Here is a 72,089-nt window from a genome sequence, read left to right on the forward strand (position 1 = left end):
GAGACAGTAATCAAGCCATGTTATTTTAAACAAATTCAAAGGACATCCTCTTTTCTATAAGTACTTAAGCAATTTGTGTTAGTATGTAATTGTGCTCCTTCTCAGTGTTGCATCTCTGATGAACCGAATGGGTGAATTAGTGCTCCAAGGGGAAAGGCACATAATAAGCCCCTTTGAAACAACGTGAGAAGAACTGAATAAATTGTAATTTTAGTTATGCTAATGACCCTTTGAGGGGACAATGCAGATAGAATCACAGAGCTCCTACAACAATGCAGGTTTGTAAACGCTGTTTGAAAAAACCCTTCATAACTCTCAAAGGCACAGCATCATTTTCTTATGATCAACAGACCATCAAGACCTATTTTTTTCCAAGTACCATTTGCTTCTTGACAACAAGGCCCATGACTTTATCTGGGACAGAAAAAACTGAAACAAAACAAAACAAAGAAAGAATCAAATAACAATTAACATAGTTGTCTTGAACATGAAAGTTTTAATCCATTTGTGTGGTAAAGCAAAATATTCTGCCATGGAAGCCTATTGTCCATTAGCCTGCCTGTGTAAGTGAAGGTCATAAGATATTATTTCTCCTATGAAAACTTCTTTGTTTGGCATTTGTTTCAGTTAACTCTTTGTTCTTATTCAATTCTGAGATTGATTAATATGTCTACTTGGATTTCTGCACAGAGGGTTGTTAACAAATGAAGTTCTGACAGTAGCAGTCACATTTAAACCTCCCACTCACATTGACATGACATATCCTGAGTTTCGTAGTTTCCTCATGTCACCTGTGGCATTGCACAATCTGTAGTTTTGTCTCCCTTTCCATCTTGCCTTGAGTTTTGGGAGAACTTCCACTGCAATACCTCCCACCATCAGTCAAATGAAGTCACCAGTTTAAGCAAAAAAAGCAAGAACACTAACATCAGCAAAAGAGGCTAAATTCATGTATAAGAATTTCAACTCCATTGAGGTTTTTTTAATAATAATTATTTTTCAACTAATGATTCTTGAATTCGACTATTTCAATTATAGTAACAGTAAATTTGTGTCTTTGCATAAATGCAAAGATTGTTTCTTTGCTCAAAACCAAGATTTTGAGCTTAGACTACACAAATTTTGGGATCCAACCTGTGAATTGTTTTGCAGTAAAATGTACAAATGCAAGATTTTGGGATGGATCTAATTTGGCAGATCTTGCCTAGTGCTCCTAAGCATGTTATAGGAATTTCTTAACTGTTCTAAATTTTAATGGCTAGGTGTCTTCTGTGCTAAGAAAAAAAGCAAAAAGAAAAAAAAATGCTCCAAGCCCAACACTAGCCTCATCCTCTCAGGGCAACTAAGCCACTCTTCCCCCAAATTCCTCCTTCCTTACAGAAAAAACTCTTGTGTCTAGAAAGCTGATGACTATCTTATCCCTCATGTCTAGAAAGCTGACTGAGTTACTTCCTTGTTAATTTATGCCAAGGGACTTCCTGAATGACATCTAAAAGCAAGCAAGAGTTCTACAAATTGGTTTTGTAGTATACAATAATTATGTCCTTTCCTCATTTTAAAGTATGTTATCTTTTCAAATGTATTAGATATTTATTTACGCTGAAATTATCAAGTCCCTTTTGATATTTATCATTACAAACTTAATTCTTTTCTAGTTTGCTTTGGTCCTTGGTCAGAAAAAGTTCTAATCATAGAGTCATTTTAGTCACAAGATTTTCACTTCCTATCAAAGTCCATATTATACTACTTTGTGTTCTCTTACAGATTGCCTTGTATGAATAAAAATTTGACTGTATAAACCTTTTACTAAGTATTTTATTGTTATTTAGCTCTAATTGAAATTCCACTTTTCTGACAAAATGTATTCTTAATCAGTAGATTGTACATAGTAAAGAAATTTATTGATATCTTAATGAAGTATCATTCATCATGTATCAGAAATGGATTTTTTTAACAAAATAGCGTAATTTGCTATTCACTGCAGAAGTAGCAACGATTTGTATTCCCACTGCTCTCATTGTTTAGTGGATTTTCAACAGGAAGGGGTAATACTGGCACAACTGGGACAGTTTTATTTATTTTATTGGTGTTTACTTTTATTTTATTCTTCGTTATTATGATGATAACCAAAATGTTGTTATTTATATGTCTCCCTAGTATTGCGTAATTCCCCAATAATTAATCAAATTTTACCTTTAAAACCTCAGCTCATTCCTCCTACAGTTTAACTGTCCCATTCTTCAAACAACATTACCTTTAAAAGACATTCTAGGTGCTAAAAATTTCAAACCAATTTCAGTAAGCATGCATTTCTCAGTATCCAAGGAATTTTTGATATGGATGTACACTCTTTGGCAAAAGGATATAAAAGTATTGAGAGAAAAGCTAATGATAATTGCTACTACTGAAAAAAAAAACCCCACATACATTTTTCAAAATGTTAGTACCCTTTAGAAATCTAAAGGAAGACCAAAACACCCTCACACAAACAGCTGCCTAAAATCCCCAGAGGGCAACACTTTCATAAACACTTTCTGTTCCATGCAAAACATGCAAACATTTATATTCTACGTATCTGACAGCACTCATGAACAGAAAAATCTTTCTGGGATCAATGCTTTCAGAAACAGAATATTTAAAACCCACTGGGCACTCTAGTAAAGAGGAAAACAGAGTTTCTCAGGGCAGAATGAATAAATGTAGCCTGGAAAGAGTACAATTGCAGGAATTTTATGGGGTAACTGGTGCCTACAGTTCTTATTTTTCTTTTCTCTTTAAGTGACTGTTGTGCCAAGTATAGCCATGAAATACAAACCAGAACATTCAAGTAAATTTGAAGGAAGATACTGAGGTTTTTAGGTTATTTCTGGTGTCTCAGCAATCTTTAAAACAGGTAGGTGAGAAATTTCAGAAGTGAAAGTTGAAAACTATGTTTAAGGCTTTACAGGTGAGTTGAATGTTAGTTTCTAGCTCAGCTTGATGAAAGATACTACTTACACCTGTGTAACAGGTCTTAAAACTTCAGAATAGCTATGGAAAAAAGTTTAATTATAACAAGTTATACAGCTTATCTTAAAATTGATTTGAAAGAAGATTAGCTCAATTTAAGATGAATTTGGTGGACAATTTCTTCAGGAAATTATTTAAGATTCAAGATCACAAACAAGAGCAAATTAATTAAATTATGAAAAGCAGCATAAATATAGCAAAAGAAAAATGTCAAGAAGTACCAAAAATGTAAAATCAAAAAGTTGATAGGCTTTGTGCAGACAATAGAAAAAAATTTGGATGACATGTACTAAGAATGCAATTATATTCTAAAAAAGAAAAAGACTAATCCTAAAAACCACTTGCCTTGAACTTGGATGAGGAAAAGTTCCCCAGAACTGATACAGAAGCTATCCAACCAGAAAGCTACCTCTCAGATTTCACATTATCTTCATGACTTCACCCTCCCATTCTTTCCTGTGACTTTTCTGTCCTATTACCTTTGCCAAATCTGGCCCCTATGTCTCACTAATTGTCTAACTAGATACAATAGTGACCCTTTTTGTCCCTCACTCCTAGTCCTAATTTCTATATTAGTGTCCTGGCTCCTGCAGAGACCTTTTCTCTTAAAGACTGATACAAAAAGAGTTCCTGTAATCCTAGAATAGACTATGTTCAATGAGACAGAGCCTCAGGGCACTTTTTGTTGCAGTTCAGTGAGTCTCTGCTGATGCATTTTTGGAAGTTTATAATCTAGCCAGATATTTCTGCTTTTATTTGCAACAGACTTTCCATGCCTTCTTGCTGAGCTTCAGGTGACTACATTGAGAAAATAGAAAAACTTCATAATGTAATGCCCCTTTTCTGTGTTGCTACTGGTTCTGGAAATCAAGATCTGGAGTCTGATAGCACCATGCATCCTGAATATCATAGGTTGAAGAGAAATTATAGTAATTTCTTGACTTCTTTTGTGAGAAGTGAAACCTTGCTTTGCTAACTGTCAACTTCTGGTGGGTTATTTTCTAGAAGGCATATTTGCTGTGTCAAAATGTTCATACATGGTTGAGTTAAAGGACTTTATAGAAATGCAACAGGCTTAGCTAAATTCTTCTGGAACTACAGAAGAGAAAATGCTGCTGTAAGAAAATATATTGACTTTCTTTTAAATCAAGGGATCCTAATTCATCCTCAAGATAACCATGGACAACAGAGCAAATAAGAAGTCTCAGACCAGGCATAAAAAAGATATTTTTAAGATTAAACAGAACAAGGAATAGAGGGAGGAGGCATGGAGTTCTGCTACAAGCAAGAAAAGAGTAGAGCCAGTTCCTTCAAATACTTTAAAGATACCAGTCCCAGTTCTTCACTCCTGTTTAGACATAGGGTCATATCCTATAAATACTACCTGTTTCACCCCTTGGACGTGTTCCCTTGGACTTTAGGACAGGAATGTGCATTCATTTTAGTGCGTCTTTTTAGTACATCATGCTCCATGCTCAAGAGCTGTCCTTGAACTAATGTGCATATAAACCTTGAAAGGATCTGGCTGTAAAAAAATACACAATCTTCTTCCTTGAGATGAAAATCAGATAGATTCAATATGGTATCAGTGTGGATGATGTCTTCTAGGATAACAGAAGATTAGCATGAGAAAAACAGATGATCACTTTACCTATTTGTGTTGGCTATTTATGACTGCATGTCAAGATGTGCCGAGGATATTTAGAAATTGCTTAGAAGAAAACCTACAGCTGCTGAGAATCTATCACAGGAGATAATCAACAGGCTTCATGGACCTGCTAGTGATGATTCCAAAAATGACTGAGCACAGTGAGAGGTTAAAGCATGAAGTGAAATAGCCTTCATTACCACCCTGAATGAGGACTGGAATCCGGAAAGAGCAGTGGAGGTACATGAGAATCAAGCACAGATAAGAAAGAAGAGTTGACTTTAGACCCAAATGAGACACATTTAGACCCAAAAGCCCCTCACATGCCCTCTATTGTGGTGGGGCAGTGTCAAGACACGGTATCTCTAAGTTCAGAAAGTTGCCCTTGAAATAATTCTGCTGGTTTTGCTTTCTTGCAGTTGGGTGGTACTAGATGGTACTGTTCTCATATTCAATGAAATGCACAGGATAGTATGTGATTTTCTTAGGAACAGTTATGTATCCTTGAATTTTCATGTACTTGTCTATTCCTCATTAGCCCTTTTATCCTCTCACTACTATTTTGGAATTTTAGTGACTTATTTTCATGGTACAGCCTTGTTATTTTTTGAGTGGGCGCTTAGAAAATAGATGTTCCATGTGACTTCTTCCATCTGTACATGTTTTTTGTAAAAAAACAACAGATTGCTTTGATGGTGATATTCAGGGGAAAAAAGTCATCTGCTAATAACATTATTTTTTGTTGCACGTTCTCCAATATGATTTTCTTCAACTGTTAAAAGACAGACAAACAACTTCTGACAAACAACTCTTTCATCCCTAGTCCATCATATTTTTGTACCCTAAAAATTATAGAGAATCTCATTTGGTTTTAAAAAAATAATCTTTATTGTAACCTTTTTTGAGTTTTTCCCTTCAAAGAATGCCATATGCCCATTTTTAGGTGAAAGCTATTTACAACTTTTTAGTGAGCAAAGCATTAGGAAAAAAAAAAAAGAGTTAAAGTATTCTAAAATAATCTGAATAATCAACTTAATTGGTTTTCAATGATCCATGAAATAGATGAATTATTCAGTCTTCACAGCAAATCTAACCTCTTCAGATTCAGATAAGATAAATGCTCTCCAAAAGTACAGAATCTAATCTTGAATAAGTACATTCTATTTCAAAAGCATGGGGATTATGGAAATATTCTTGAATTTCCATTGCATGGTAAAATGTGTCAAGAATATAAATGTTGAAAAATACTGAAAAATCCCCAGCTTTTTTCCTCTCTTATTCCAGATCCAGAAGCTGATAACTAAATTCTTTATTATTTTGAGCATTTTGAAAATCAACTGTGTAAAATTGGGAAGAGTACTTTCAATCTTATTATCTAAAACAAAGCTCAATTTCACAGAAGTTTAGGGAAGAAAGTGAAAAATATTTTCATTTTACTATTTAGCTATTTAATGTGAAGGGGCTTGTGATTAAAGGGACAATGTTGAGCCATATTTATACCACTGCATTTTGATATTACATTATGGAGTTCTAAACTCCAATTCCAGCAAGGCAACAATCTTAGAGGCTTCCTACCTAGAAAACCGACCAGTTCTCTGGAAAGACATCCAGATGGCTCAAAAATTGAACCTCTGTTTTGTGTAGAGAAAATGTCTATTTTAAGGGATTGGTTTTGAGTTTTGTGAGGTTTGTACAGTTTTTACACATTAAGTGAAACCACGTCAATAAATAACAGATATAACCTTATATAGGAGGTTAGGAGACCAATGACAGCAGAAATGTCTGAAGAAATGCCTCTCTTCCTTATGGAGTTTCTGAAAGTTCATGCTTAGCAGAGGAAGAGAACCACACCTGTGGATAAAAATCTCTTGATTGTAGAATTCACGAAATTTACCTGCATTGTCCATAATTCTCAGTGAGAATTTCAGAAAAATCTTCCTGCTCTTCAGTCGCTAACCATTACACAGCATGCAGGATGTGTCTTCTCCACTTGTACCTTTGAAAGTAAAACAGCTCATTTGGTACCTTTCAGCCTTGTGATGGCACGGAAAATTCCAGTCCAACCTGTTCTCTCACCCTTTTGTGGACCAGTCTAAATTCAGTGGCCCTTAAAGCAAAACCCCAAGAATTGTACTTGTAAAAAAGTAATGGAAGCATTTATTGATTATTATAAACTGACTTATATCTATCCTCACATATAAATCTCTCACAAAAACTTTTATATTCATTGTTGGAAGATTTCATCTCCTGCTTTACTTCAGACAATTACAGTGAAACTGTACCTCTGAAAAAAGACTTTTTAAAAAGCAGTTTCTCTTATCTTAGATGTTCACATTATAGTAGATGAATCTTTGTTTTTTTCTCCAAAAGTGACTTTACTTCATCTAAAAAGCCATCTCAAGCAAAACAGTACAGTTCACTATAATGTGAACATGTGACACTATAGTGTCTCTTCTCTTTTTCTTGAAGGGTTGCCTTTAGGTGAGCTTTGCACCTCCAACTGTGTTAGAACATGTTGGAACCTGAAATGCACAGAATTCTCAGAACTTTGGGCTTGTAACCCAAAACTTAAATGCAGGATTTAATCTGAGACCTTGTAAAAGGCTTCTAAACTTAAGTGCTAGAAGCAAATATGTGGATTTCTATTTAAAGCAGAGGCACGTTGAGCTAAGTAGAAGAAAGTTTAGAGTTTTGAAGTGTAGTACTGTACGCTTGTATGTCATAACATGATTAGCCAAGAAAGCTTACACTGTAGCATAAGTCCACAAGACAAAATATTTAAGTACTGGGTCAAAAGCACAAATATCCTTGTTGGCAGTGTTTTATTAGTTCAAAAATCCTTAAAAGGTCTTGTAACTACAGGTCTTGTGACCTTCTGAGCCGTGTGGTAAAGATGCGAGCCAAACTCACCCTTCCTGCCCATGCGGATGATAAGAAAAATAAATCTTATTATCTAAAGCAACCCAGAAGTCCCATCTCTAACTCATTCAAAATTCCTTCAAAATCCCATCCCCACAGGAACCTACTTGGGAGTTTGAATTTATTTCTATACACACATATCTATCTGTCTGTTACTAGATTGCTCTAATTATGCTTTCTCTCCCAGCACATACCATTACGCACTAATACTCTGCCGTTAGTGAATTTATCATGGGCAGTCCTGAACCTGGCTTTCTGTTGTTTCAATGAAGTGTGTAAATCATGTAAGTCCTCATTGAATACAAGCATGCCCACAGTACTGCGTTGGTTTGAACTCAACCAGACTTTATTTGCTATAATCAAAAATTAACCTCAGCCACACCCAGCCTCTCTTCTCTTAGAATATCAGCTGGAATCCAAGGGGGGTTATTTTTTGCTAAATACCTATACACTTAACACAACACTGCTGAAATGAGTGCTTTGCTTTCTTCTTTTGTTTTTAATGTATTTTTGAATGCCATATATTTATCAGTATCTTGAAAAATACTCATATCCAATCTTAAGATTAAAAAATTAAATCAGCCTGTTAGCACTTTTATCTTGTCTCTCTATCAAATGCCAAATTGTTTCCTACCTGAGACCATCCTCAGCCTGTGTACTTTTAAATATCTCAAATAATTAGTTGCCTTTTTGCTACCTTCAGAGACAAGTTCAATACCTGCTGTATTTGTTCTGTCCTTTTTGCCATCTCCTATATGGGCTTTTGCTCATCCATAGTGCCATTAAACAGTATTGCTATTGAAATATGGACATTTTCCAATATTGTATTCATGCAAGGTCATTTTGAGGGAAAATGACTTAATTTAATATGTATGACAATGTCATTCCCAGCTGCATTAAAGAAATAGCAGTCCTGTTCCAGACTTGCTGTAACGGTAAATAAGTCTGATAAAATAGCCCTGAAATCTGGATACTTCTGCTACTTTGCCACAGTTCAGTCTCTAACCAAGAATCTCACAGACACAGCAATTATTAATGAAAATTACGTGTGATTATTATTTCTGCAAACAAGATACTTCTATCTTGAAAGAAAGTTAAATGTGTAAGCACAGTCTTCACTAGCCTTCCAGGCTCTGGTACTCAACAAATTAATTATTTCTAAGGTCTTATACTGTTCTTTATGCACTACCTCTCCTTTCATCTGAGACTGACAGGCTAAAAGCACAAACCAGACTGGAAAGTCACAGCACAGATGGCGCTGAAGACTGAAGGCTGTACTGGAACCACAACCAACTACACATATAGTTTGGGGACTATATAAAAAACTGGGACAATTTGTCTTGAGAGTTGCAGCAAAAGATGTGTTCTCTCATGTTAATTTTGTAAGAATTGCCAGTATCATTTACAGATGGCCAGACATGATTAATCAGATGGTACAAGTTTGAATTTGTCTGTAGGTATTTAGGGTCCTTACAGGTCCTGTATAGACAATGGCCAGAAACTGATCAAATTCAGGAAGCATAGGCTATGAATATTTATTTTTTTTTAGCATAAAACAAAGAAAAAAGAAAAAATAATTGAAAAAGATTCCGAGACATCTGGGTTTGGCAGAGAAAAATATCATTGCTTTGAAACTTGGATATCCAATTTTGCTCATATAAAGAGAAAAATTAAAATATATAACATGCATTTAGAGTTTTGTTTCTGAGTTTCAAAAGAAAAGTAAATTTTGGAGGCTGGTTTAGTACAATTTTTTCCAGCTAGAGAACGGGCAGAGAACTTGTAAGGCAATTTTTTTTCTCAGCATTCTACATGCCAATGCAGTTTGGAATAGGTAGAGATTTAAGGTTATGGAGAGATTGTAACTTTCCCTGCAAGGTAAAGATTGTGACATGAGGGAAAGGCAGTGGATGGTGTCTGTCCAGACATCAGTAAACAGTCTGACAACTGTCTGCCATAGCATTATTATGGAGCACCTGTCTGCTCATGCTTTGATGTGTGAACCCTTTGCTGCATGAAAACGTGCCTGTCTGGCCGAGCCCAGAGAGTGGTGGTGAATGGAACTGAATCCAATAAGCAGCCAGTGGAACACAGGGCTCAGTACTGGGGCTGGTCCTGTTTAACACCTCTCTTGATGACTTACATGAGTAAGCTCAAATCATTGAAAAAAGTCTGACAACAAGATCCCAATAAGTTTGCAGGTGACACCAGCTTTGGTGGGAGTGTTGATCTGCAAGGCTCTTCAGAGGGATCTGGACAGGATCAGTGGGCTGGGATCAACACCATGAGCTTCAAGGTGAAGTGCTGGGTCCTTCACATAGGTCACACCAAACCCAGGCTGTGCTACAGGCTTGGGGAAGAGTGGCCTGAGAGCTGCTCAGCTGAAAGGGACCTGGGGATGCTCATGGACTGATGTCTGAACCACTCCCAGGTGGCCAAGAAGGCCAATGGCATCTTGGTCTGTATCAAGAATAATGTGGGCAGCAGGATTTGGGAAGTGATTATCCCCCTGAACTTAGCACCAGTGAGGTCTCACTGAAATGCACGTTCAGTTCTGGGTCCTCACTACAAGGACATTAAGGTGCTGGAGCATGTCCTGAGAAGGGCAACAGAGCTGGTGAGGGGTCCAGAAAGCATGTCTTATAGGGAGGGATTGAGGGAGCTGGGGCTGTCTAGTGTGGAAAAAAGAGGCTCAGAGGAGGCGTCATGCTCTCTACAACTATCTGAAAGGAGGTAGTAATAGAGAGTCTGTCTCTTCTGCCATGTCTTAAGTGAAAAAATGAGAGTAAATGGTCCGAAGGTGCACCAGGGAAGGTTTAGATTAGATATTAGAAAGAAAAAATCACTGAAGAAATAGTCAGGCATTGCAATAAATTGCCCTGGGAGGTGGTGGAATCACTAGAAGTGATTGGGAGATGTCTGGATGCAGCGTGTGGGGATGTCGTTTAGGGGTGATTATGGTGGTGCTGAATTGGTGGTTCAACTAGTTCATTTTGAAGGTCTCTTGCAAATTTGATAATTTTGTGTTTCTGTGTCCTAATCAAAACTTAAATTGAGAATCTGTTAAAAATACCAATTTACTTTAATAAAATACAATAAATTCTTAAATAAGTGTTGATACATTTAAACAGACTCTTTCTCACATAAACCTAAAGCATGAATCAAAATGAATTCATTTAAATTCTTTGTTTAGCATATAGCAGAATCTTTATCTTAATGGGATTCTCTATTCCTACAGCTATTTAAAAAAGCTTTTAGCAGCTTTATGCTTCAAATACAGCTTAATTGGTGTGGAATTAACTAATTTAATAAAAGAAATCATTAATTTTACTTTAGGTATAGCTTTTTGAAATATTGCAAACATGTAACTGAATAGATTCATGATAATTAGTGAAAAACAACCATTCATGCAGGTTATTTTGATACCGCAAGTGATTATTATATTCTCTATTTTGAATTTCAAAAAACAAAGTTATTTATCACCCACTTTAAAAAAAATTCTTTAGAAGCTACTACTTTACTCTCATTCTTGATTGTAGCTGAACTGAGCACACATTAATGCACTTAAGTAGGACTTGCACAAAAGAATAGAAAGTAGTTGGTCAATCTTAAAATTATTACAATTTTGGGCACCTGTTTTCTCAAGTTAATACATCAGACAAATTCCAAGTTTAATGCCCTGACATAAATCAAAAAGGTTTTGGATGATTCTTTAATGTTTATTTTTAAAATATAGATGAGACTTTTGTAAGCTAGAGAGAACATAAAATACTTTACATTTCATCAGTGGTAAAGGAGTACAGTCAAAAAAGACATGCATATTTCCTGTTACTGCCTTAATCAATGGATTGTCACACTTTCATTTGAATGTAGAGAATTTAATTGGTTACCAAATGCAAAGTAGAATTATGCATACCTTTTATACATAAATATTCATGACAGAATTAAAAAGTTCTGTGTTCTTATATGTACTTTTATTTGTTCAGCAGTTGTTTGGCTCAATTTTGTTCTTTGGCCTGGTGAGAAAACTAAATTAGGGCAGAATTACAATTTCCTCTCTAAGACTTTTTTTTATATTTTATATTAAAAAAATCTGAGAATCAACTGATATGAATAGTTTTGGGGTTTTTTTTAATTCTAAATTGAGATATTAGAACATCTAAGCATCAATGTTGTAAATTTTTTTTGGTGCATAGAGCCACCATTCAAAAAACATGGTGAAATTGAATAAAATATGCTTTACAAATAAATTAATTGCTCTGCACTGAAAGAGGTCACTTACAATAACAGGAGCCAGCAGTCTTTGCACATTAGCACTAACAAGTTAAATCATTCAGACATAATGATGGGATTGTATCCTTCAGAGAGAAAATGGAGGCACCACAATAGGCCATTGAAAAACCCTATTGAGCAAACAACATTGATTGAAAGCATGAACAGGATGTTGACTCTGTTAAAAAAGAGACAAATATCATACTGTAATATAGAAAATGTTACAGTTTCATTATTATTTCAGTAATTCATCCATACATTAAATACTGCAAGTAACATTTTAAAGTGGTATTGCAGAACAAGGCAAAATTTAGATAATAAATCAAATTTTCATTGGTGAGGAGGATGGAGTAAAGGATTTTATTCAGTCAAATGATGGAAGGGTTTAGATTATTTGATTTGGAGAAGGAAGGATGGAAATTAAATGTGATAGTATAACATTAGAGTAAGGCTAATAGGACTGCAGGATCAATAGTGTCAAATCTCTTTATCTGATGCTAACTTAATAATACTTTTTTAGTTTTCAATAGTGGTTCATAGAACATTTTTGGCACTGAATGGTGAAAAATAAAATCAGTGTTTGACATTCTGTAAGAGAAGAATGCATGAATGTACATGAAAAGGAATGAGAATTAACATTTATCTTGACTGGATTCTTCTCAGCATAGACAGTTACACAGAAAGAAGTGATGATCGACGTAATTTCTATTTCTATTATTTTGTAAGAAATGCATACTAGTAAATTGATACAACCAAGAAGCCTCATGACAAATTCCTCTTGTCATGTCAGCTAATGTAAAATCAGGTAAAGATTTGAGAAAATCCCCTCCTTCTTAAATTGAATATCAGTCACACTGCTAACTGACCTTGGTTCTTCCCTTTCTTACTTAGGAAACTTTTCCATAAGAGCACTTGAAAGTGCTGTATCACAAGAAATGAAAACAATTTATTGAATATTTTTCTTCTCCCAATATTTACTAAGGGAAGCTTCATGAAATTTGCTTCATTGATGATGAATGCAAGAGTGAACTCCAAATTATCCAGTTTGAAGTACCCCAAGGTTGTGGGCTGGTGAGCACATGTATTCCATTTTGATGTATTCCATTTTGATGTATTCCGCGTGTAATCTTTTCGTGTTTTGAAATAGCAGTATTTTTTGTTTAATATAATTCCATCTATGAAAAATGTAATTAAATTGGCTTCATTTCTTCAACCAGGAGAGTAATGTAATATGGTATAAATTTACAGTAGCTTGCCTCTTCTCGACTAGGTCTCTGGGTGAATCGATAAGCTACACTGCGTCTACTATACAGGAAAGCACATGCATTCAGGTATTTAGTTGTAATTTCAAACTGATGGATTTTGTACACTGTTACCATTGTATGCCATAAGGGTGTGTGTGAAGACACTGGCTGTTCCTTTGAGCATGTCCAGTCAAAGACTTTCTTAATGGGCAAGGGCATTTTCGGTGGAAAAGGAATGGAGAAAACAATAAGCAAGAAGCACAACCGTACAGAAGCACAAAGACAGCCAAGAGATGGACAGAGAGATAATTTGTTGAGAACAAATCTGTTTAGATGCATTAATTGGAACGGATACATAGAGTGTGGAAATGTTTATTTTTTCAGTATTATCTTACTAACAACTTTGTCAGTTTAGGAGAATGTGGTGAACAAGGGGAGCAAACACAAAGAAACATAAAACTTGACCATGATACTTGTGACCTCCACGAGTGTTTGTGCTTGTAAGCAGAGAGTGCACACAAGTGTTCATGTGTGCCCCCACTTGTGAGCTGCTGTCTCTAACAGCCAAAGAAGAGGAGATGGGAGGTGGCTGGCTGCACTTGTGTCTGATGTGAGCCCTGTCACCTGTCCATAAGGGAGGCTGAAGGTCTTGCCTGTCAGTCTGTGTGACTAACCATGTCAATGTCCTTGGTAAATCTGGGTCTGGGTCTCTGTGTGTCCTTGAGTCCCTGTTGCTGGGATATGTACTCAGATCTGATACTGGTTGAAACTGCAAAGGAAGTGGCAGTCATGTCTCCAGCCTGGGCAGAGATATTGGGTTCCTGAGCACCAGGCTGGGCTCCAGCAGCTGGGCTGGACCTGGCAAATCCTGGGCTGCTGAAGAAGGATATGTGACTTTAGAACTTACCTTTAGAAGATCATGAGCCATGCCCTTCCATCATACCTCAGCAGATGCCATAGAAGAAAAGCTTCAGAAAATTAGGATTTCTTAACTTTTATCAAAGTAAATTTGTTTTCTTTGTGCTTTTATATTTTAGACTTCTACTATACTGCTATGTGATAAATGCTTCTATAATCACGAAAACACTGTCACCTTCATTTGGTATGGTTTCAACTGTGGGGATTTTAGTACCTGCAGAATAGATGGTTGGTGACTTGTTTTTTGGTTGAATGCTTTTCCTATCCACTTCACTAGATTGTGTAGTTGTTACCTATTTTCACCAGCCGATGTACAAAGTCAAAGGACTGGCTCTGCATTGGAAGTGACCATTAAGTGTGCTTCACGTATCAATACCCATGCTGCATCTAGTTTAATAACGGTTTTTAGTAGTTTGAAATTAGTCATTTTAGTAGATTGCAATTTAGAATGAGTATGGTTTACTCTCCACTGAATAGAAAGTTATCAAAGCTGTATATTTCTATTTGTTTATTTAGTCATTTAGTTATTCCATTGCTCATGTGAAGATTTCATTCCAAAGGACCTTTTCCTTTGTGAGCAGTAAAGATGTCCGCATATCAGTGCACCAAATAACTACCTAGCTTTATTTCAGAGGCGACATTTCCTCTTTTCCCTTCAGGTGTTATTTCCATTTCTGTGTCAAGAACATCTCATCATGACATTTTGAGGACTAAATTTGTTTCTGAAACTGCTCCAGCAAAGCTCGCTTGATTGTGTCCTATTGAGGACAATATGTTCCTTATAGCAGATGTTAAAAAAAAAGGAAAAGTGAACTTTAGGTTTCCTATGAAGGAAAAAGGCTACTTAAGAAGGAAAGAGTTTCCTATGAAGGAAAATTTCCTTAGGTGGTTTGTCATGAACTACCTGCATAGCAAGAACACTTTTTTCCATCTAGATAAATACCTGATTTTTTCCAATCAGACCCAGCACCTGGATGTGACAGCCAGCTGGAAATGAAAACAATGTGCTACAGTTTATCCTTTTGCTGTAAAACTGCTTTTAGAAGCATTTTGGGAGGCATTTTTCTGCCTGGAATCCTAATTCTTAGTATGATTTCTTATTCTGGAACACCAGCCTGGGTCATCTTTTTGAGGGATCAAACAAAAACAGTCACTAATTTCTTCTAAAGTCACATCTTTTCCTTTTAAGAGAAATGGGATTGTCATTCATCTCCTAACTTTGTATCCACATTTGTTTATCCTATTGGAATCATATTACATTCTCTTGGCTGAACTGCTATGCTCCAAAAGAAGGAGATGGATGGGACCACAAAGCTGTGGAGTAATGATCATTTGGCTCTTACACTCACAGTTTTCTCATTAAAAAAAAGAAGAACCATAGAAATATAGGAGTAAATATTACTTGGCCATCTATTTAATGTCACAATCCAGTAACTATTTATTTTTTTAAAATTTTGCTCTTAAACACCTTTAGAAACTGTCAAATGTCTGTTTTCCTTTAGCATCTTCATAAAAAATTCTTATATATATTGAGCTAATTAGACCCCTTCTTTGAAAACTGTCCATGAAAATGGCTCTAGGTACTAATTACCACTATGGGTAGATCTTTAATTACTATTCCTTAAGTGCAAATATTTTTTACTGGTAATTTCCAATTTATTTGCTATAGCAAGAGATTTAAAAGATGCTCTTTTGTAGAATGTGAGAAAAGGAAAAAATTAGACCAATGTGAAAGGCCAATGTGAATGTGTCTCCAGTTGAAACCAGACTGAAATTATACCTACATTATCCAGGTTACATCCCAGGAGATCCTGCTCTGACTTGTTTCCTTTTTTGCCTTTGTTGAAATTTCTAAGAACCAGATTTTGCAAATGCTTTATGTTAAATGAATCAATATAACCTGAAAATATAGGATGTCATATTTTCAGAAGGTGATTGGGTAATTAGAACTTTTGTCATTTTATGCTAAAACATAAAATTTAACAATTTATTTCACCAAGGGGATTTACTATTCTGCTCAGACAGATATGTCTTTGAAGAAGATGAGGGCAAAGATTTCCTGAAGGAAATTTATGAGCCACTGAGCATCTTTTAAAGAGACAGCATAAGCTATATAATACAGGTCAGCAACAAAAGATGTAAATCCCAAGTTTATCTAACAAAGAATTCTCTGGCTCTCCATGTTAGGATTTATTCTCAGGCTGGTCTTCAATTAAATTTAAGAGTACAGGGGTCCCTACTAATATAGGAAACAAACCTACATACTGTTGATGTCTATTATTATTCTAAATTGAAAGATTTAATATAAATTTGTCTTCTTAAATGGTTCTGTGTATAAAAATAAACTTCCTACATGGAAATGAATAAATTATTTCTTTTCATCAGGCCTTTGGAGGAAAAAAAAGAGAAAAAAAGCCAAAGAGCTAATGAGATATTCAAACCTTTCTATAGGATGTAGTCAATTATTTTTATATGTAAATTGCATTTAACCTCACACAGTCTGAACTGCGTTCTCTCTTATTTGAATTGCTCTGCTCTGAGCTATTTATTTAGGTTTAACAACACTGAGAAAGCTTTCAGAACTGTGAGAAAGTAGAAATATCAAGAGGTGATCTAAGCCACTTTGTAAAGACAATATAAAAATGTTAGGATTTGGTAAAGATGTTCAGTGTCACAAAGTCTGGTAATATAAGTGAAGATAATTTTCCTTTGTTTGTGTTCGGTGGCCCATGTAAGATATATTGCACAGTAAAGTGAAAGGCTAAACTTCATTTTACTCAACCCCCTAACACAACAGTAATTTCTCAAGGTACTAAGTTAACATAAAATATCAGCTGAAAAACTGTGTATGACATTGGACTCTAAGTATGAGATTACGGGAGAGGATTGATATTGCTTTTATGAAAGTGAAATGACTATTAATAAATTTCTTCCTTCTTCTGAGTGGACCACGCACATTGCAGTGGTGCCAAGGGTTTTTTCCTATTCATAAACTCAGCTATATTCAGCTTCTCTGTACATTTGTAAAGATCATTATTCAGCCACAGTCTTAACCATGCATTAAAGCATACAAATAATCCATTGAAACATTCTTCTGAGACACTCTGTTTTTATTCTGAAATGTGTTTTCTCTACATACTTTTGATATGCTCTCCCTAGAGGGCACAACCTGTCAGCATGTGACACTGCTGCTAAATTTCATGCATTAACTCTACCAAATACTTCTGACCAATTTGGTAGGAAGCACTCTATTACGTTGAGAGCACTGCATTCCCGTGGATCTGATTGGAATTCCAGTCCAACTTCTGTTATTTCCTTCCACAAAACTGCTTTTCATGACTCTCAAGTAGAATCACTGCTTCCTACTAGAAGTGGTTTCAGTATTTGCTGTTGCCAAACTCTGTGCTTGCCACTGCAATGACTGTAGGAATGTAATGAGCTTCTGGCATTGTATGGTGCCACCAGGTACTCTGTTGAGGGAGTTACAGCAAGTTCCTCAAGAGGACAACAATATTATCTCAGAGATTATGTTTGCCTGTAAAAAAAAAATCTAATCAGGCTCGTGAAGGAAACAAATCTACTTTGCAATGAAACATGAGCTAAATGAATGAACAAAGAGATATCCTAAAGTATGTGTCACAATCTTATAATAATAGAGTCATTCTTGAAACAGTTGTTGTGAGTCCTTCATGGGTGCTGGTAGCTGCCAGCAGTGAGTAACATACATGAATAAAGTGGAAGATCTTCTAGAGGGTCTCCCTTATGCTGTAGGTGTGTCCCTGAAGAAGTCAGGCAAAGCACCCTCCAGTGCAGCAGAACTGCTCAGTGAGGTGCCTCCTGATGGGACACTAAAGGCTGTTGGGAACAGGGGCTCTGCTTTCCTGGGACACCAACAGACAAAACCAGCATTAGGGTTTGAGGAAATCTCCCACACTGATGGTTAAGGAAATCTCCCCTTTTCACATGACAAATAATATTATTTAGTATTATTAAATAAACCCATGACCAATCTGCTCTGAACGGAACACCGTAACTTCAAATTGTGCATATGTAGAAATTGTTACTACTTTGTACATTTCTTATACTGAAATATACCTAATGAATTAAAAATTACTCAAATTCAGCACTGGTCTCCTGTTCTTATCTCACAAAAAAAAAAGTCAATTAAATTGAAATCTTTGTTTATTGTTGCAAATGTAGTAGAAAATGATCCATTTTCCTCTAGTGCACATAAATTTTGCAAAGAAATATGCCCAAATTTAATATGTAAAATAATAATTTGAAAGTAATTCCTCACAAAAAATGGGGCCCAGATAGTTTTGATCAGAAAACTTGTCATTCTTTTATAAACTTGTCCTTTTTCTTTTCACATTTTACTACAGCTGTCTTTCAGACATCTGATATTTTTCTGACTCCTAACTATTCCACAGAAATCTTCCTCTGAGCCCTGAAATCCACTAAAGGTCAAGCCTGTTGTCTTCTAATTCATACTGCTAAAAACTCCATCTTTTGAAGATCAGGTCTGAAATAAATAGGTATGAAAAAGATATTCTCCCTCAGCAAGAGAATGAAAAAATATGTTTAAAATATTGGAAAGCTGATTCAATCTCTAACATCAGAGAATGAATCTCATAACCTGACATTACTTTGTGGGGTGTCTCATTAGGGAAAGCTTATGTCCTGTAAGAACATAGACAAAGCAGCAAAATGTTAAACAGTCAGGATCAGAATCACTAATTAGGTAAAATATATATGTATTTCTTTAGAGTAGAGAGAGATAGGAAACTGGAATTAAATTATCATCAGATAATTCCCTTTGTATTAGATAGTTCTCTCTGATGTCAGGTGTGGCAGATTGAGGCCATCTGCCTGCTATTCAGGAAAGCATCCAAATTGAAAAAAAAAAGGAGTTATCATTGGCTTCTTTTGTATTTCAGCAGCTAAGAACATTTCATCACTCTTAAGCAGGATTTACATGAGGTCTAACTCTTTTAACTGAGTTCTCAGTGACCATTCCAAAGAGCTCCTGAAAAAGCACAAAGGCATTCTCCTCTTGTCTATTATTTGATAAGGAAGGAACCACTATCAAGACAGGAGCATTTTATTTTAGGTATCATGTTCTACCTCTTTGTAGTTACTAAAAAGAATCTTAGCACAAAACTTTTAATGTATTGAAAAGAGAGGAAACAAGAATTTAGGCACATTTTAAAAATTAAGCAATACTTCAATTTTTAATGTCTATGTTAAAAACTTTGTTTGATATCTTTAGATCATTTTATTAGAACAAGAAGCAAAGACAGCAAATAAAAGAGAAAATTAACACTTACCACTCTCACCACAGTTGGAACTAAACTGAAATGTAATTTGGAAACGTTTCTAGTTTGGTAGTGCTTAATTTGGGGATCATTACTACATTATCCTTAACGTTTTGCAATAAAATTAATAATGTACACTCCGCTTTGAGGAAAGATTTGCCAGGAACTCTCAAAAAGATCCACACTGTTCTGCATCTGCTATCAGATGTATCTCTGTTTATAGTTTTATAGTTGCTTGGGAGAGAAAATATGTGTTGCCTTATCCCTTTCATTTTTATCTTGAATTCGCCATTTTCTTTTTTTTTTTTTCTATCTAATTCAGCAATCATTTAAAAATTAATTGATGGACTCATGACACTTTCTAGTGTCGCTCTTTGTGAAACCTAGCTGCTATGCAGGCTGAAATAAGATAGTCATAGAACAGCTATTTCACACCATACTGTATTAGTCAGTGTTCTTTACATAATCAGAATGTAACTAGCTTGAAGCACAAAGCATGGGCACTGCTGATGGCATGGCTTTGTTATTTGAAATTTATTTTGTTTATTTTTTATTGTGTCTTCCTTGTAATTAAATTAAAGTTGATGGACACATCTATAAATACAAACCAGTAAATTACTGTGGTGGTGCTGGACAACTGAGTCAAAGAAAAATTATAATTTTTCCACTTATTACTAAATATTTATAGGACCTAAAATAATGACATTGATTAGCAGTCCAAGACATTCAAAAAAGGTCTTGTTTGATTTCTGAAGGTGCTTTTAGGCTTGTTTTCTTTATTCCTTGCTAATACTGCATCCAGAAGCCTGTGGTTTCTCTTTCTTAAGTTCACTTGGAGCTGGCCCTGAGACCAAAGACGTAGTAAGAAATGAAATGGCAGTGCTTCTCTTTCTGTTTTTATCTGTGCAGGCCTGACCTCTTTAGTGAATTTAGGCTGAGAACAGCTTCCTTTCTTTCCAGGTGTGTCCCTCAGGTAAAGTTTTGTCTCTACCCATCATACTTGCTCTTACTCTTGGAACAATATCTTTTTTTATCTGAACTAACTTCTGCTGTTGCTTATGCCATTAAATCTCATACCTTCACTGTATAGGCACAGATGTGAAATGGGTGACTGCTTCCAAAGTATTTATTCTTCCCAATGTCCCTTCTCTGAGCATTTTGGTGAAACAAAACAAATTAGTAGGGAGATTCTAGCATTAAAATTAGCATTCAGACTGAATTTCCCAATCTGATCCTTATCAGGTCAGAATAAAGTTTAAGCTTTTCATCCCTTCCTGTGCCATTTATGTTATTCTGAAAGATCCCAATGCATACATTAATCCATATTTTATTCAGAATCAGTTTTCTTTTCAAATGCTTGGAGTACTATTTTCCCCTCCCCTCAAAATTGTTTGGATTTTCTTTTGAATATCCTTTTATCTCTTCATGTCTTACATGGAAAATCTTTTGATCTATTTTCAAGGTCATTCTAGGACAAAAGCATTGCTCAGAGAGAAGCATGAGTTTTAAGGAGCTAGTTCAGTTTTCTGTAATGGCACCTATGAACACAATGTACATATATCAAATGCATTTGCATATAAGATATATACCCATGTGTAAAGTTAAGGGCATCTGTGTATATACCAGAATACAGATATACATGTTCATGGATATAAATACCAAGTTATATGGTATTGTATTTTAGACATATTTAAAAACAAAACCAAATTACTTTTAGTAGGTTTTTGTAGACTCCTAGAGATAAAAGCAGGCATGCACATATGCATGAATAGAAGATAAACCCTGTCTTGAAAATACTGCATGTTATCCAAAATACAGTAACACCTACTTATGTGTTTTCTTCTTCTACTTCTTCCACCATCTAAAATACAGAGATTTAGATAACTGTTTCTTAGAGTACAATTATTTTTCCTCTGTTTCAAAGAAAAATACAGCTCATTAGCCTAATGCTATGTGGAAGCCGACTCCAACCCTCCATTTACACTAGCTGATAGAAGCTGAAGTAGAATTTGAACAGTTTACTACATAGTTCAGGTATGATATTTGGGTAATTTCACATTTATTGAAGAAGTTATTAAAAGAAAATATGGTGACACAGGCTATAAATTCCTGAACCAAAAGAATATATCATGGACAGTTGATATTTGAGATATGTACTGAAATTGATTTTAATAACAGAAGTCTTTATCCTTTACACATCAGTAAACAGGAAAAGGTCAAGTATGGCTTAGAGAAACACTTCAAACATATTCAGCTCCAAATTCTTCTTGTTTATCTTCTTAATCCAAATTCCTTTGTGAAATTACAAATAATAGTTCTTCTAGCTTAAAAAAATAATGATAATAACATCAGTCTATTCTGCTGTTCAATACAAGAATATTCCTGCCACTTTCCTAAAAAGGTAAACTTCTCAGTGAAAAGTGAATATTTTTCTGTGTGTATTTTGTGAAGTTTGCAAAGTACCATGAAATGCAAGATGTATAATGCCTTAGACATTGTTATTTGGAGAATACACTCATGAAAAAGCAGCCAGAGAAGTGGTCTTTGAACAACCTCTGCCCACCCTTGAGGAGCTGGAAGTTCAATATGGCTGAGTGCAACGTGCTGCACCCATGTGCTGCATCCAGGTCAGGGAAATTTCCTGTCCTGATTTCAGCTGGGACAGAACTAATTTTCTTCTTAGTAGCTGTTACAGTGCAGTGTTTTTTTGTATTTAGTATGAGAATAGTATGAGAAACTGATATTGTGTGTGTTCCTAGAGACTGCTTGTCCTAAATCAAGGACTTTTGAGTTTTCTGTGCTCTGCCAGTGAGGAGTGGCACATAAAGGTGGGAGGGACCATGGTCAGTACAGGTGACATGAAGTGGCCAAAGGGATATTCAATAGCACAGAATGTCATGCTCAGCCTATAAAGTGGGGGTAGTTGACCATGAGGGGCTGACTGCTGCTTGGGAATGAGCTGGGAATTGGTTGGTTGGTGAGCAGCAGCTATTATGCATCACTTGTTCCTCTTGGGTTCTGTTACTCTCTCTGCCTCTGTAACTGCAATTATTATTCTTAAGAACACTAATAGTAACATATGAATAACTATGTTATGGTTTTGTTTCTTTTTTCATTTCAAACAAATTCATAGGAAGGTCAAGTCCTTGTTTTTAATCATCTAAAGATGAATTTTACCCATATACTTCCTCTTCCAGGTAGAAGATGTTTCACCAGTAAGGTGTGAGCAAACTAAATACCTATTCTGTAGTCCTGGAAGATCTCTTACACTTAGGAGCCTTTGGAAATTCTTAGACCCTTAACAAGTCTTTTAAAACTAGAGTTTGTCATCAGAGGCAGTTCAGAAACCCCTTTAGCTGCCCTTCTTCCATTCAAAAATAATGTTGAGCAAGAAAAATGCAAAATATATTAAAATATTATAAATTATAGAATATTATAAAAACAAAAGGTAAGTCATAACAAGAAAAAAACTGATGTGAAGAAATTGACAATTAAAAAATGAAGAAATGTCATTCAATTTCTCTCTTAATTTTGTATCTGAATATTGTATCATGATACATTAGAAGTATCAAAAATAAAGAAATATTCCTTTCCTTGCAGCACTGCCATCTGAGTGGAATGGATTAAGTTTGTGTGTGATAAAGTTATTAAATGTAGCATGTGATCTTTGTATCTTATAGGACTAGGTAAAAAAAAACTTCAACAATGTAAAACTCTCAAGAAAGTCTTGTACAAGATATTCATTGGTCTCTTATAAAGAGTAGAGTTCCACAGCCTTTTACCACAGAGCCTTAACAAGTCTAATGCAGAGATGAATACTGTTAGATTCCCATTATCTACTAGCTGTATACCTATTAAACATAGTGAAGATAAAGCACTTGTGTAGATCAGTGCTCTTCAAATATGGTTTAAAGATTTACAGGATATAACATGCCTAGAGGCCTTTAGATGTTCACCATTATCTCCCAGAGTACACACCTGAACTCAAAGTCAGAATATGTTGTAATGTTCTTAGTGACAACAGTACTGCTACACTGTGTGATCAAAAGGGATTGGCATTAAAAACTGTGCCTAAGATGACCTTCAGAGTTAGAAGGAATTAGGAAAGAGACAATGCCCCCATTTTAGAAGGGCATGTTCACTGACTCAACAACAAATACAGAACTACACACACACTGAATTTCACTTACTACTGATTTAATTATTATGACCCAGCTTTTGTTCTGTGTGGTCAGCTGTCTGCCTCTCCTTCACCAAGACACTGTTGAATATGTAATATATACTGGCTGGAACCTTCCTGGGAAACTGCCCTCAAGGATAAAGGAGCAGAACAGAGCTGGCCGGTTATTTTAAGTACATTTTTTTAAGAGCTTGTGTACTCTGATTACCCCATGTAAGAAATCAGGTAGGAAAGGCAGGAGACCAGCATGGCTGACCCCCTGAACAAACTAAAGTATAAGAAGGAAATGCACTGGCAAGGGAACCAGAGATATGCATTCTAGAAAAAATACTGGGACTCTGTGCAATTATGTAGGGATGGGATGAGCAAAGCTAAGAATAAGTTGAAGTGGAATTTAGCAGAAAGTGTGAAGATTTATGAGATGGGTTTATGCAAATATATTTCTCAGTAAAGGAAGATGTATTTCATAATAATTAAGACAAGACAACTAGTGAAAATAAGCTTGGGGAAGACTTTTTTCCCTGGCAATCTGCCTTCTCTTAAGTGTTTTGTCCTCAAAGCAGGGACTGGGGGAACAAAGACCTTTTCATTGAGGAAGATCAGATTCGAGGCCACCTAAGGAACCTGGACATACAAAAGACCATGTGACCCAATAAGATGCAGTATTTAAAGCAGTCAGTTCCTCTAAACTGATGAACAAATTATTCAGTCACTTTACTGTTGAACCTTTCTGCATTGTTTCAGAAACAGAAGTTCACTTCTGGCACTTTCAGAAATCTCCATATAATAGCATATATTTTAATTCTCTGGCATTTAGTTTCCTAGCAATTTCAGTGAATACCTCTTTAAAAGTTCAAGGATAATAATTCGAAATAAAATTGCAAGTTACAATTCACCACTGTCTGTATTGTTTGCCCATTACTCTTCCTTGTAATAAGAGGGGTGGAACAAGGTACTCTTGCATCTCCCTCTCATGGCAAAAGTCCTTGTGAAGGAGATCTGTATGTAAATTGGCAATAATTTTGACAAAAGAACCCAAGAACTAATATATTACATATAGTGAACCTAAAAGAACACAAGTGAAGATATATTATAAAGTTTATTCGATGAGTATAAACATCCCTGTTTATAAAAATTTGGAGCACCAGTATTGTTGACACTCTCAAATCCTCCTCCAGGACATATTTCCTCAGCTCCTATGGTTTTAGCATATTTTTGATCTCTTGAGAAGCTAACCTTAACATATAGATCACATCACTGCTCTCTAAGAGTTTCTATTTGAGAATTTGCCATCACATCATCTGGTCACGCTGCCATGACTTGGGAGTCAGTTCTGGAAACCCTTTGCTGCAAACGAGATCAGTGAAATAAGTGAGGCAAAGCATGTATGTGTGGTCCTGCCTGTCATTTGTTAAAGAAACACATTCTCTCTCTCTGACTTCAAATATCAGTGCTTGCTGTAGTGATTTACCTAACTGCATATTGTATTCTAGTTATACTAGGCCACTTGCTGACACCTCTACATTAACTGAGTCTTTGATGTCTATTTAAAGTTAAGATTTGTTTGTAGAAAACCAGTCATGTTCTCGACACTTGCTTCTCCTTTACTTCCTTAATATAGGACCATCTGTATTTATGAATGTACTCTGGAGCACTTATTCACTTTAAGTACAGAAAGCCATAGCATAAATATGTTTGTAGATTAACTGGAGTGGCTTCTGCTACTATTTCTTCTCTGTTCAGAATGATGTAATACAGAACAGGCAGGGCAGGCAGAATGTAGAATTTTGACATTTTTCTGCAATAAAATAGTACTTGTTTTTATTTTGTCTTTCAGTTCTTCTAAGAAAATTCGCTTCCTGGGTATTTTAATGTTACCAGTTAATTATAATTTAATTTCAGGTAAATATTTATGCACACACATACACACACACATATATATATTTATATATTAGGAGAATAAGCCCCTTTTATTTAATCTATCACATACACATCTATATAGATATATAGTTATAATGCCAAAAAATATTTAATTTCAAGAAATAATTGTAGCAAAAAAACTTTGAATGCACACAAAATGCAAGCTTCACCATGGACAAAATTTGACAAATAGCGCACCTTTTTAAAATTCCTATTGTGGTTTATAATATCATCATACTTACATCTGTGATTTTCAAATTAACCATAGGATTTTAAAGACTTATTAATGAATAGTAGGACATAGGCTATTTTCACTGCTAGTGCTGCATGATCAGTGGGTGTTGTATGTCCTAACCAAAATGTGATTCTTTTATTTGCAAAAATGGGGGTGTGGATGCACTGGGTGTTTGTGAGAATAGGATGGGAGATTTGTTTAAAACAAATGCAGAATGTGAAGTGTAGAAACTTAATTTTAGAAGAAATTTATCCACATTTAACATTGAACCGCTCTTCCCTAAATATTTATTCACACAAACCCTAAGTAATTCAGGCTAAAAATACTTCAGAGAATTCATAACAGATAACACAAACAGAATAGAACTTTCTGGTTTATAATATTTTTTAAAGAGTGAAAAAGAGAAAATATTATGAAAAGTATTCTGGGTAAATTATATACATAAATAGCAAAAGACATGCATTTGTGTACTCCTTTTTTTTCAGTAGGTTTAAAAACCAAATTCATCTCTGGACATAAGGTCCAATTAAAATGTCACAGAGTCATGGGGTGAAGCTTCCCCTAAAGCACTTCCCTGACAAAGAAGACCTTGACTACATCTGACCAGCTCTAACTGACTAGATTAATGTAGATGATCTGGAAAACAAAGACACATCAGAAAAATTGTGCAATACATAACCTCACACTTTGGTAATAAATTGGAGAAAGAAATTGGGAGGATGGCAAAAAAGCAGTTGACAACTGCTCTTTGGCTTTAGATACAGAGAAAGTCAAAGAGATTGTCCAGAGGCTACTTGACTAGAAAAGTCTTTTCAGGCTTAGGCCATAAGTCTAATATAGAAAGCAAAAAATATTTTTAAAAACCAGTCCTTTGTGGGAGGCAGAAACACGTCCCTGTATGCTGACAGTGCAGCTAGCAGAGTCTGTAGTAGAGACATTATAAAAAGATGCTGGACCCCCATCTGGGCCAGGCACACCCAGGGGCGGCAGTGAGCTCCCTGTTGCCCAGGGCCCATGTGGTGGGAAAGGGAAAGAGGCCATCAGTGGTCTGTGTGCTGTAGAGTAGGAATTCTTATCTGTGGATATAGATCTCCAGCAAAGAGAAATAGCCTAGTGAGAAAGACAAGACCAGGGAATAATGACAGAACGGGAAAGGAAATACTATGAGAAAATGCTTTCAATTTTTATTTGAGATGCATCATTTTTGTATGCAAGTACCTACAATTCAAAATTAATGTTTCTTACCTTCCTTGAATATCTCTTCACACCACTATACCACTTTAGCTGCACCATTAACATCTTGATAATACTGTGTTCCTAGTTTTACCCCAGAGAAATTGCATTGGCTCCAGACAGTTTCCTCTGATCTATGTAAGGATGATGAAGATGAAACTCTAACTGTTTGATTTCCACGGTAACAGAATGAGGAAAACCATTTTATAGGCTTTTGACATAGTCCAATTTGTTGCAGGTTCAGGAAATTAATGTCGCAAAAATACCCTCTCTTTTCAGTTTTTTAATGACCAGTTTAACATTTACAGCTACTTTAACTTTGCTATAAGTGATTCAATTATTTATAAATTCCTTATTTCTAATATAATTTATATTAAGCATAATTTCTGCCCTCCACAACTTGAATTTTCTTATTAATTTACTTTTCCAAATTCTTGACCCTAATAGAAAAGCCTATTTTTATTAGTGGGACTGTGCTTTTGTGACTTGGTTTTGACTTGAAGAATGACATTTGATCTACTTGTTTGACAGAATTCAGTAAATGGATGACTAATTTGAAGCTCTTTATACTAGTGATAGCAGAATTGCATGATGGAATAAGTAGCTCCACCTTCTTTCCAGTTCTTATATAGTTTACAGTTACTAGACATGGGTAAGAATAAATTCACCACTTTCATAAATAGGAGTTTTAAAGATACAAAAAAATCATCCTGGGTTTTGGTTTGGGGTTATTTTGTTTTGTTTTAGTTCGGTTTTTATATTTGGAGTTTCTTTGTTGTTTTATTTGGTGGTTTGTTTTTTTGTTGTGTGTGTGTGTGTTTGGTTTATTTTATTTTGTTTATAAAACTGTTTTTTTTAATATTGTAACTATTTAAAAATCTTCTTTATATCACTGACCTACCCTTTATACCCAGAAAATTTACTGGTTAAAAGAGCAACTACAGTTATGAACACCTCTTGTGATAGTGCACTCAACATGTCAAAGTTATAGATACATTTTCCGCCTATGAATGAGTAACCTTTTAGTATAACCAAAAAACGACTGAATTTTCTGCCCTATATGTCTTGAGACTTCATTTGAATTGTACAAATTACTCTGACTCTGACCTTTTCATGCAAGATAAGTCAAATGTGGTGACATTATCAAAATCTGTATTTTATTATTTTTATATTCATAATTTCTTAACACTGTAAAGAATATTTTGTCATCTTTTTTCTTCAATTGCAATAAAATTTCATTTTATTTGACTTTTCAAACAATTATTAAGACTCTACAAGTCATGTCTGTGAAGAAAATATGTTTTAAATATTTTTTCAACAGTCTTATATTTCTACTTCACCATACAAACACAGTTCCCAAGTAACAGATGTTACTGTGGATTTTTTTATCTGGATTTCACATATTGAATGATAGAGAAACAGTGCAAATCTCATGAATTTAATATCTTCCCACATAAATATGTTATTAGATGTGCATTTAGCAAATGGAAGTTGAATTTTTGTATTATGGGAATTTTACACTTCTTGACCTTTTAGAAATTTATTGTGGAGAGAGTGTGGTCTTTACTGTAGCTTAACTTGGTGGAATATGTTGTGAAAATACATACTTCAAGGTCTTTGATCATGCATTTTTTATGGGTTGATACCACATTTCTGACAACGTGTTTGACAGCTGTTTTTTCCTGCTGCAGGGTTATAGGCATTTTCCAGTGTTGACAATCCTCCACCTCAGGCTGATCTCCTACAATCAGATTTTTCTGTCATACTGTGAGATTACACTAAGGGCTAGTCACAGCACATGGAGAGACCCAGGGAGACAAAAAGAGCAGTGATGGGCAGAGGAAGCCTTGTGATCTGGTGAGTTCTGTGGCACCCAAATCAGTGATTCCTTTGTCTGTAAAAGACCGAGCAGCTTCTTGCCTTGGTACAAAACCCACTGAGGTGAGCAAACCTGCAGCCTCCAGAAAGCCTTGCAATTTGAGGAGTGCTACTGAAATAAGGGAGATAGGGCTTATTATGTTTGCAGGGGAAAAGCACTTGGTAATTGTGCAAATGTTATTATGGAAAAGTTTAAACGTACTGTGGTCACTCGTGTAACATTGTGGAGTGCTTAGAGGAAAAGTCAAAAGGAAGGAAAAAGAGGGATCAAGATGGATCAGAGAGGAGCAAGTGTAGGCAATAGAGAGAAAAGTGGATGAAAGCAGTTGCCTATTGATGAAAGCAGTATGTAAAAGGAGGTTGGCAGTAGATTGAAATTAACCATCCCTGAACTAAAGCTGGCTTTGCATAAGCAGTTTCGGAAACTAAATCCATCTCTTGTATGTCTGTTTATGCAATATTTGATACACATCCAGTAAAATTGTTGATCAATTGCAAAATCAGCAGGTTTTCCATTGAATTTGAACTCAAGAAACCTACCTTAGGAATAGAAAATGAAATGAGAGAAAGCAAGCTCTTTCTCATAGCACTTTTTGGTTTGGGAAATTTTGTATTCAGGAACAAATCTAATGAGAAATCACTTCAACTAGTTTATGCTGTTGTATTGACAACTCAAGCAATAGTCTTATCTGTAGTAGTTAGGTTCACCAATTTGAGATTTCTTGGCTAATACACCAACTAATGTGGTGGGTTTCAGTGCTGGCGAAATGTCAGTGCACTCACTAGAATATACTTACTAATTTCTTGCTGTGAGGTAGGATTAGGAATCAGAATTAAACCTTTAGAACACCCCTCCTCCCCCTACAACCTTTTCTTTCTTACTCACAATGTACAGAAACAGTTCAATCACTTTATTACCTATAGAGTTGTCTTTCTTCAGTTTACTTAGGGAGAGGAGCCCCTCTAGTAAATTTATGCAGACTTCTCCACTAGAAAACAGTTCTCTCATGGCTTCTAATTTTCATGAATAGCACCTGCCCAGAAAAATCTGCAATCGTGGAGTCCCTCCCATTTTTCACAGCTTTTCCCACAGCTGTGTTTATTGGCCATGTCAGGTTATGGGGTGTTATTTTAAGGATGCACTGTTCAAAAGCTGAGGTTCTCTTTAATTAACTTTGAGATCATCTTCATCTCTGGGAACAGAAGTCTTCTTCTCTCCCTGGGGCCACAGATTTTCTTTACCCTTCTCTCTCTTTATTCAAACTTCTCATTAAATTTACAGCTATTTCATTTGCCTGCTTCAGCACAGGTTTAAACAATCTATTCCCATATATTATTTCAACGACTTATAGGGAAGTTGTGATGCATCAATTACATTCTTCTCCATAGCTTTACAAGAAGATTTCAGCCCCAAGATCAAGACATCTCCTCATCCCTCTCATCTAGAACTTGACTTCCTCTTTACTGACTTCAATATCTTTATGTTGCTCCTCTAAGTACCTGGCCCAGCCTGGCCCAGCTCAGACAGGGGGGCAGGGCTGGCTGTGTTACCTACTCTCAAGCTAGAAAAAAAAAAAAGGCAGAATTCCTAAGATTTTTCATTTTTAACATAAGTGTTCACAAATGCGTATCGGCTTTCTCAGTAGTTTAACAGATTGTCAATTCTCAAAGCTAATTACTTATTAGTTTTTTGTCGGACCCAGATGAAACTGCTAGCAGCTTCTCTTAGAACATCACTTCCGTGATGCAAAACTAACACATTACCCTATAGGTAATGTGTCAAAACAAAATTTAATGCTTCCGAGTACTGCTCATCTCTCTAACTGCTTCATGAATAATTCTTTTTTGCTATCAATATTTTTTTTATTTTTTGTATCTTTTCTGCACCTTAAAAATCAAAATTCCTTCACATCAATCACTAGCAGGAAACCTTACTCAAAGAGAATGTCTCTTTAAAGTCAGTAAGGCTCAAAGAGGATCATCACCAAGTGTATACATATATCTGCAAGTCTTGCTTCAAACTACTCTTCATATGCCTGGTAAGTATGATGGAAGTTAGAAACTATTTCCTCGATTTTTATCTTAACAATTAGCCCCATGAAGTGTGACGAATCACTACAAACCCTCATTTGAAGGACATATTCTTTGCTTCCCTGCTCTGAATTTACTGTTTCTATGTATTTTTTAAATCTTTTCTCCTTTTCTCTCCTTGTATTGCCTTGTAATCCTGAGCTGTATCAGCACAAAATTTACTTATATCATATTCTGTCATTCAGTTAAAAAAAAAAAAAGAGAGAGAGAGATAATAATCATTGCAATTATTATCATAATTCTATATTTTATTGCATAAGAGGTACTTTTAGTGTCTCAAACTTGTTGCAGCTTACTGCTTTGTCATAGAAAATATATTTACACTCTGTGAAATACTTGGCAAAAGAAGAGATTAATGAACTCCAACCCTTCTAACTATTTTCACAGTTCCAGATCCCTCTGGAAAACTTTGAGAAGCCAAAGGAAATCCCTGAAATGCTTCTGGATCTTTTTCCTCATTGATGATTTCCATTTTACTTACTCTGTTGTCTACTAAAAAGAAAACATGTAGTGTGCAGAGCTCTCCCATTAAATGTTTGCTACCGAGACACAGAGGGAGCACATTGCCTTGCTGCTGTTGTGTGTATGTGCACTCCTTGAACAGAGCTCTAGCTGACAGTGTAATTGTTGACCCACACTACTAAATACCTCCAGCTCATCCCCAAAGCAACTGACAGCAGAATTGTTAATTTTGAATTGCATCAGTTCTCGTAATACAAAAAAAAACATGACAAAAAAAAGGCCACATGATTTTAAAGAATGTTAATATTGTTTTAGTGAGAAATGTTGACTAGTTCTACGGAAATATGCATTAAGACTGAGAGATTATAACGATATTTTTTCATACTGGGAAGAGAGATTCTTTTTTTCTTACCATATAAATTATTTCAGTAGCTTTATTTTTCTTCCCAGGTGCATGAAACACCCTGAACCCATGCCAGAACTAACATTAACAAAATATGAGTAGTGTGCTAAATTAGTGGTAGAGTTCTCTTTCATCTGTAGTCGACCTAAAAGCTGCGTAAATGCTGAATGAACAGAATTTCTTATTTTGAGTGTGAAAGCTATAAATTAACTATGTTGTTTCCTTCTGGGAATGAAAAAGCAGTCTATAATATTTTTCCAGGGAGGATATCTTTTAGGAGATAAAAAAACTTTTTTTTTTTGAGTAATAGTAGTAATAGTGAAAATCAGATGTTTCATTATTATTTATATTTTGTAATGAAAAAAGTAGAGAAATCCTTGCTTGAAATAAATGCTTTGTGTTTATTTCCTCAAAAAATATTCAGTCTGTTAAACTTAAACTTCACTCATATTCCTGTTTATTACATCCCCAATGATTATACTCATTATGAGGAAGATTGCCATCTCAGACATTAGCCACATTTACTATCTATGGAACCAAGTAAATCTGGTGCAACTTTTCAAGGTATATCATATTTTTCCATATATACAAAACTTGAATATGTTTGGGAGGTTTGGGTAGTGAAGGGGAGAGGGTAAAATATTAATTTTATTGTCTATTACCTATCAATCTAATTTTACTCAGTAGAAAAAAAGAAGCATTACTAACATAATTTAAAAGTTATGATTGACCTATTTAACAAGAAATTGTCAGCAACATGTTCATAAGGACGTGAATAATGTCATCAACATAAATTTAAAATACATCATTTTGAATATCTTGTGTCATAAACTGTTTTCTTTGCATGAGGTCTTATCTTCAAATAAACTTATTTATTTTAAAATTTAGGACAGTTTCCATTAATTAAACAAACTATAGCTAAAAATAAGTGCTTATTTATCACACATACGAATGTCATAAAGTGATTTATACTTATCCTCAAGAAATGCTAATACCCAGGAACAAGTTCTTTGGATACTCAGTCCATTAACATTTTTAATTGTGGGTGAATGGATAGCATTTTCTGGCCCTTATCCACTGTCCTCAAACCAGGAGGCATAAGACAGGACTACAGGATGGCTGAAGCTCCAAGGAACCTATTAAGATCATTTAGTCCAAGGCTCCACTCAAGCTAGAGTCAGTGAGAGGAAGTTTCTCTGGATCATGCTCACTTGGATTTTGCATCCAAGGATGGAAGCTTCACCACCTCTCTGGGTAACCTGTGCCAGTGCTCAATCACACTCAGAGGAAGAAATAAGTGTTGCCTGATGTTCAGAGGAAATGCCCTGTGTTTCATTGTGTGCCCATTGCCTCTGGTCCTGACACTGGGCACCACTTCACCTCCCTACTGGGAATTCACATATGTCAATAAGACATATCCCAACCACTGAAGCTTTTTTTCTCCAGACAAGAGTCTCAGTTGTCTCAGCCTCCCCTCATGGGAAAGATACTCCAGTGCTTAAGTGATCTTTGTGGCCCTAATTTCACTGACTTCCTATGGACTTGTAGCAAAATACTTAAGATGAAGCTCAGAACTACATACTAAAGCAGCACAGAATCTGAAAAAAATAAAAGCTAAAGCTTAAGACATCATTTCAAAAGATTTTTTTACCAATTTCTACTGTTCTTATAGTGGGCCTTCAATTATATTTCTCAGTGCTTATTCCTTTCAGATTTTTTTCAATTGTAGACTACATATTTTGTTTTCTGATCTTACTTTGATCAGTTACTCAGCTGGGAATAGAAAGGAATAATAATCTAAAAAAGGAAAGCAAAAGATATAGTTCATCCAGTTGAATAGTGCCACTGGACTGTCAATTGCAAGGTCACTTTGAGGTGTTGCAGCCTTTTAGCTTCACTCTGATAAAAAGGCAGCAGCAGTATTCTAAAGGCAAATGTGGAAAGATTTAACAGGGATTTATAACATATAAGATTTTGTTATTTGTCATATCATGCTGAGTTTTAGTCGCTTGGTGTTGCAGTTGGGAGAACTTAGTACTTAAACCAGTTACATGACTTACGACAAGGCAGTAATTTTTGTTTTGCTTATTTTTATCCCAGTATGTGCAAGTGATTGCTATGATAAGTAATGCTGGGTTTGAAATCCTAATTGTATTTTTGCTTTCTTATAGGTATAACTGTGTAAACTCTGTTAAATTTTCCTTTGCATTTATTTTCTCAAACTCAAGCAGACAGCTTTTTAGCATTATACATAATGGCACTTTCATACAGGACTATGATAAATCAGAAAATGGTAAAGCCTGCTGAACATAAGTTTCCTTTGATTTTTTCCTCTCTTTTTCTAGTAGGAATATGGTCTCTGTTTTTATTTCTATGCCTTTGACAATATTTCCGGCAATCCCATGTTGTCCTAAAGTCCTTATGAACGTCATGCAAATATCTACGTGGGCAGTTCTTGAAAGGCAAACTACTTAACAAAGTGAGCTTTTATCAAAGCATTAAGCTGTTAATAAATGAAGAATGTTTATCCTCAGAAGAGCTTCAAAGAGTGTTTTGATGAAGATGAGCTTTCTCTCTCGCAGCTGTCCTTGCTTGCGGATGGGAGCTGGCAGGCCAGATCAGGCCTGCTGCCAGTGAAGAATAAGTAGGAGGAGGTGGGCAAGGTTTCAGTGCAGGTGTTCCTTTAGAGCTTGCTGTTTGATTACATCCTAAACTGTGTCTGTGAAAGTGAGGCTGCTTTGTTCTTTTATGTCTGGACTGAGCTATTTTTAAATATGATAAAACACCCCAAAAAACATTTGCATTTTTATAAAGTTACTAATTCAAAAAGGAAGATCCAAGTGAGCAAAGACACTGACCAGCAATAACCTAAAACAGATGCAATGAATTTTCTATCTTTTCAATCATGATGCTGAAGAAATTATTTTCTTTAAACTGAAAATATAATACTGAATTAGGAGATTCATCTGCAAACATAACTAAATAAAGATGGACAGAAAGACATTAAGTTAAAAAAAATCCTCATAAAAATGTAGCCTAATAATCTTAATAGTTCTATGTTGATAGGAGTTTTTCGACATATGGGTGTTTAAACCCTTAAAGAGAAATTGAAGGGGTATTATTTTCCAGTGTCTGCTTTTTCAGATTTTGTTATGAATATAGCTCCTGAAATGAGGTCCCCGCTCTCTTTTTTTCTTTTCAGTGTTGGTGGTGTTATTATTTTGTTTGCTGGTGATTAATGTTTTTGCCCTTTGTCCCACCTACTTAACACGTCTATTTCAATCTAGCTGAAATTCCAAGGCAAGCCTTTGAAAAATATTTTTCAAGCTTGAATAGTAATCATTCCCTTTGTTATTTATAGATTTGATGGACAGAGGAGAAAGCATGGCCTGAATATACCACACATAAGTACTTATCTGTAATAAATCTAGTTGCCAATAAAATCTTATTAACTCCATAAGCCATATAACAACATCCACATAAAAAAATGTTTTATATTAGGTATTTCAAATCTGAATCTTTGGAAGTACTGAATATCACAAAGCATTCAAAACACAATCCAAAATATAGCACCAGGAGTATTATGAACATTACAGTATGCATCTGGATGCATTATTTTCTAGCTCTGTTTTCTCATTGTGGTGCCAGACTAGTTTACAGAGAGCAGAAATGCTCCTAAAGCTGAATTTTGTTCTGCTATGATGAGATATCTGCATGGCATAAAATAGATATTGGACTCTCTTTCCATTTTTGGGTTTTTTTTAAGTGAGCAGGGGCAGAAAAATGTAATACAGAGAAGAGATTCAAGTAGTTTTTCTAGTTGATAGTAACTTGTTACTTAGTTTATTGTAAAATCATAAGCCTGAGAAGAAAATTCATGTAGGATGACTTATATCCCTTTCTTTTTGTCTGAGAAAAATCTTGTCCAAAATATTTCTTTCCATTCTTTCTGGCAATAAATATTGAACCTAAAATATTTGAAATAAAACCAAAGGACGTGAAAACCATAAATTTGAAATCAAAAGCTTTCAATTTTCAGGCTGTGGACAGACACACGGGGGAAAAATTCAGTATCTAATTCAGCATCATGAGACTCAATACTGCATTTCCCAGTGTGAGAATATATCCAAACTTTAGGCTATCTGGAAGTAACTTAAGTCTGTATAGATTAGCAAGTAGTCTTTAAGTAGAGACTGAAAGCCATATGTGAATTTCCTAACAACTAACTAGGTCTCTAATTCTCTATTCTGGAAGCTAGCAAAGGTGCATGCTACACTGCCTTGAAAAATTCTCAACATTTTATGAGTATGTACTAGAAGTCAAAAAAGAGCCTATTTGTTATACCTCAAATGACCTATTCATTACATTAAAGAACAGGTTTGGCTCTTAAAGACCACTTAAGTAGTCGACAAAAAAGTAAAGCTGCCATGACAGAAGAGACTGAAAGAGGTCTTGAAATATTGTATCTTCTCCTAGAATGTGCATAAAGTGAAACTTCATTTGTGTCTCTCTCCAATAAATCTCTATCTATAGGAAAGCATCAACAGGAATGATTTCATTAATGCACCTTATTTCAGGAAGGCCTCTGATGCTCATAAATTTTGCCTTCACTAACAGTCAATCTTTCTAATGATGGGTTTGTCTTCCCAAAACTTTTCCGCGCATATTTTTCCCAATTTCTTTTTTATAGAAGCTTTTTAAAAATTTTTTTAGTTATCACCAATTCTGTCATCAGATTATAGAAGTCAAATGATAGAATGAACCTATTGTCACTGACAACATGCATCTAAAACCAGTAAAGGCAAAAAGGACTTTCCCTTTGGAGATATTTCTACAACATTCTACTTTGCATTTGTACAGACAAGTGATCTCCATGGTGTTATGTCAAAAAGATAACTCTTAAGACATGCTAATGGCTTTTTTAGCTCTTGGTGTAAAAGATAATAATAATAATAATTTTTAAAAAATGACATTGTAATAGAAACAATGTCCTGCCTTTTTCAGCAGAACAATTAAGCCCAGAATGCTAAAATATTTTCTTTTGAGATGCGCTTTGAGATGCAGCATGAATATACTGCAAATACTGGTTGTTATACTCTATATCATTTGCATCTATTAGTTTTACTGATAGGGCTAAATGAGTTAATATTCTTTTTTAGAACTGACAAAAGGCAACAGATCAAGGTTATTTGTTGCCATGGTCATAGCTGATAACTGTTTCAGAAAAGAGAAAATTCAAATAATAGAAGAATCTTTATTGTGAGAAATTCCAATGGCTGCAATATGAAACTAGACAATTTCAAATAGAAAATGGGCACACATTACTTAACAAGGGAAAAAAAAAACCTATAAGACAAATCTAAAGTTCTCTTCCAGTACTGCGGTACAGTAAAATTTTAAATTACAACCAGGTTCAAAAGTTAGAGGCACTTTTTTTTCATAATTGGAACTATGTGAATAATGATCTTTTCACTCTGATAAAAATCTATCTGATTTGAAAATTTTCTGTTTCATTGTCTGAAGCGATTTTTCCTTTATTTCTATTTTCAGAAAAAGCACAGCAACAGGTAAAACAAAGAGTTAGATTTAACTACTTATGATAGATTCAATCTTGGTTAAAGCAAAAAATCCAGGAATTAGACCATTACTTTGAAATGGAAAGAGGTAGAAAGTAGCTTAGAAACAGGGTTTTCTCAGTCAGAGCTGTGCTATTGAGTGTTCTGAAGTGAGATTCTCATGGCCAAAATATATTAATTAATACATAGAAGAATTCAATGGAAATATAGTAAGGAAAATATTTGGCCATCTTTTGTCCTGCCTTTACAGAGTCCAAAATTCCCTATTGTGTTTTGTTCTCATAATGAAACAAAACATGAATCTGTGGGAAAACATATAAACCCCTTTTCATTATTGCTTAAATTTGTTGGAAGGATAAGCTGAACTGAAATGAAGTGAGGAAAGAAGTTGATAGTGCAAATAGCCCCACAGCTCACCAGCAAGTTGGCAGACCGAACAGGGAGAAATAGGAAACTGAGCAAAGACCTCTGTTCAGACTCCTTAAAATCCATGGGCTTGCCTATATCTTATGAGCACCAGGAAGAAAGAAATAAGTTAGAACGTCCAGCCACCCAAGCATGCACGTGATTCCCAAGTTTCCTCTAACTCATGAGACATAAAAATGCCATTTATATTTTATTGACTGTTTGTGATGTGCCGTGTATGTATTTAGCAGTTTGTTCAAGAATCACAACGGCCTTTTAAGGGAAACAAATTAATAACAGCTTGGTTGTATTTTCCACTCTTCCTACTTTGACTTTCCACCTTAAACTGGGCCAATTTCAGACCCCTGTAGGTAGGTTTTGTGAGAGGCTTCCAGCCTGAAAGGCATGTGTCTTAGGGAAAATTCAGCAGGAGGTGAGCTAGGTTCAGAAGCAACAGTGTGTCAGTAAAAATGTGACCTTTAATAATAGGTCTTATCTAAAACTTTAAATTCAGCTGTTTTGTGTTGAAGAATTAATACTTTATCCCTATATTGTTTTAAAGAATGCCTATCTATTTTCTTCAAAAGTGTGGTAAGTAAAGAAAGGAATTAGAAATATGTAATTCCACTTCCAGGCTGTATAATCACAATGGACTACTAAGATGTTTCTTCTCTCTTACTCTCATCTCTCTTAATGTGTTTGAACATGCAGATCTTTGAGATCTTGAAAAAGTTATGTAAAGATAAAAGGAGTACCCATTAGTGCCCTGAGGAAGAAAATATGAGTGCCTCTTCTTTAGCTCCTATAAGCTGGCTGACAATTAGCTACGTTCATTTTGGTTTTGAGTGCACCACAGTACAGTGGATGGTTTTTCCGTGTCTAGAGCAGTGCAGTGCAAAGATAGCAGTATGGCATCCATGTAATGAAATAAATCACCCTACCTTCCGGAAATTTGCAAGTGTTTATAGCCAAGCAATATCTTAGATTTTCTGTTTATCTGCTGAAAAACTGACATCAATGATGAAAATGCTAATATTTTACAGACTGCATCTGAATTACAATTAACACAGCATTGAAAAAAAACGGGGCTATAAACTGGGTTCATTTGTGTGTTCATGCCTTGAGGACTGACATCCTGACTCATTTATCATTCCCTTGATCATTGCATAATTTTCAACACCAATTTAAAACTTTGGAATACAACAGAAGACTGCATAGGATCTACATAAGGTATACATACTGTAGGAAACATATTGCTGCATTTTAAATTATTAGTTAAGTCTAATTTATTTGTATAAATATCAGTTAGAAGAACAAATGCATAGAAGCAAACTGCACAGCTGGACGATCCGTGTAAGTCCAGCAGTAAAAGTCTCTAAATCTCGAAATAATTAATTAGTAGGGTAAAATTCTTACAGAGTAAAATTGTCTTTGATTTCCCTCCCTCTGTGAAGAGAGACTGCATAAGAGCTGGAAATCAGTGTCATTTAAGCCCTAGTTTAACAGTTTAAGTAGTGTCTCAGTGGGGCTTAGACTTTATGTTAAGTTTTGTTGGGGAGGTAGGATGACATAGGCAAAGAAGATATAATAATATTATTTTTTGAATTATTTAGTGGTAAGAGGTAACATAAATAAGAGAGAATAATACAAAAATGTCTCAGTAATTCTGGTGTGTTTTAAAGAAGCTCTTCTTTCACCATACACAATAAAGGAAAGCAACAATTAAACTCTAATCAGAAGAAGTCATTTGGTGTAGAATACTAATAAAATTATTCTTTTCTTCTCTAAACCTTGGGAAGAATTATTCACAATCTATTCTTGCCTAAAAACATGGTCAATAAGCTTCATTTGCTTGGTTGCTAACTGTTCATGTACAGAGAATTTTTTTTTATTTGTATAAACTAAAAATAAGAAACTTTATTTTGATGTTAATGTATGTTCTTGATGGCTTCCACATGTGACACTCCTTCTGACTTCTGATTAGAAGTCTGTATTCTAACTGAAATTGAGAGTTTGATTCTTCCTGGAAGAAAATAAGAAATAAAGACAGAAATATGTGTTTCTTTCTCTTTGCCATTTGAATGTAGCTCTCAGCAATGCAACCAGTTTAAGAAGAAAGAGAGAGACATCATAAGTCATTGGTTAATTCAGAATGCTTCCAATACTATAAACAGATGTAATGAATATACTTCCCATACTTCCCTGTAAAAAAGGCACAAAAGCCTTCAACATCTTTTATTTATATGTTCTGGCAAATATTTCTAAGGGTCTTAAATTTTGTAGAAAGTGTAAGAAATCATGCACACTTTTTTTTTTAATATTTCCTATTAAAACCAGTAATTAGTTTTTCCAGTATCAAAGAAAAATCGTCTTCTATGCTTAGGTTCTGAATGTTCTGAATACATGTCCTGGCTTGGTCTGGGTAAATGTAATTTTAATTAGCTCCCTTAAATTTTTCACACCTGAAACTTTTAAAGCAAAAATGCATTGAAATATATATTTTGTTTCTTCTATCTAGGTCAGCTGTTTTAGTGTCTAGGGTGATATCCCTCACTCCTGACTTGAAAACTAATGTAATGGGACAGAATTGATGGTTTCTTTTCTGACAGATTTCAGTGGTGCTCACATATTGCCTACTTATACAGGGGGACATAGATAAAGAAGGAGATTTTTGTGGGAAAATAAAGCTGAGAGGCCTCACCTGGTTTCACCTGGATTCTGCGACTCTTCACCTCAGCTCACTGATACCCAGCAGTGAGCTGTCTTGTATACCTGATTTCAGATGATTTAGGGATAAGATGAGAAACAGTTTTGCTTTGTCCAGCACCTTCACTGACCTCTGACCTTGAATGGCTCCTTATGTTCCAGGGATTATAACTATCCTGGGGACTAGTCCTTTGCCAACAGTACTATGCAGATGAAGAGAGTAAAGATTACTTCTGATTCCCTCTGAAAATGGAGTGTATGCCACTTTTTTTCCCTGTGATTCAGGCACCCAAAGAAATTCCTTCATACACAGGTTGTCACCTCCCTGTTGCTGCTGATATGGAAGCAGCATGTCCAAGAAAAGTCTATTTCCATCCCATCCCTGCATCCCTGAGCATAGCTACTGCTGGGGTCAGATTGCACCAGCACTTCTAAGTGTCAGCTGTGGAACAGTAAGGGGTCTAGGAGATTGTCCCAGGAACCTAAGAAGAAAATCAGTGGGCATTGAAAGAGAAAATATGAGTGACCCATCTTTTCCTACTCATATTCAAAGGGATGGAAGTGGAGACAGGTGTTAAGGAGATGAAATTTTTATCTATCAAGGCAAAATAAGATGAATTATTGTCAACAACAGGAAAGAACAACAGTCCAAAAATTTAATCCTTCATTTAGTCATATCCTTTTTGATGTGAGGTTAAAGTGAACAATAGATGCTATTGAATAATTTACAAGTGGATATCTTTGAGGCCTGTGGGTGAGGCAGTTCAGGAGAAGTAAACTATTCTTGCAACCTGAAGATATGTTCTAACAGCACAGCATATATGAGACTATTTTAGCAGAAAACAGTGAAAAGGAGGTATAATGCCTTGCATTGCACCAGATGTAGAGAGAAGACAAGTGAAGATTGATTGTGTGCAACACATTATTTTGAGAAATGCTGCTGCATAAATAGCTGGGCAAGCAGGCTACATTTGATTGCCTCCACATAGGCTCCAGAGCCACTTGGGAGACCTTAAATATCCAAAGTGCTCGCATGGAACACGAATAAAAGATTTAGCACCTGTGGGAGACCCAGGTTCTTCTGAAATGAAAGTGAATGCCTATGTGTAAGGTAACTGAATCCTGCCTCGTATTCTGAAGTGAAAACTATTCACCAGCTGAAACAGAAGTCAAATCCCTTCAATAGATTATTTTGAAATTAGATTTACTTAACAATTCTTTATTTTAATGGTTTGAGGGTTGTGTTTTGTTGGCAAGTTTCTTTTGTTTTGTTAACTCCTTCTAGAAAACCTTCAAAACCAAACAGAAGGATGTTTCTAGTGCTGGATTAAGAATGGTTGTTCAGGCTGTGCCATTCTTCAACATGAAGGACCCTTTATGTGGTGGTCAAAAGTGCAAGCAGAACATCCTTTGGGATAATACCCTGTCACAGAACAGGGAGGCCTTATCTCTTCAGGGGAATAGCCTGGGGTATGTGCTGTCCCTCACTCTGACTTCAGCCTGCATTGTGTGGGAGACAGCTGTTGAATGGAGCCAGGCAGCAAAAAACTTTCTAATGAATTGACATTAGGCTTAATTGCCAGTGCATAAAACTGTGCCCCAGCCTTCTTCACTGTGCAAACACTGGCAGCCTCAAAGAAAAATACTGCAGGTTTACCTCTGGTTTTCTCAACTCCTTCTGTTGGTTTTAGTAATGAAGTTTTTTGTCCTAAAATCTACTCTGGAGATAAAGAAGGTTGGTGAGGTTATCCATATATGTGTTTTGTGCTAAAAAGCCTAACTTGCTCTGATGTAGTTTATTTTTGGTCCATCTAAGTTCAGCAGCTTGTTGATACACAACCTAAAGTTAGGTATTTTTCTTATAAGTCAAAACATGAAGCTAGCGAGGAACAGACTGGTGTTTTCATTAGCTTTATTTTTGCAAGCTGAGTCAAGAATACTGTTGATCAAATACCTGATTTATAGCTTCTGCAGTGACTACTGAAAATGCTGTTACCTATATATATTAATGCTTGTTTTCAATTGTTGTGCCTTTATCTACCCTGGTAATTTATGTCTATATTTAAATAAGAGGCTGCGTGCTTTAAGTCTTACTCTTAGTAATTATTTGGAATTTTTTTATTTCTAAAATGAATAGACACTATAATCCATAGTCCTTCCTTTTTTGTGTTTAATATTTCTATTTTTTCTCATTAAATAAAATTATTTCATTATTAATTTCATTATTTTTCACTTGTTAAAACCTGTGGAGCAAAAGAATGATCATAACACAAAATACAGAGACAGATCAAGAGAGATCAAAATCCAGAATAATCCAAAATATTCCACTCTAGATTGATGCAGGAACATCACTGTTGATATGCAGAAAATCACTCTGGAAATCTGATTGTCACTGTTACTAACAGACAGATTGATCAGCCCAGGCACTCTCCTCCTAGCCACTCCTCAGAAATAGATTCTGCTTCTACAACAGTGCAGATTGCTGCTGGCTGTCATTTTATTGGGATATTATGTTTTTTACTTTCCAGGTGAGATCATATGCAAGAGAACTAGCGATGCAATACTTGATTTTACAAACATTTATTTCTCCAAAGGAAAGAGGAAAAAGACCCAACCGACCAACCAACCAGCCAGCCAACCAACCAACCAACCAACCAACCAACCAACCAACCAACCAAACAACCACCCAACCAACCAACCAACCAACCAACCAACCAACCAAAAAACTTCTTCTTTTTCTTCTTTTTTTTCTTCTTCTTCTTCTTCTTCTTCTTCTTCTTCTTCTTCTTCTTCTTCTTCTTCTTCTTCTTCTTCCTCTTCTTCCTCTTCTTCCTCTTCTTCCTCTTCTTCTTCTTCTTCTTCTTCTTCTTCTTCTTCTTCTTCTTCTTCCTCTCAGACAATCTCTGGGTTATTAGTTCATTGCCTCTGCACTGGGTATTAAAGAGTCAAATCTGCACATTGTAGTTCCCAAGTATTCTTAAGAATTTAATTCAAAGTTAATTCTACCTTATAGACAAAGTAAGATTTCCAATCTCCCCCAGGTTTTTTCCATGTCCTAGACACTCTGTCCCTGTTGCTATTCTCCACCCAAAGATAGTGATATTTTTCAGAAAAAAAAATGCAGACTTAGCCTCATAGCCAAATTTACTGCATTCAACTGAGATTTACATATAAGGAACTATATTATATGTCTCTGATATGTTTTCTGTTTTTTTTAATAATTGGCTTTTCTTTTTCCAAGCAATGCTTTCCACACTCAACTGGTTTGTTACTCAAATGGGAAAGTCTTTCAGTATCTAAATGTAGCACTTAATAATTACATTCCTTTCTGACTGGCACTTTCCAATACGTCAAGCTTCCCTTGAAAAGCATTTGGACTGAAAGAGAAAATTTAACCAGAAACCTTCAAAATTATGGGTATGTCCTGGCTTTCTTCTAAACAGAGTTTTGAATTTCATATAAAAATTTTTTGACCTTTCAAGACCCAAGCAATTGTTACTCCTGAAAATGATATAGTAATTCAGAGCAATCCTCATACAGACTATGGCTTCAATTATGTAGAATTTTGAGGTGTGCAATAGTGATATAGTCTTACATCAACAAGAGCGTGTTTCCACTTACCACTGAAAGAGCAGCTAAATGTCACAGTTGGGTTTTAAATAGATTTTCTTGACAGATTAGTCAATTATTTCCAGTTTCAGGTTAGAGTACATTCATACACAGTTTAAGTAGCAAATCAATCTCCATCTCCCTCTGTCCCAATACTTTGGATTAAGGATTCAGTGTAAAAGCATTAGTTATGTTTGATTCAAATTTTCAGATAATGTGCATAGCACATTCTCCTTGTACCATTTTCAGCAGAAATCATGACCACTTGTTTTTCCAAGACTCCTGCTCTCACAGTTACTGAGTGTTTCTACCTACGTTCAGGCTGATGCTTCTGAACAATCAATTAAGGTTTAATTTATCTTCCTTTCTTTTCCTGATGAAACCTCTATTAAAAATTTGAATTTTTAATCTCTCTGCTTGACAACTCAGCTTTTTCTAACAACATTTTCTCAATCAAATGAGCTTCAGCATGCCTGTGAATTTTTATTTGTACCTTAGACCATCTTTCTCATAATGCCATCTGTGAGCATTTAGGAATAAAGTAATCAAATTCAGACCCCCAAACAGGGTAGATGTATGCAAAAAAATAAGTTGTTTTATAAATGTCTAAAAATTAAGGGTCATATTACATGAAAACTGCCATTTTCTTAGTAAAATGTCTTAGAGGACACATTCTGAAATACTTGCAGCTATGCAATGTTAATCTTTCAACATGTGTCGTTATGGGGAGCTGTTGAGAAAGTAAGGTCCTTAAAAATATGCTTGTGCAGAAAAAGGAAAATAATTTTTGGACACATTTTTGCATTGTCTATTTTATTTACTGCTTGAAGTAGGAAAAAAACCCATTAAATTTCTTTTGTATTTTGATTTTCCCACTGATTCTTCTTGCTTGAAGACACACCTTTTCTTTATCTCTGAGCACAATAAGATGGCCACCTTGTTTCTTAATCCTTAAATCATCAGTCATGATTCTCAGATTCTCACAAACTGAGGTCCAAAGGTAATCTCCCCAAAAGACTCATACATAGACAAAAATATTTATTTTTCAAACATCAGTAATAATCATGTAGTAATAAGTAATAAGTTTATAAAAATATAAGATATCAATAAAATACAGTTTTTTACATGCTGACGGGCAGAGCATTTCAAAGCAACTTAAAGGACACAACAAACTTTGTAGTTGTTTTTTTCTTTTGTTTTGGTTTGGTTTAAGGTTTGTTTGCTTGATTTGTTTGTTTGTTTTTTATCTTATTTTACTGATACTTTTTACATGGTCATTGATTTGGAGAATCAGTCCATAATAATGCATCTGCACAGAAAAAGGTTTGTATATCTTTCTTTCTGAAATTTCTGATAATTTCATTTTCCCTGGAAATTGTTTTATTGTCACGGAAAGAGGAATTTTTACAGCAAACACTGCCAGTGATAACAAACCCTTCTGTTTTCCTGCAAATTTTTCAGTCAAGAAAGACTGAAATACAAAAAAGAAACTAGTTGAAGCAGTTCTTTTAAACTGTTAGAATATTTTTATATTTATTTTTTCCTTCCTCTGATTCCCAAACCCACTTCATTTTAGTTGGCTAAGAGATGCTCTCTGAAAAATGATTTGCAGAGTTGACTAAATCCATTGCAGTGAGCAATGTGACAGTATGTCACGGAAGAAAGGCATTTGCCATCATGCTGACGTCAGAGTGTGACTGATTTGGTTGCACAAGATTTTGCCTAAAGAAATTTTAACTATCTAAATGGAAAATAAACTTCTCTCTCTCTCTCAGGAGGAGTAAAGAAATGCTGTCTTTCCCACCACAAAAATATTTGGGGATAACTGTTTATTTTGCAAAACAAAATAACTTTTCCCCTAATGTGTAAAGTGTAATTTTTTCCTTAGATGTATATCAGAACTTGATTACTAGTTGCATTAAACTGTTGTGGTTTGACAAAGAAATTAGTTACAGACTGATTTTTTCTTGAAACAAACATTTTCATTAGAAGAGGCTTGTTTCAAGAAAAAATAGAATTCTAGTGCCTAATATTAGTGGGTTTTCAATCAAGAAAAAATGCATCAACACCAAATTCTGAACTGTGTTGGTCGTTTTGTTGTTTTTTCTTTAAGCTAATTCTTTTCTTAGAGGGATATCAACAGCAGTTTTATTACATTTCATTCCAAGCAGATATTTAATATTATATATATAAATCTAAGGCTACTTCATAGCTTTCAAAGATAAAACCTTAACTAAGCTAAAACTCCTTTAGGTAGAACTAATGGAAAAGGTGGTTATTAAACACTTTTTTGTGATGTACTGATCACATAGGGTTCTTAGACTGACCCAGATTAGACAACTTCAATGCTGTAATGAAGTGCCACTCTTCACCTATACCAACAATTGCAGTATTTAAGGAATATAAGAAATTATTAGGAGAACCTTAATAATTTTCTCTCAACAGCAAAAGGACTCACTGAGCCTGATATATTGTGAAGAAAAGTGTCTGTGTCTATGCTGGGTACCTGCAGTTCTGTCTTCCACAACACATTGTTGTTCCATGCCCCTGCTGCTGTCAAGGCCATCTGTGACCACAGCACCAGATGGGATCCACATAAATTGCTGAATTTAAAAAAAAAATAAGTTCATAAATGTTGAAGATCTTAAAACCGAAATGGCAATCTTATACTTATTGACGGCTGGGGACCATGACATTCCAAAACATTCATGTTTTATACATGGATGTATGAAGTAGTGTAAGAAGGAATATGGCTTTGTGTCATATGGGAGTATAAGGCCAGCTCTGCTCACTGCAGTTTCATTGCAAGCAGTAAAAGGTGGCACATTTTGTGTGAACCTTTACATGCATTTTCACACGTTTTGCAAAATACTATATCATTTGAAACTGCGAGCTTAGCTTGGCATGGCTGGTGGCTATCTTGTCACATTGCATTACTCCCAAATCAAAAGAAGACTGCTCACAAAGATGTAGAAAAATGAAAGGAAGATACAGTTTGTTAAAAATACAAAACAATTCTCGTTATCTCATTGCTCGCTATTTTAAAGATTTTCAGGCAAATACTTACGGGTTAACATGAACATATACTACTTGGTTTTTTTTCCTTTTTTGCTTTGAATATGTAGTTCTGGTAGTACAGATAAAGTCGGGTGCAACATCATTTAAAATATAATCATTTGCCCCAGCAATAAAATCCGTGTCAACTCAGATAAGCATCTAATCTTGTCTGTGGTAAATAGAAAGAAGCCCAAATCCTAGGCAACCAAAAATGTTATATATGCATATTTATCTGACTGCATATTTTGTCTCTGTACTTTCTGTCTGGCTTGGTGAGAAAATTAAATGTTTCCATCTATTGTAGATGTAAGCTTAGCATTTTTTTTAATATAAAATACATTAAATATAATTCTATAAATCAGAATCACATAATTCCATCCTTAGGCAGGGTTTAGAATTTTGTAACCCTGCACTCCCTTGCTCCTATGACTTATACATTCCTATCTGCATGTTAGCTGAACAACAGGAGTGAGGTAGAATGTGCCCCAGTTTTCTGAGATAGCATTTAATCCCAAATGCAGACAGTTGATAAAAGCCATTTTGAAGAAAGAGATGGAAGACGCATCAGTGGTCGCTCCCCTTGAAGCACTCCCATTGTGTCTCACTACTTTGGATTTGGTCAGGCTTTTAAGTCTTTTATGTTAACCCCATATGACCTCTGTTATCACTACATACCTAGCTCTTGCCATGGGTCCTGTAGACCCTGCCTGGTTCCAGTCCGCAGAAAAGGTTCTTGCCTCAACCTTGGCGTTGCCCTATCACCACGGTCTTACCAAGGAATCACTGGCCATGGTCAATGTTCCCAGCCCAGTTCCAGCCCTTTTTCCTTGCTACATGCTGTGGGATAGATTTTCTGGAGTGAGGACCTGCCACAGCTGCCCTTAGCGACTGCCCTGGTGGGCAGCAGGCCCCTGCAGTGCCCTGACATGGATATCCTGAGGAATGTCCACATGAGATAGTAGTCTACATTTCCAGACCAAGGACATAGCAATCCAGGTTCTGAGTCCATGGAATTCAGAGACCTTTTCAGCTGAGATGCTTTTGTGATTCTTTAGTTTTGCTAACTTCTCCAACTACTCCATGCTGATATTACTATAAGCTTAGACACCATCTTACCTGTAGATATTCACATGTGTCTTTATTATTGAGCTGAATTCCAGTTTTCTATTGTAAAAAACTGAATGTGGGATTGATTTATCTGCTAAAAGCAAAGGTAGATGTCTTGGTTTGGAAAGACAGTTGCTTGCTAAAGGAGACAGGAGCCTCCCCTGAAATGGAGAATGCAAACCCTCCCCACCCCTCCGAATTGCTATGAATAAGGGGCTCTCAGGCAAAAAACATGGGAGCAGGAAATAACTGTTCTTTAATAGGGAAGGGAAAATAAAATTATAAAATACAACAATGCAATACACTAGAACAACACTGACAGAGTCAGAACTCAACTTGACACCCTGTGGGTCAGGGTGTTGGTAGCAGTCCGGTTGGAAAAGGGGCTGCAGTCCTCCTGGAGTGTCAGGCGTGGTTCTGTTGGAGCAGGGGAGTCCTGTAGGAAAGGGGTGTATTCTTCCTCCGCAGATCCGTGGAAGTAGAAGCAGCTGCTGTTCCTCTGGAGAGTCCAGTGGAGCAAAGGCTGTCTTGGTGTCAGAACCTTGCAGGTTATATCTGCACGGCACTGCTTGGCTCCTCCCTCTGGGCAGAGCATCTCACAGTGGGATGCTATAGTTCTTATCAGTCATGTGGTGACATTCAATAGCCCCTTATCAGCAGATGTCCCCTGTTGATTATGATCACTCAGGATGAGAGATAAGGAGCATTGCCCACTTGACACCAGACAACTGCCATACAGATGGCGATAGAATACATCTTGCCTTGCAATCTGGAACAGTAGAAGACAGAATGTAATTTTCGTTCTTTCTGAGGAAGATAGAGAGCCAAGGAATTCCTTAATCTTTTTTGGAAAGTCATCTTTGTGAACATTATAACCAGGACATTGCTCAAATGCTAGAGAGCACCAAGGAACACCAAAGAGGGTTTTAGAGTTGTAACTTGCAGTTTTCAAATGGTCTCAATTCAGTTGCCCCAAAGCAGATAACTAGTCTTACTTAAAGGTGTTGTTCACATCTGTCTGGTGACAGCTCAACATAAATGTCTAAGATAATCTCTAACATCCCAAATAGCAATGGTGTTGATGAGTGGAAAACTTTTTCTCTGCAAACACAGAATATGTTCCATGCTCAGGTGATGCTTCCTCTGAAGAGTCAAGAGGATAATGATCACTCCGTGGGTCGCTAAGTTCTCCTTTTTCCCTAAGTGCTAACTGTTACAGTTTACATGATTCAAAAGCACTGGGAGAATTGGGAGAATACATTTTCCCACTGGAGTGCTAAAGTCTGAGCAATGTAAAATAACATGCTTGATAGTTTTCAAAAAGAGGAAAATAATTTCTAACATTAAATTTCAGGTAAATTAATTTTCTATCTGATTTGTTTGAGGTGAACATCCTCAATAGAAAACTGAAGTAATGTAAGATGAAGTGAGAAATGTGATACAGAACGGCTTGCAAAATATCAAATAGTCCTTAGACTATAAAAAAATTCCCAGTGACAAAAAGAACTTAAAAAATCATATCTTTAAGCAGGTACTACTAAACTGTGGTTCTGTATTACTTGGGTAATTTTTACTTACATAGGTTTGCTCATTGCTGGATAAGCAATAAGCTTTGTAAGTAGACATAGGTCTACTTACAAAGGTTTGCTCATTGGTGGATACTGCTGTAGCTGCTACCACAGCCACAACAGACTCCAATCTTTCCTGTTCTATAGGTATTCACATTGTCTGTCAGGAGTATTTTCTTGAAACTTTATTAATCTCTGTATGGAGACATTTGGATGACTTCTTCTAGGGGCTTTGAAATCACATCCACTTTTTAATGACTTTTTATGAGAGTAAAGGAGCAGCTTATTTAATGTGTATCAGTATGCTCCTATACTAAGAGGGTCTTTAACAATTTGAAATACTCAGTGTTGTTAATTACAGGTCTAAATCTTTGGTTTCTGCAGAACGACTGGTTTCCTTCAAAGAAAACAGTGCCAAGCCAAAGAGGTGCAGGACTGCAACATCAGTTTATTCCAAACAATTAAGTCTTGAGGTATATACTCTGATAAGAGGAAAACCAAGTAAGCCCATATTTTTGGTAAGAGAGCTATACAACGAATCTAGATCTTCCTGTTAGGATCTGCTTATTAAGAGATTTCTCTAGCCAAACAAAGGTACAAATGAAACCACATGCAAAAGTCAATAGTACATAGTACAGATTTTATTTAACAGTGAATGTAAGAGGGGTGTGAGAGGGAGAGAAAGAGAAAGAGAGGAATAGAAAGGGGGAGTGCATGGGGAGGAAGTGAAAGAGAGTGACAGAATGAAAGAGAGAGAGAAAAACAGATATTTAACAAAAGATATCACCAGCACATGGATTCTTGCAGCATTCTGCTGGTCCACCACCCTGAGTTTTTCAGTGGTGGTGGCTCCCAAATGTTCTTCAGGAAGTTCCAATTTATACAAAGTCATGGATATCCATGAGGCATAGGTGCCATTCTCATAACTTGAACTGACATGTGTGTAAGCAGCTTTTTCTTTTGTCAAAATTTGTTGGGGGGGAGGGGATTTTTGTCCAGATAGGTCACCCAGATCTGCCTCACCAGGCATGAAATCATGTTGTTTCATCAGCACTTTTCCTGGTTTGCACATTGGAATCTTATCCAGTGTGCTAATTCCAAACGTCCACCTCCATTCTCCATTTAGATCTGGAATTAATGCCTTCCTGTTATGTATGGGTACTTGCTTGGACAGTGTTTGAGACAGTTCATGGTTTTCTTTAAGTCCTCACACTACCTGCTTTGCAATGTATTTAGTTTTGGGGATGGCTGAGGGTCCTTACCTTTCACAGAATATACTTATTCCATAGAAATACATAGAAATGAAATGAATTTACTGAAGAGGAAAGGAAGGGCAGTATATTGTGTCAAACCAGGTTTGCTTAAAATGTATAAACACTGGAGCTTTCACACAGCTTTCATTTGAAGGACAGAATATCAATAAGTTAAGAAATGAGCTAAAGAACTTTAGATAATTTAATCAAAGATATTTTCAAGTTTAAACTAGCATATAAATTATCTCCTAAACATAATTTAGTTAAAGATAATTGTAACTAAGTAACACTGAACTCAACCTAATTTTAATTCACATGGGTATTTAGAACACAAATAATAAATATTTAGAAAACAACTATTTTTTAATGTAAGTATGTATGGAGGATAGATACACACATAGATATACATATATACACATATAAATACAAAACACACTGTATATATCTACTAGAAAAACTAAATATGTAAGTTGATTGGACTGTAAATTATGTGGATTATGTACCAACTGAAACCTAATAAAAGCAGGAGGAATTTCAGCAGATATTTATTTACAGTAGTCACAATTTTTTGTAGTCATTGACAACCACATTGTGCAGGGGGTAACTTTCCACTGGAATCAGAAATGAGCGCTGTAATACTAACCTATGCTAGTTTATTCTGTATGGACTTTTGAAACCCTGATTGTCCAATATTTTTCTTTTTCTATTCTGTTTTCCACTTTTGAAGTATAATTATGCAGAATTTTGTAAAAGTTCCTTGTGTGAGTGCTCTGAAATTGAGTGGCCATATTGAAGTCAGTGAAAGTAGATTGACTGATATTTTGAGTACACATTTTTTTAGGTATAAACCACCATTTAAAATAGATATTTTTCAATATTGTCTTTTTTTTTTTTTTTAATTACCATCATTGCTGAATTTACTTCCCCTGTCATGGGTTAGTTTTGGCCAACAGTCAAACACCCACCCAGATGCTCATTCACTCTCCCTCCTTGGTTGTAGAAGGAGAGAAAGTAAGATGTGAAAACAAATACAGTGAGATAAAGATAGGGAGATAGTTTGCAAATTATTATTGCAGGCAAACCATATTTGACTTGAAGAAAAATAATTTAATTTAGTAACGACTAAAATATATTTGGGTCATGAAAAACAAAGATGAACAGTGAAATAACAGCTTTTCAAATATGCTCCCCCCTCTTCCAGGACTACTTCTTCTTACCTTCTTTAATCCATGACTCTGCCTCTACCCAGAGGTGCAGGGGAACCTGGGGGACTACAGTCAAAATACAGTCTTTTCTCTCTGTTCCTTTTTAGAGGCCATGGTTTAAACTCAGCTAATACACACAGAGCCACTTGCTCAGTCTTCCAGCTGGTGGGATGGGAGAGAGAATCAGAGGCATGAAAGTGAGAAAACTCATGGGTTGAAAGACAGGTTAATAGGTAAAGCAAAAGCTGTGCATGTAAGCTAAGCAAAACAAGAAATTAATTTCCCACTTCCCATCACCATGCAGGATTTTAGCCATCTTCAGTAAAGCCTGGCTCTACCCTGTGTAACAATGACTTGGGAAGAAAACACCATCACTCACTCTGAACATCCATCTACACTCCTCCTTTTCCTCCTTCCCACCCAGCTTTACATGCTGAACATGATGTGATATGGTGTGGGATATCCCAGAGTTCAACTGGGGTCAGCTGTTCCAACTATGTAATCTCCCAACTCTTTTTGCATTCTCAGTCTCCTTGCTGGTGGGGTGGGGTGAAAGGCTGAAAAGACCCTGATGCTGTGAAAAAATGGCTCAGCAATAACAAAAATATTTTAAATATTTCAAATATTTCAAATATTTCAATATTATCAACACTGTTTTCAGGGCAATAGCCCAGTCCCATACTAGCTGCTGTGAATAAAATGAACTCTACCCCAGGCAAAACCAGAACATTATCTTCGTTTCCCCTTCTCTGGCATTGGTTTTCTATGGGCCACAGTTCCTTCAAGAATACCAAACCACCTGCTCTGCTGTGGCATTCTCTGTGGACTGCAGTGTAGGCATCTGCTTTGTCATGGGGCTTCTCACTCTTTTTGTTCTTTCTGATGACATTGTTTAAATGTGTTTTCCTAGAGGTGCCACCAGTTTGGCTGAAGTGCTCAGCTGTACCCTGCAAGCTGTCTGGAAGCATCTGTGTCCAGCACAGGGCAGTCCTGGCCCTTACTCAGAGACCAGGCTGTGGACCCCTACTGTCAGCAGCTGGTAACTTAAATTCAATATACTTTCTAAAGTTTACATTGTCTGATAAATACTAGTGAATTTATAGATGTTTTAGGCTTCCAGTTCGTGTAAATTACAAATTTCTTGGACATTGTCAAGGAAGATGAAAATCAGCTGGATGAAAGTAAATAAAAATTACTGCCAGTATCTCTAACCACACAAGTATAAATTATCATATTTCTGAGATGCAGTTTGCATTTTTCCCTCCTCCATAGGAATCTTCCAGCTTAGGAGCAGTACACAGAAGCTTCTTATTATAAGGTGTTTTGCCCATCGTTCTTGTTACTTCTCCTATGTACTGGTTACAATGACAAGTGGATGTTTTTTGGACTTGACATGAAGCCATATCATATAGAATAAAACTAAATCTGTAAAAGTCTTTGATGTGGACAAAATGCTGAAGTATTCCAGAATTCATTACAAACTAGCCCCTATGACAGAACTAGTAAATTGAAATTGGAGCTTAAAAGAATATTTGTTGAATATTTTGAATTTCTGAAAGTACAATATAGGTAGCACATACATAAATTAGAAACTCAACTGCATGAATCCGGCTTATTAGCTACTTGCAAATCAATACTTTCCTAGCAAGGATACTTGGGAAAGCAACAGTTCTGATGTAACAAGACTGGAATATTCATGAGGCTCCAGGGATTTTCATACTGCAGAAGAGATTATGATAGATGCAATATTGCTATGATGGGTTTCAGAGAATATTTTTAAGCCCTTTTGCTGCTTGAGTATCTATCTATCTATCTATCTATCTATCTATCTATCTATCTATCTATCTATCTGTTTCTGACATTGCTATACTGCAGTTGAGACCACATTGTTGTCTTACATTCCATTCTGTGTGCGAGTGTAAGAGTAATCCCATCTCAGTAACTTTCTAATGTCAAGCAGAATTCAGCTTTCAGAAGCCAGGAGCAAATCTGACTCAGTTGTAATCACTGAAGATGAAAATTTGAGTCCAGTTTGGGAGCAAATAGACATCTCTGTATTTACTTGAAGTGTAGAGCTCCTGTTTCTATATTCATTGGTACCAATATATGTATTTAGGTGTCATATATAAGTACATTAACTACCATGAAACTGTCCAAACTAAAAATATTTGAATTCTTACCAACTTTGTACAGTGCAGTGTAGTATATAAGGCAAGATAAATTTCCTTAGCCAAAAATAGTGAGAGGAATAATGAACAGCTATTCTGAATAAAAGTAATTATCCTTAAAAGAAAAAGTCTGAAATGAAAACCATTTGTTCAGTAAAATGTGTAAACACTTTTTCTGATATTCAGTGTGTGTTCTGGAAGCAAAGGTGTTGTAGGAGTAACTGTTGACCTTGTCATGTGCACACCGAGCAGCTCAGTTTGCATCAGAATTTTAAATTTTGTTTGAAAATTAAGCAGACTCAGAAGTGGTCAAGTTTTAATAAATCCCTATATTTCATCTTAGACAGTGCATACACCACAGGTGAAAAAATGAAACAACATCCCCCTGGTTAGCCAGGGGACATCTGGAGAGTAAACACACTTCAAAAGTAATAAATAATTAACTCTCCAATTTTCTTCCTGTTTCTCTGTCTTGTACTTAATGGAAGAGTCTTTAATGCTATTTTGCTTTAATTTTCTCTGACTTACACACCAAAATATTATCTCTTGGGTCCACATGTGCTCTTATTTCAAACTCTGTTCCCCAGTCCATGGTCAGTTAAAAACCTCCATCTTGAAAACCAACTGTGTTGCCAACTCCCTTTTGTTTATATGCAAATAGGTGTTGAGTAAAATTATATTCATTTTTTATGTTATTCTAAACTATCAGGGGCCTTGTCAGATGAGGGTTCAGGAGCTGGAAAAACAGGGAAGAAGCCAGCAACTGAAGGCTGGATAGCTTGCTTTTATTGTGCTTCACCACTGGTTCCGGCTTCTTCTTCTGTTTCCTTGGAAACAGATACTGGGCAAGCAAAAACAAGGTAAGGGTTTTAAAATATTGACTTTAACATCTGCTGCCTATTCTGTTTCTGTTGGTTCCTGCTCTATTGAAGAAGAATGGAAATTCTAAGCAAACCACCATTGTATGGTAACATGCCTATCACTACTGCAGCATGGGTACCAGAGAGATCTTTGGAGTGTCCTTTAGTCTTGTTACCTTACATCTTTCTGAACCATGACTGCATTATTAAAAAGACAGAAAGAAAAGCACAGAGGAAAATAGCCCAAGCCAACATGGGAGTGCAAGACCTCTCTATCAGATTCAGCTGCTGTATGAGCAGCACAATTGCCACTGTAGAAGAATTGCTCACAGGCAGTTGGAGGCAATAGTTTCTGACACACAGAACTGAACAACATTTCAATTGTATCTTTACTAGAAACAGTGGAACAAAGCCAGAAACCCCCAAACTTATTTGTCTGTAACACAAGAAAACAGATGCTTAAAATATGCTCTTTAAAAGATTATATACATTTCTTTCACCTGAGATCAATGTGATTGGAGAATGACAAATTCTCCAATCTGTTATTGAAATATATATGATTATCTGAAAGTTATCTGAACCTTGCTTCAACTCCAGCTCTAACTGGTGAACCTTTAATAAACAAAATTTTTAGTATTTTTGGTTTCCATGCCCATCAGAAATACTGAAACAAGACTATTTTTGACAATATTTAAGTCCTGGCCAGAACTAAAACCACATTGTACTGAAAGGGAGTCAATTTAGTTTAAATATGTTTACATATTAAATATATTTCTTCTATAAAACATGAACAAGTTAAATGTTAATGCTTGGGGAATCTGATTTTATTTTTGGAACTGTAGACTTGTATGTGCCAATTATAAGCTAACAGATATCCATTTTATTGACCTTTCATTTAAGAATATTTTTTTAGAAGGGCATAAAGAAAAACCTGCAGCTTTATAGCAAGTAAGGTTGGAATCTTGAGAGCAATGCTTGACAGTGGAGGACAGCCTTTCTTGTTTCAGCAAAGTGGAGAGTGGAAACTCTGATAATTACTGATTTTTGCACAAAGCATAACTTGCTGCTTCTTAAGCATGTACCTTTTACCTTCCAGAAAGAATTGCTCAGGCTAGCAATAACAGGAAACAGGGAGATCTCCTCCTCTGACTTCTGTGCTTCTGTTGTTTCTAGGTGACTTTTATCATGTTGTATAATTTGGAATTTTTTTACTTACAATTGTCCATACTGTTTTTTTTCAGGTTTAGGTTTTGATTTTATCTTACTTTACAATAATTTCACAGTGCTAAAAATCACCAGTTGCATAGTAAATCAGCCTAATCTATCAATTTCAATGTTCCTTTGGGAGTGAAAGGACTTTAGTGCTTTAGAGGGGCTTCTGGTTGAAAGAAGCAACACAGTAGAAGATCTTTCATTAAAATACATGACAGTGAAAGAGATATATGAGACTGTGAAACAAAAATATGTTCATGAAATGCAAGTCAAGAGGCTTATCTGGTTGTCCTTTGGTCCTCCCCCATCTCACTATGATACCAACACTACTGCTTAAGAAAATTCAAGCACTCATGAGGGTCTGAACATCATTCTTTAAAGAAAGCGTGCAAACAGTTACTGAAGTATGCTACATTCCTCAACCTTGACTGTTTGCTTTATTTTGTTTTTCTTATATGCAATATAGTAAAGGGCAATACTTTGAGATTTCTTTCATCTTTATAATTTTCCTTCTTCCTCTGCTTTTCTAAGTATCTGTTTCAAAAAAAAAAAAGTGAGCCTGAGTTTTCTAGTCTGAAAATGGTCCTTTGATCATGAATACTATTTCTTTAGTCATCTATGTCACCAATATCAGTTTCTGCTTTCATCAGAACACAGGGGGTAAAAAATGATATAGTTCTCCTGCAATGAATGAAGTTACAGCATGAAACAAAAGTCTTCCCTTTCTATTATTCTTGTGGATGTAAAAGCATTAATCAAGTGTTTGATAGCTTAGGGCACAACCACTGTGTTAATGTTCTGCCTAAGACCTGAAACTTTTATTGATATCACACAAGCTGCAGATCTGGGCATGTTTATCTGATCTAAAATTAACTTCAGAAGTAAAGGATGATTGACTAAATAGCACTGAGGCAAAATAGTTAAAGTACACTTGTCATATTCAATGCAAATTCTGAAAACAACAAATAGATACTTGTCAAAACTTGTCATTTGTATGCTATTGCATGATGATAAAATGCATGGTGTTTTAGGTGCCTCTTGTCAACAGGATATAATTAACCGTGGCTACATTTAGGTAGTGTTTTTGCTGAGAAGATCAACAGCTCTGATTCTCTCTGCAGGGAGTGTGTTTGTTTAGAAAGGTTCTTAGCTTTTCTGAAACTCTGTCATCTGGTTCTCTCCAGGGGTTTCAAAACAATCATCCTTCTATTCCACAACCTAGTAACAAACCCCAAACTTAACAAACCAAAAATTAACACCTGCACAAACTGACTGAAACATATTTGGGTTTTTCTACTTGTAAAATCATCTTCTGTTTAATACAGTTTAATTCCAGGCTTTGTTTACTGATTACCGCTCTCTAGTTCATGCTGAAGCAAAATTAATAATTTCTTTGTAAGAGTATTTTATGTTTAGGTGAAATCCAACTAGGGATAAAAGGCTGATATTTTTTCTTTGTTCTGTCTGATATTTTTTTAGTGAATAAAAAAATTGTCACATGCCTCAATACAGTATATTTCATGATCATTAAGAAATCTGACGACTAAAAGCATACCTAGATTTGAAGCTTTGCAGGTTTGTAATGAGACACCAAATCTTAGTGAATGTAATGCTGCTTTTGACACTGCACCTCAATGTTCATTGAGATCTATTTTTCCTGTGGAATTCAAGGTGACACATTTTATCACATTTGACAGAGTCCACTGTTTTCAACAGCCCAAAAGTCAGCCTTAAGGTGAAATTAGTGTGTGCTGTAGCTACAATGTTTAACTTATGTAAAACACTTTTTTTTTTTTTTTTTTTTACGTGTTCCATCAGTGAATGAGAATTTCCCTTGGGAGAGGTGTAAAGGAGTTCGGTATTTAAAAGGCTAACTTTGAATACACAAGGTTTGTTTCCCCATGCTTCCATGATAGTTGGGAGCAATATAGGTTTCTGCAGAGAGTAATTTAGGGCATTTATTCAATGTAAAGTAGTGTGAACAAAACCTCCAAATTTTGTATCTCTGCATTATCTCTGAAGCAGAATTTTAAAATCTGAAGCCATAATGATTACATCCTTAATTTCTATTATTTTGCTTTATCATCCTAATGAAAAAAAAAAAGGAAATGCCTCATATTTTAGATGTTGAACATTATTTTCAGATTCTTAATTAATGAACACTTCATTTGCACAATCTAAGTAGATACTATGTGCTCCTCTGATCTTTTTGTAAAAGGCTTGAGAACATGTTTTACAAAACTATTCTGCACTTTTATTTCTTTAAACCACTACTTTGCAAATATTTGTATTTTTTCTATTGTTATCATGAAGTGGCACTAGAATTTAAAGCAATTTTTTTCAATACTCAAAAAATAATTACCTTGGCTACTTTGTTTAGAGACTAAATAAATGTCACAATCCTTCCTCCTCAGCATTTTCTTATCAAAAATCTTCAAAAGAACAGATTGTCATTTAACCAGAGGGGCCAAAGAGACATAGAATAGGTTTTTGGAGAACAATTTTTGATTCTTGTAAGATTATAATAGCTTCCCAGCAGAAATGTTATTTATTAACAGAGAATGTAGTCAATTGTGATTTGCAAGTAACTATCCCAGCAACTTGCTCTCAAGATAATATACCTTTCACCCAAAGCTACAGAGAATGGCTGTTTCACAGTTTTATAATTTCATTGTACTCTATATGAATGCTAAGAAGCTACCAATGTGTTTGAAGAATTTTCAGCATTTTGCTATTGTTACTTACTTTTTCTGAAAGACTTGCATTTTTATCTTGCAACTATCTTAATGCAATGTAATAACATTTTTTTAATCAAATCATTATATTCATATTAAGAAAAAGAAAAACTGTATTTAATACTTTTGCAGTTATGATGAGAATGATTAAAATAGTTTCTTTGCTTTTATATTGATTTGCTTTGCTAATTCTGCATCACAGTGACAACAAAATAGCAGAATTAAATTATGCAGTTTTCCCATCAACATCTCATTTGTCAGTGTTTAATTGCTCAAAGCTCTTACTTCCTTTAGCACATCAAGCTAACCTGCCTATTTTGTCTCAAAAATGTGAAGAAAGAAGAAAAAGGGATTTGGAGGACATTGATATTTAACAAGAGAAGGTCAAACTATATGGTCTCAACAAGTCACTGCTGTTCACAATTTATTTCTGTAAGGCCATGAATTTTTGTGTTAAAAGTACTACTTTGATCATCATACTTAAAACATCAACCTCCTGTGTGTGATCTTGGGGTGCCATTTTAATACTTTGAAAGACTGCTTTTGTGGACTGACTTGATTTTTCTATTTAAGTCTCTTAATATAAAAATATGAATGCTGGTGGTTTTTGTTCTGACAGAACAGAAAGAATGACTCACCAAAGCAATGCACCATTAAAGGGGAGATTTATAGGCAAACTGATGTTATTTGAAGTAATTGTGTACTTACTAAATGTAGTTCTATATCTTGTTCTATATCTATTTTTTTAATGTCCTATATATACAGACACATATATATATATGTGTCTGTATATATAGGACATTATATGTACAGACTTCATATATCAATTTGTATATTGACAGTACCTCTGTTTCTTTTTCAGTAGATCCAGGTCTAGAATATTTATTAAAATTAGGTTTAGTTGCAGAGCTAATGAGGTAGGATTAAAAAAATATGAAAGGAAGAAATTCTGGTATTTTCTTTTTCGTAGATGAGATAACACTTTTCAGTGACTGCTGCTGATTAAGAAAGAGGTTTCAGCAAACTAGAAATTTTCTTTCAATACTAGATTTCTCTCTGTAAGGTTTCTGCATGGAGTATTTAATATAAAGCAAAATAAAACAAAAGCAAAATAAATAAACTCTAGTTGTTATAGCTAGTTTCAGAAGTGGTCATCTTTCCTTGAATGTATTAAAAAAATATTATTAATAATAACGGAATGTCCAATATTCTTAAGCATTTTTTAGATATCCATTCAGTCTTCCAACTTCTCTTTTTATTTTTATTAACTACACTACCAATGGCACTTTAGAAGTCAACAGAAAAATTGCATTTGTAGTTTAATTGCACTGTAGTTACATGCAGTTTTGGATTGGTTCTCATAGTATTTTGTGGACTATTGCTTAGAAGAACAGGTTTTTCTCTCAAATATATTAAACTCTTAGAAACCAATGTCAACATTAAAGAGTAACAATATAAAAAATTAATAGAACTTTTCAGGAGAAGAACTGAACAGGTGCAAACATGACAGAATTTTGTCATAATTTAATTTTTGTTAACATCTTCACAGATAAAAGATAATAATTGTTTATTGTGTCGTTTCTTGCCTTGTTGGGAGTTCTTGCAAAGTTCTCAATCTCCACTTTCATGCTGCAGTAAGTTTAAAGCTGTCTTGAGAGCATAGAGAAGAAGAAATGAAAATAATGCTCTGTTCTTGAGCTTGATAGACAGTAACAGATACGGTGAGCTGAGTACTATACTGCAGCTCAGACACGATCCCTACTTTTTAAACTTCCCATCAGTAATGCTTTGAGACTTTTTTCAAAGAGAAGAAGTCCTGCCACAACCATGCTCATTTCCTGTCAAGCGCTTGCAGATCACAAATGAACACAAAAGACAGCATTCGACCCAGAGGAGTTTTTCACCTTGAGTTGGACTTTCCCTTGTGTCATGTTACTGAAAGATCAGAATTTCCTGTGTTTTCTGGGAAATGAACAAAAGATCACAGAAAAAGATCAGATTTATACCCATTAACAAAGATGATTGAGATAATTTGGTCTATGTGGGAGTATTTTTTATTTCTTTCATCTTATTATTTCATTTTCTTACTGCTTATTTTATGCTAATTATTCAGAAATGGGGTCATTTCACTAACTGGAAGAGGGAGCACCAGTTGTGCACCACTTAAGATGGCTACTTCTTGTTCTAGGCATGCCAGAGAAAAACTGGTGCTGTACGTGTAGCCCTGAGTTGCAGATTAGGACCTTCATGGATTTTATGGTAGGCTTACTAATGCAATCGCTCCTGAATTCATTTCAGTTGGAATCAGTCAGGGTAGCTACTGTCTAAATTATTTAAGCTAGCCCATTTCTTTATGACTGAAATAGATTAGAGGACGATTGCATACGCACCTCATAAAATATTCGAGGACAGGAGCAGTAATTTTTCATTTACAATAACCTAGAAACAAAGGAAATCTTGGGTACACTCTGATAAAAAATACCCAAAGTAGTGTGTTCTTCATCTCCATAGTGATCTATTGTTTTGTGGGATGGAGACTAACAGGAAAAGGAAAGTAGAGGAAGAACACTTATGAGATAAAAACTTACATGGATATGTAAAATTGCATGAACATTCTATATACATTTAACTTTCCGACAATGCATGTGTCACAGTTTGGCAAATGTTGATGTGTTTCTGCTTACTTAAGCTAACCACTATCAGGTTTGGTACGATCTAGCCCTGTGTCACATGAAAGTTGAGAGTTCAACTACAAGAGAAGATATGCCCAATAAGTAAAAAAAGGTAGGCCCCAGGTATTAGCAAGCCTGCTCTAATAAAAATGAAACCAAAACAACAAAAAAAGACCCCCCAGCCCAAGACATTAACAAGCAAAAAAACCACTAAACATGCTAAACAGTGTTGAAAGGTGATTTTATAGTAATGGTTAAAGCATACACCAGCATATACATTCTTCAGAATGTGATCTTTTTGCAGAAGAGAGCAGACTTACTCATAAAATTGCTCCTGAATTCATTTCAGGCGAAACCACCCAGACTAGCTAAATTATTTAAGGTATATAATTTCATTTTTGTCCGATAGCTCATTCATATTACAGCATTCTTTAAAAATAAAGTGCTGTGGGTCATTTGTCAGGTGTAGTAATTCTTGCTTCCAACACAAATCTTTCTTCCATGGTGTTCCTCATACCACAGGTGTGGATGATAATAATTTGGGTCTGTTTTGTGCATCTATGCATCGTAGAAAAGAAAATGCTTCAAGCTCTAAGCTTTAATACATTGAAAAAAGTAAATTTAATGGAAAAATCCATTGTGCATACAAGATAATCTGCTGCTGACTGTTGTTATATTCTTCCTAGAAACACCTTATATCATTGTGGGTGATCTGTGGTTTTCTGTGTGCCTTTTTTGCCTAATTTTTTGGTCATTTTTTAAATAGTCAAATAGTTACATTTAAATATGTATGACTTTATGTCTTCTACCTCAAACAGATTTTTGCTTCTGTGATATTATTCCAAATATCTTTTTAATACTGAACAGTCATGTCCTATCAAAGTTTTAATTTTTCTGGATAAACAAGCCAATTTTTAACACCTTCTCTTATACAAAAGGATGTCCATGCTTTTGACCATGGTAGTAGCCTTCTCCACATTTATTTAAGTCTTCATTAAACTTCCTACCAGAAACAATCAAAACTGCATGTAGCGTTCCAGATGAGGTCATCCTAAGCCCTTATGCAATAATAGTAGTTTTTGACCATATCTACTGGACATATTTTATGGCTTGTGTATCTGATAGGCATTTGTTCCTTTTCCATAATCACACCAGTTATCTTCTAGTCATAGTTGGTGCAGTATTTTCTTTTGCTAATTATCTTTGTGATGATCAACCCCTGAAGTCAATCAGTTGAATTTTAAGTTACTAAGGGAAAGGAAAAACTGAGGAAAAATTATTAACTTGATATAAAATTTTAGTAACGAATCCAACAGTTCTACCACTTCACCAGCCTTCCTATTTTTTTTCTTCCCTATAGAATCACAGCCTGTGAGTTATAAATCTATATATACCTGATAATAAGTCATATCAAGAAGTACCTACAAAAGGAGGTTCCAGGAGTCTGTTCTTCTCCAGGAATAAACAGGAAGATGTAAAGATTTTTTGTGGTTTAAAAATCATATATAGATATTTTGTATTTATAATGTCATTATCATATCGATGAATAGTATACAATGCATTTTATATATTTGTTTCTGTATATAACTGTTTGTATTTGTGTGCATCTTTACATCTAAGTAATCCTTTATTTTACATTAAAAATATCATTTTCTCCACACCAAAAAAAACCTGCCAAAACCAAAAATAAATCCCTTTATTTACCTTCTCTCACATTAAGATAAATTAATAGTTGTAGGAAATGTAGCAACATTTACTAGCTCAAAATGTAAGAGACTAAGGGCAAGATATATACAAGCTTGAAGCTTAGAAGTTGGAAGTATCTTCCATGCTTTTGCTTTTCCTTCTTCATTACCGGAGAGAGGCAATGGTAAAACACAGGAGCACAGGTATTGTACTGATCAGTCCTACAGCAGTCACAGATGGAGTGATTTTATGTTTTCATCCCTTTCATGTTTCATTCCAATCCTTTATAGTTAAAACCTAAACCCTGAATCCTGCTGTTCAACTTTAAAGCTTAATTGAGACATTAACTACACAACTTGCTACCTTGTTTTCAATATTAACCTAATAACAAGCAGTTCAGGTGAAAATTGAATTCTTTTTGACCTGTGTATTAGTCTTACATGGTGATGGCAATGGACCAATTTCCATTTTCCAATTTCTAGTATTGCTAAGACCTTGTTGACCATTTTGCAGAGTAAGCTCTTTTTCTGTACTCAGTGAAAAGAGTTAGAGGAGTTGGAAGAGTTCCAAAACAGTAAGTTGAAAGGGATATAACTTTTTTTATGGCTTTATCCAAAAGACCAGAGAGGCAATCTGCATGCCTGCTGTAGCTGTGATGTAACTAGGCCACAAAGCCAGCTGAGATTGGGTTATTTCTGCCTCATCAGTCAGTATCCTTGAATGAGAAGGCAGATATGATTTATGGTGGAAGAGAGGCTGACAGAGCCCAGCTGGAAACGCTCATATTATGGTAGCTGAAATGCAAAAAAATTGGGTTAGTGGTGAAATGCAAAATATAATCTAGGTCATATAAACGAAGATAAGTAATTTAGTCTCATAAAACTGACAGGCAAGAACCCTAAACCCACAATGTTTGTATCTTCTGTCTTTGATTAGCAATGCCACTAATACATTTTTACCATAAAAGTATTCTTCCTTGTTTCTCCTATCTGCAGACTAAACTCAGCTGCAAACAAGAATCTGTTGCTGCCTGAAGGTGATGATCTATGATAAACAAATTAGCAGTCTATCCCAGGTGAGTGTGGACTGGTGTCTGAACACACAATATTCGCTGCTGCTATTTATTGTCAAGCTTGTTGGAAAAATTAGCAAACAGATAATTTCTATCATTCTAACATTTAGAATTCAACATTTTTACAAAAAAACAATAGCATTCAGATCTAATGGTAGAAAAAGTATTTGAAAAATCCTATGCTTTTCATTTTTCCATAGACAGTAAAAATAACTCATGGTGACTGCAAGGAATTATGTTTTCTGTTTGGTTGGTTTGTTTGGAGGTTTGGGAGGGATTTTGGGAATGGGTTTTTTGGCTTATTTTTTACTGTTATTCAGTTTCTTTTAAGGAGAAAAATGAAACTATTAAACTTCTGGCTAAAAAGTAAAATGTCTCATGTACTCCCATCCAGAACTAGACTTGAATCTTTTGCACTGGATATATTTGGAATGCATCTTTGAAGTCTGAACACGTTTTAGTCCCCAATCTACTGTTTACCCTGTTACTGTCTTGCAGGTATGCTCTAATGCCTTCTGTCTTGGTTGATCACCCTCTTGTGAATGTCCTGGGTGTACTGAAGCTGTGGTATGTTAACCTCAGTCTCTCTAGTGAGACTATATAAAGCTTCTCCCCTCTTTCATTCCTTATAATACTGATTTTTAAAAAAGACTTGGATAGAAGACCAGATGCTGACATTATTGGCATTATTGGTGCATTGACTATTTAAAACCAAGTTTCTGGTCATAGTATAGATCAAGTAATTTGAACCAAGCAGAAATTATAAGAGTGTATGTCCCAAAAGGCTCCAGAAGCTAAAATGGTGTGATGGCAGCAATTGCACTATCAGTTACCCTGAGATGACACCAACCATTGCAATCCTGAGTAGACCATAACCCAGTTCCAGTGGGTGAGGAGAAGGAGAACACTTACACTGAGAATGCTCTCGCCTGGTGCCTCTCGATCTATGTTGGAAGAGTGGACTTGTGAATTTTCTTTTTTTTCCCATCTGAAGAAAATGTAGGTCTTTTCCTTGCAAATGTATGCTGTGTGGTAGAGGAAAGGGTTGTAAAAGTATATTGGGGAAAAGTTACAGCCTTGAACAACTGAAGATGACTATAGTAAAAGCTGTACTGACTGAATAATAAAATATCCGATTGAAGAGGGAGGGGAAAGTAAGATTTGATTTAAAAACATATCTCTCTGTTTCATAAGCTGTAAGTTACGTTGAATTTATCCCTTTCCTTGTAATACACAAGAAATTTGCATGGATACAGTTTCAGAACTCATATTTCAGGTTTCATACGGAATTTTAAATGTGTATGCCAAACTCTTCTGTAGATGCTGGGTGAAAACTCCACTAGCTCTTTTTGATCTCCTGCAGCACAGAAAGATGTCATCGTATCCTTAGCATATCATTACCATATCACTAGCTTGCCTTCCTTAAATCTTGCTTCTTCCTGATATACTGATATTGCATTCTATCTATGCTCCATTTTTTAATCTTGTATCAGCATTTCATAGTACCGATATTTACTTTAAAATGCCTTTTCTTTTTAATTCCATCATAAGAGATCCTAATTTTAAAGGGTTTTGTCTGTTTTTATTTGTCTTTGCATTTTTCTGAAACTTGAATCTTTCTTGCCCACATTCTCTCATTTCTTCAGTACTGTTCCTCTATTTCCTCCAACAAACCTTCTTCTGCTAATCGTATCCTCATGACCCTCTTTGTTTTCTGATTTGTGCGCATTATTTTTCTTAAATTCTTCAGTTCTTATATTTGTTCCCATCCTTCTACTTTCTTAGTTAAAGGGAGGTATGATGAGGATATTTCAATGTGGGAAAAGTTAATTATTAAAATAAAAAAAAGAAATTGAGGAAGTTTTTTTTTTTATATCTCCAAAATTTAAATGTCCCATCTTATAAAATTTACCACATGATAAGTGCACCTTTCTTAAAGAAAAATAGAAAAAATATAAATAAGTGGCGATTTACATAATGTAGAAATGCGGTCCACATTTTTATTTATCAGGCAATATCTGTGTACAAAATTTTGCTCAATCTCTATTGGACCTGTATATATATAATAATATATAATATTATCATTATATATTATTATTATTTTAACTATATTATATTTAGATGTACAGTTTTACCATCAATTGGACTTGTCACATTTGCATTATATATTAACTATACTAAAATACTCAAAATATAGCATACTATTTTTAATATTTATTATTGAAGTCATAAAATGTACCTTAGAAGCAGTCCTGTTAGGTTATCGAATGCTAATAATCTAGTTTAATTTCTTTGAACTCTGTTTAAGGAGTCATGTGTTATTTTATAAATAGTTTATTATTTTTTCATTGATAGTAAATACTTAAATTTTAAAAAGAAACCATGTATGTTAGATGGCTTCTTTAGCTTTAGTTTTTGTTCATATTTTTGGAGTCTTTGAAAAAATTTAGAATTATTCTAGCTATTTTTAAAATGAAGATCCACTAAAAATCCTCCTAAAAGTTTGGTTTTTATATTTTTTCTTAAAAAAAATACATTGCTGTAGTCAGTGAAAGATTTCCTGTTGCTGGGATACATTCAGAATCTCCTATGGCAGTTTCCAATAAGGGATTAGCTGTCAAGTCACCAGTGCAATGAAATCTCACTGATAATATTGATACCCTTCCTCACTGATAACAGTTTTTAGGGCTCTTCTTTGCTTTTTTTTTTAGGGAAAGAGAATAGTGAAGAACATAAGAGTCAGAACTTGTAAAGCATAAACATGCAGCATGTCTCTTCTTTCCTATGAGGGGATGACATGCTGTGCTTATTTTGAAGAACTGTAAAAATGGGAATTGCAATGGGAAATAGAAGAGAGAAATGGGAAAAACATACTTCAACAACTACTTACATTAGGCTGTCACTTCTTTATAGAGGAGAGAAGCAGGTTAAGATTTTATCTGAAAGTTTAAAGCAATATTTTATAAAACAGACCTTTCTCCCCTCAAAGTGTATCACAGTATATTTCTCACTTTATTTCTCTGAAATCTTTGGGGTAAAAAGCAGATGAGACATACGGATACCTACCTGGATTTGATTCTCTTGGAATAAATTTCATGTATCTTTTCCATGCTGCTCATTGCCTACCTTTGAACCTGTGCTATTTACTTCTAAATCTTGCCAGCATCAAGGATCCAGAACTCTTTTTCACCCCATTAAACTGAAAGTTTTCAGGTCCAAGTACAAAATTCAAGAGTTACGAAAAGCAGAAATTGATGCAGCTGCAGTGTAACACCAAACTTGATTTCAAAGCAAAATCTGACAAAATGTAAGAACTCGAGTAGAAGGGATGTATGGCACATAACCATAAGGGACAGGCAGATGCCACTTTTGAAGTAGGGATATTATCATCATAGCAACAGTTGGATTAAGATAGCATGTGTAAAAGCTCTGCCCTTCCTTGACCCCACTCCCAATCCTGCCACAGTGGACAGGGACCAATAAATGTAAAAATTAGTGTACATGGTTATTTTTTTCTCTTTCACGCCTCTATGTATGTTGTGGCTTTAACTCTGAATGACATGTTGATTGAACTATTTTTTATAAATAAGCTTTTTAATGCCACTGATTTTCTTAAAGTACTTTTTGTATGTGTGTGACTTTCCATGTCCACTATTAGTTAACTATCTAATAACCCTGAAGTCTGAGACCTTTGGTGAATATGATCAGACATGTAACTGCAATCACACAGACCTTTGAAATTTTACTTCTATGACAAGGTCAATACTACTGAAAAGTGTAAACTCCCTGGTTAGAATGCAGGATGTGTTTTCAGTCAACAATTTTTGTACTTGTAATTCTGGGAACCTAAAACAGAGTTACAGCACTGGTACCTCTCTAAAATCTTTTATTTGTGCCAACTCCCAAATTTTCCATCAAACATAGATGTAATAAGATACCCTGGACAGACAGGCTTACTTCTCACTTTGTATCCCAACAACTGACAGGACTGCCTAAACTATTTCAAGACTTAGTAACTCTGACCATAAATAACCTGCTTGCTGTTATGGCCCTATAGGAAATCTTTATGCAGTAGTCTTACAAGTCTTACTCTGGGTTTTGAAAGCTTGAGTTTTATGTTCTCATTTTGTGAGTGAATGGTCACAGAATTCTAACTTGCAGAGGGCCTCAGTAACTAAGGTATTTATTTCAGGTTATATCATACTCATATTTTTCTGTGACAGAGTCATAAAAGAAAGGATTATGGGTAATCTGCCTCCCTGTCTGAACTTAGATATGCTCAGTTTGAAAATGTAAAGTATGTAGAGTATGTAAAGTAATGATGATCCACATTCATGCCCACTGTTTCCAGGAAAAAGTGAAAAATTATTGCCTGAACAAACCCATCTGCTGTTTGGTTGAACTAGTGCTTCACAGGCAGACCTTGTTAGTCTATAAGTGATACGTACCACACCTCAGAAACTGGCTGGTTTGGATTTCTGAGAACTCTACTGGCTTGGAATTCTGTTCCATATCATCATACAGATGTATTGAAAAACTATTTTATCAATCCTTTAGCATTTTAAAAATTCTAAGAAACTAGACCTGCGGAATGGGCAGTCCACATATTCACTTAATGTTACTTCCTAGCAAGACAGAATGGTTTGCTTCTCATAAACACCATTTTTCTTCAAAAGTAGTAATTTATTTCACATATACCCCAGAATATTTTATCAGTATTCCCATATACTTGCAATTGCCTATTTAAATAAATGATATATATAAAAGGATAATTTTCTTTGTGTTTGAAGATTAACATTTCTTAAATTCCTTTCTTTTTCCTCCAGTCTATCTAAAACTGTCTAACTTTGAAAAAGCTGCTTGGGTTTCTATTCATAAAAAATTTAGAGAGTATATACCTGGATACCTGACCTGTCAGTCCAAAAACATGAGAAAGCCACCATCACATTCTAATGCAATCCTCTAGCTTAAATCTTCACTTCCTTCATTATCTTTCTGGGTTACATAACACATAGAGTGAACAATGCACTTCTACTATGTTCATCTGACTAATGCCAAGTATCAGACATGGGACCGATTTTTGGTGCCAGTACTAAAATTTGTTTAGCTTGTGTATTACTTGAATATTTCTGTAGTCCCTAGGAAATATTTGATAGTATGTTTGCCTTCAAGTCTTTCTAAATACTTGCTTAGGATAGGTTTAGAAAGGCTAAGTTCAACAGAGTTGAATAACTCTTTTTCAAACATGTATGTGCCTTCCTAAAAAACTAAATACACTTTTAAAACTGTTTTTCACACCTGGATTTTGGCACTGTCTAGTTCTACTTTTACAAAGCAGCCAAACAAAGCACAACAGTGCTGACTCTTTAATACTAAAAATTTATTAGAACATTTGGCTAAGCATCTGTCTCCTAAAAGAATGTCCACTTAAACTACGGCATCATATTTCTTATAACTGTTTTTCTTTTATGCCTGAAGTATGCTTAGCTCCTGAATAAATTGACTATTCTATCACCCAGTGAGCAGGGGAAAAATAGGTATAACCATAAGCTGCAAAGTGGATTGAATCACCTTCCTCTACTGACCTACTGCCAAGCAAGTGGGACCCAAAACCAGTTTACCTACCTTTATCTTAATAAAAAATAGCACTCACAAACATTTTTACTCCAGAACTCAGCCAGTGCATTCAGCATGTGCCCTAAGCAGAAGTACACATTTGTGGAGGTCATTTTCCTCAATCATAGAACTTGGATTTAGTTGTCTATAGTTGAACTTTTCCCCTTAAATGACTTTATAGTCAATGGACATTTTGAGATGTATTTTATCAGACCTGATGAACTTGATTTCTAATTGAGGATGAGTTGACTCATGCCCTAAAATTATCTATTTCCTTCACTTGATTAAAAAAATGGTTTGAGATGTCCATCTAAATTTCTTACTGGAGGAATTGTGCCAAAGTTTCCCCACTCTTCATATAATATGTAACATAACTTCTAATTTATTAAAAAAATTATATTTGGATTTCCTGAAGCTCAGTTCTTGAAGCCTATAGGATTCATCAGAATTTTGAACTGAAAAATTGTGGTTTAAATTCAGAAATTAAAAAATGGGTTAAGGGTTGTTGTATATGCATTATTGACTATGGAATTTTAAACAAAAGCCTCAAAATTCCGGATAAGTTCTCTTTTAGGTATAACAGACCCTTATTGGATAAAAGTCATTAATTTCTAGAATTCTGGTTCTAACCATGGTAATAATCTTATATAGCTTTTCAGCATATCCTACATAATTTTTCAGGAAAAAATAATACAGATGGAACACCACAGATGAATAGTAACACATTTTGCATCAGAACAGTTGTCAGCTTTGGTCTAGATGCTGAGTTATAGATGTGTCATTAAGCCTGTACCTGCATCTTTATGGGATTACTTAGGACAAACACAAGAATATTTTAATATTTCTAAATACTTTTGAATTTGAATGTTTATCTCAATTCCTGCAGATAGTGGAATGGTAATTTCCAGTGATTACTCAACATGTAGAGCTCAGTGAGAGCAGAAGCTAGTCCTTTGTTTAATGCTACAACAGATAAAATATACTATGATACATTGAATTCAAGTATATATATTTTTCATAGATTAAGGATCATCAGGATTCTTCCGTTTTCATATGCTATCACATTACCTTCAACTGAAAAAACATTGATAACACAGATGGACTATTATTTTTCTCCTTTTTTCAAGTTTATGAATAATTTGCCACTTCATTGGCTTCTTAGTAATACATTTTCAGTCAACCTTATAAATTCCCATCAAACCCTAACAAATTATTTTCTATTGAAGTAGTTTTATAAAATTATTAAATTGATGGGTTTTGTTTAGTTATACACTCATCCTTAGTTGTACTAAAATTTTATGTATAGCACTTAGCTGAAAAAAGCCCCAAGGGGAAACCAAAAGCAACACCCAGTAGGTAGTGGTGGAAGAAAGATAAAGACCACCACTAAAGAGTGTTTCAAGTATTCAAATTTTGTTTGCTTCAGGTTCTGAAAGGCAAAGGTAGAGAGGCTCAACAGGGGGTCCTCAGCAGAAATCTTGGCACGTGCAAAGCAGAGCCAGCAGAGCCAAACCCTGAGAGCCAACCTGAGAGAACCCTTTTACCCGACGCCTTCCCAAAAGGATGACAGGATTAAAGGAGCAGACTTTGCGCTTTGCGTGGGGCTGCAAGACACAGGAAAACTTGTCTGCAAAAATGAAAAATTAGAACAGAATGCCAGCTTCAGAAGAATATGTGCGTGGAAACAATAAAGAAAATACCTAAAGGGGATCAGAAGAACTGGACAATGGGTCCAGTGAGCTACAAACTTCATTCCAAGATAGGTGTCACACAGAGCAGGAAGGCAGTAGTTGCTAAGATCTCCCTCATCCCATGGAATAAATTTACTGATTTAAACAATAACCATTCATCTTGA

Source organism: Fringilla coelebs (genome assembly GCF_963513975.1).
Source record: "Fringilla coelebs genome assembly, chromosome: 2".
In the NCBI taxonomy this organism is placed as follows: domain Eukaryota; kingdom Metazoa; phylum Chordata; class Aves; order Passeriformes; family Fringillidae; genus Fringilla; species Fringilla coelebs.